Here is a 72089-nt window from a genome sequence, read left to right on the forward strand (position 1 = left end):
AAATAACCTCACAGAGTTCCTGAAGCGATGACACAGTCCTGTTGGAAGCAGTCACCTTGGGCATTTCAAATACACGAGCACCTATCTCCTCAGGTTATATTTTCAAATTTCACAGAGTGTGGCCCAGTGTTGATCACAGAGCTCATGCTGTACCTCCATCCTGGCAGGCAGAGATGACAATGAGTCAGCCCATGGCTCCAGCCATTCCTGGGACACTCTTTGCTCCTATGTGAGAATTGCACATCTCTTCAAATATCATGGGAGAAACTGAGGGACCCTGTAGGACACAGAGTGACTAAGAATGAGGAGCAGCAACCTACTTCTTGCTCTGTGCTGAACAGTTCCTGGGAAATTAGGAAACAAAAGCAAAAGGTCATGAGTGTTCTACATGTACAGGACATTGCGTCCTACCCAAGGGATGTGCCACTTAGTGTCATTTTGCATCAAATGAAGGAAGGGATCCATATGGTCCACCCACTGGGGAAGGTTGGGAACCCCTGGCCCACAGTTGGCATTAGGGATATGTTTGGCCTTGAAGTGCTGCAATCACTTGTCCTCACGTCACAACTTCAGACTCTTGCCCCTCACTTTCAATTACTTTCCTGTAGCTTTGCCCCTGTTGTGTCCTTGCCCAAGCAGGAGGGCTCCTATGCTTTCTTCTGATGCCCATGGGAGCTGCCACCATGGAGCCACAGCCCCAGCCCTGTTTCCTGATGGTGCAGGGCCACCAATTCCCTGTGAGCAGGGAAGTTTTGTTGTACTGCTCTCTCTGGCTGATTGGCTCACTGAGACCTGATACTCTCCAGGACTCTACGCAAACAGCCACAGAAACTTAGGGAGACAGAAAGGGCCTGGGGGTGAAGCACTTACTCTCTTGAAGTAAGAGGCAAAACTCCCTTTGACCTCAGCAGGGTCAGAGTTTTCCCTTGTAGCTTTAATTAGCTTGCATTGTCGTAATTGTCTTGTGTCTCTCTACATGTGGAATGTAAAGAATGGTATGTTCAGTACTGGTGTATACATAAATGATTTAAAAGGATATTAAAGCAGAGGAGTGCATTTAAATGGAATAAAGTTACAGGAGTGGGCTTGTTTAAACACTGCCTACTTCATGCTTCATGATGAAACAGAAATCTGTGAAGCTCCTGTAATTTAACAAAACAAACCAGCTCCCCGGATAACCCCTACCTGGGAACCACTGGGAAAAATGTCAGAGAAAAATGATCTGACAGAAAATCACCTATCTATCACTCAGAGAGCACCTATACAGACTTTCCAGTTTGAAGAAGGATGAGATGACTGCCCTGCTGGGGAGAGGAAGAAAGCAAAACCTCAGCTGTCTGCAAAAGGGAAGAGTGCCTGCCTACAGGATGCTTGGCATGTTGGAGCACAGGGGGCAATGGGGATGCGTGTCAAGGTGTCACTTGTTGTGCATGATGGCCAGAGAGCCCAGGTTGGAGTCTGACTGATATTTTGACAGGAGGCAGTGTGTGAAGTGTTCTATGCAAATGGTGTGCCTGGGATAATGAATAGGATAATTTTTTCCTCTTCTGAGAGTTTCAATGGAAAGGACACCTGGATTTCACAGAAAAGCCCCCACAGAGGAATAAAAAAATGTATTATTCATTCATGATGCAGACTCTGTCTTATGTGCAGATTTTATCATTTCATTGTCTCTGCTATCTCAAAGAAGAACAAACAGCTGGGTCCTCACTGGATGCCTCCATAGAGGATTTATTTTATTTCATTATTTTCTCTCTCTCTCCTTTTTTTTTTTTTTTTCCTACGGGAAAATGCTAACCTATATGTATGGGAAAGAACCAGGCAATGCTTCATATTCCCCATTTCTTACCCATGCTAAGGGAAGGATCAATCCAGCTTTGGAGAGTGCAATAGTGAGAGCCACATCCTTTTCTGACATATTGGTGTCCTTCCTCATCTCTTTAGTCTTCCAAGGGCTAAAGCGAGGAGCAGTGAGGACCAAACACTGCCCTCAGAAGGCGGCTCATGGTGGGTACAGGGCTTCAGTTCAGACAGTCTATTGTTCAGAATGTGTCACTGTTGTGTGTTCAGCCATGGTTTCTGTGACACAGCTCCTTGCAAGATAACTGAAGTGAATTATCTCATCTTTCTTTAGTCTCTTCCATAATTTCAGTCTTTGGAAATTTAGTTTTAGATATTCTTTTGAAGTGGGATGATATCAGGCATGCTTCATGAGAAGTACAGTTGGATTTGCTTCTCCATTTGCATGGGGTCATTCTGCTCTTTGCTACAGTTGCACAGGTTTGATCTGGATTTCATTTACACTAACAAATTTCAATGTCCTAATGTTCTGTACATCATAAATTTAATACTAACAATTCTGATTAATTTGTATTGTATTTATAATTGCTTACATGATAGCTGTGAGAACACAAAATATAACTCAGTGTGCTCCATATTCTCTAAAGGGAAGGAAAAGTTCTTTCTCCTTTGTTATTACTATAACTATGTTATTTGCTAATGCTATTTAAAATTAAATTTAAAGTTTTCAGTTATAATTTTCTCTGGAATTTACATTGTGACTCCTTTTCCTTTTAGGAAACTCTGGGGAGACAGCATGTCTCTATCAAGAGAATCCCCTACATAAGGGAATTTAAAAAACAACTTGTAATGAAATATGCTAGCAATTGTATAAAAATACACTGTGTGGGACTTTTGCCTGTGGCAGTATGTACACACATGAATGACAGCATTGTGTGAGACAGAGCATTGTGTTGTTCAGTGCCAGTGTATAAAGCTACACTCATTTTGCATAAATATTTGACTGCTTTCTGGGATGTCTGAGACTTTTTTTTTAAAGTAATGTTCCATTTTTTTTTTTTCTCTACATCAACTCCTTGGATGTGCATGGCTGTCACAATTGGGAAATGTTCGTGTGTCGCTTCAGTAAATCTGATCAAATTGGGGAAGGAGAAAAGAGAGAAGGCAAAATGGATAGCTTGAAAATCAATAAAATATCACCTATTTTTTCTGTATTAACTATGCAATAACAACAACACAAAACATGATTGTAGGCAGGAACTTCTTTAAATTTTTATTTTTTTTGGCTTTTCAATGATCCACATACTTGTGGACAACCTGTACGCCTCCATGGAGATGTCCAGAGATAAGATGTCAGCTGAGGATGTGGTACAGGTATATCTATCTATATGTTTATGTTCGATGTTTCAATCACACATAGACTTATGCAATAAAGTATTTTCACTACTTTGATGTCTCTAAACAGTTATTTTCAATGCAGTTCATGTAATGATGAGAATAAGCCCCACAGACTGACCTGAATTATTTATTTGAATCCACTGTTCTGCAGCCTACCAAAAATACATTTAATAGGCAGGAAGGTTACTTTTGCAGTATGAGAGATGACACCTTGGAAACAAGAGGGCTCAGAAAATCATTCAAGGGTACGAAAGAACAAGAAATTCAACATGAACTTCCACTGCAGTGCCATGAGGATGATAGTTTCTTCTTTGTAAATAGGGCCAAAGAAGTGGCACACTGGAAGCACACTGGAAAGGTTAATGGTGGGACAGCGTGTTCAGGCTCCAGCTCATAGTTTTAACTTATAAATTTGGAATTTGAAAAAAGATAATAAACTTTATGTGAAGGCTAGAGAAAATGCATTACAAAAAATGTGACTCATTCCGATTCTTTAACTTAGTAAAATGTAGACTGAGAGATGACTTGACTGCAGTAGAGAAATGATTGGAGGGTGAATTGCAAAGAACTGTAAAGTCTTCCTTAATCCAACAGAAAATTATAACAAAAGTCAAGATAAACTTTATAGGTAATGCAAATGAAATAGTGTTTAACAGTGTAAATTATCAAACTATCTGGGCAAATTCTCCATCTCATGGACACAGAGTCAACACCGGCTCCTTGGAAGATGCTGGCTACCATCTGAAAATTACATTTTGTTTCATAAATGGTGGTCAGGATTACCCTGAATAAGGGTAACTGAGTAAGTGATAACAGAACATGTTGTATAGGAGAGTCAGTGAGATAACCTGGTAAGCTCAAAGGAAGCTTTTGCAAGGATGGATCAGGAGTCCTCCAAGTGTTCCTATTTTGCTGCCTGTTTTGTTCACTTGGGAGTTCCAGATGTCAGCTCTGACACTTCCCATAGACATCAGTGTAACCAGAAATGAAGGGAAGGCAAGAAGGAAGGGCAGCTCAAAGCATCACCTAGTAACAAGTTGGCAAACTGAGTTATCAAGTGTGCTATCACTCCAGGGCAACCGCACAAGTGCAAATGGCATTTCAGCCCTTAGTATCTCATGGAGACCACTCCTAAGGGGTTCCTTACTCACCAAACACCCAGTAAGTCTAACTCATCTCATTTGACCTGGCTCATTTTTATGTGTGCTATCAGGCACAAGGAAACACTGCAGATGACTTGCCTCTACTAATTACTACTAATTAGTAATTTTTCTTTTACACTGTGCCTGTGGCCTGGGGTACAGAACTGAGAGAATGATATCCACATCTTCTGACTGTATAATTCTATTCCAGTTTGAAAAAAAAAAACAAAATTCAAAAGCAACTTCAAATGTACCTCGCAGTATGTCCATTTCACAAAACCAAACAAAACTAATAAAACCCTTCAAAAAGAACTTGACAAATTCCATTATAGTGTAATGTGCTGTTGAAAGAAATTCAAGAAACATATCACAGATGGGAGAAAGGCTGAGATCATGAACAAGCCACAGAACATGAAGGTATTTTTTCCATGTGCTATGTGAGGAAACAGGATCGACAGAGGGCTCAAGGAGTCAGTCTAATTTGAGTCTGTGGGATTGGCAAGTCTTGAGTCATGCTCTGCAATTCTATGGCCACAGCAGGAGCTGCTTATGCCTTCTGCATCTGCTACGCTGCCATTCTCCAGTCTGTAAGTTTGACACTCAGCTGCTGTAAAAAAATTCATACTTGGGTCTCTCCAGAGCAAGAACCACCCAGAATGGCCACCCCTTGAGACCAAGCCCAGGGTTTTGATGTATGTGACATATCACACCCTAGCGCTAATCTGCCCTGCTCTCAGTCAAGCAGAATCACAGAATGACCTGGGTTGGAGGGGACCTCAAGGATCATGTAGTTCCAACCCCCCTGCCTAGCAGGGCCACCGAACATACACCTTTACTAGATCAGGTTGACAGAATCAGATCAGGTTGACAGAAGCAGTTTTTCTTAAATGCAGAATGAGTCAAGCAAGCAAGATGTAGTAAAAGTGAAAGGCAGTGATTGCCCCTTTGTTCAGACAGACCCAGGTACAATGAAATTCTCTATTCTTCCATGGCACTAAAGTAACCTCTTTGGCAGAAGATACAGTTGGAGTGAAGAAATGTCTGCCATGGCCAACACTGGTCTCATCTCCAAGGTGGCAATGGACAGTGCCACATCTCACTGAAGACTGGAGCCTTCTGGCAATGTGTTCTGCCTCATCTTGTCTCCTGAGAGGTGGGAGGTATCCATTACTCTTTCCTAGACTGCTCTCTAGGAACCGACTGAAGTAGCCAACAGGGCACTGCAAAAAAAACAAACAACTCATGAGCAGCCAACCATCTATGACTTGATATCCCATTAAAACAAATCAGAGCACAGTGGTGAACCACATCTCCTTTGACTCTCTTTCCCCAGAGGGTTGCAAACATCCAACTTCAGGATGCAGGAGCCTGGCCTTAGACCAATTACATCTGCGGCTGGTAAATTAGGAGGCAAAGTTAGACTCAAACTGGGGCCAAATCTGTAGCACATGCTATTCCAACAAGCTTTGATGGCTGTAGACCTCCTCAGAGCAATTCCCACAGGGTTGTTAGTCTTTCTGCATGGTTCCTCATCCAAAAAAAAGACTAATATCTTAAAAATGGCAAGAACCATTCGTAAGGTTCACCTGCATTACACAGACTGCATTTCTTAAAAGGAAGAAGTAAACTTTTTATATTTCTGTGGAGCAAGTATGAAAATCATTATGTATCGACTGGTTTCATCAGGTAGCTCTGACCGTAAGCAGAACTTAACCATGCTAAATATGCTATACAAACACATGAGACAAAATTTTCACAACTACCAATCCAGACAGGCTGAGATTAGGAGGGGAAACAAAGGGGGAGAGAGGTCAAGGCATCTGGTCCAAGGTCAGTGGTTGGCTCTGGGCAGACAGTTGTCCTATACTGTCTCTCCAAACAGATTAAGTAGGTCTGTAAGAGTGTCCATATTTGTTAACATCAGATGTTTTCATTACATTTTCACTGAATTTTCCTTGGCAAGCATTTTTCATGTTACTGAATTCTGGCCACATTTTTTGAAAGAATGATTTAGTTGCTGTAGGTTAATAGATGTGTTTTTTACTGTCACAGAGAAAGCCGCTATTTTCAGTACTTTAAAAAACTTGCATTCTGGTGAGGGAGCTGGAACAGCTGAAAAAACGTGCCCAAGTTACTGCACATGGCCAATGGAAAAATCAACAGATGACAAAAGTTAAAACATGTTGCAATAAAGTGCAATCAGTTTTTACAGTTTATCCTGGGGATTCATTCACACAGAGTTAACCCTATGTGAAGCGAAATCGGAAAGTTTTCCCTATTGCAAAAGACTCAGTAACAGAATTTGTCAACTGCCCCTATGCTAATTCCTCATTCCATGTCACTGCACTGAACAATGCTGAACATGTTTTACAGTTAGTGATCTAAGTTTGCCTTCTAGAGAAGCCACCATATTTAAAGAGGAAAAAATAATAGTATGTAGAAAAAGATATATAGAGAGGATAAGGTTGTACTTTTCTTCAGACTTTGTAAGCAAATAAATACCACTGAAAATTCATTGTTTTATTCTTGAAAAAGAGTCAGCAGCTTTTTTGCCCATTTGTATGAAACATTTTCAAAAGCAGATATATATATTTTCCTTACATCCACGTGAGCACCCAGAGCAGTTCGAGAGGTTTTTTCAAGAAAATGTTTTCTGACAGAAAAGCAGTTTCTGCAGAATCAAAATTTCCACAGGGAAAATTTATCAAGTTTCTTTTCTCTGGGGAAAACAGAATTTAAATATTTAGTTCTGAAACATGCTTTGAAGTGTGTGAATTACCTCCAAGCTGAACATTGCAGCTTCTTGCATCTATAAATAACCAGCGTGTCTCTCAGTCATGCATATTGGTGATGCCAGCAAGCAGTCCAGGGTACAAACGCTTTATTCCTGAAGGGCACAGAAAGGCATCCATTCTCACTTGACTGTGTTTCAAACATTACCAAATGCAATTATCAATTCTCTGAGAGACTGTGCAGAGAGGAAAGCATTTTATATTTTGTGTTTTCAGACAGAAGTTGTAATAGCTGGGAGTGTGAAACAATTTGGTAGCATTTAATCCCACGGCACAACCCTGTCTTTTGAGGTTTCTTGTTACATTGCTCCAGTACTTTGTCCTGGAAAGCAATGACCAGTGCAGCACCCAGTGACAGGCCAGTATGATTCCACATTTCTATGGCAGTCATTGGCAAGTTGCTAAACTAGACAGGGGAAATTAAAATCTTTTGGACCTGAAAAGTAAGTTTACTCAACATAAACTTTTGCCTAATCATTTACTGTAATGCTATTTTCATTATTTGCTATTGCCAATTATTTATTTATTTAGCACATGCTAAGATTATGTGTTATATTCATTATGTTGTCTATCAGTGGCTTTTTTGTAAGCTGAATATCTGAATCTCCATGGCAAGGAAGATGACAAAAACATATGTAATAATACAAATACAAAGGTTTCTATTAGGTCTAAATTATAAATTTTTGTAAGGAAATAATATGAGTATTCTTAAATTAATACCAGGGTTGAAAGGTAGGTAAGTGGAAATTTTACTGTTAGAGCCTGCAAATCAAAGGTGAAGACAGTACTCCTTGTGGTCCTACTGGTCACCTTGTGGTCACTGATGAAACCTGATGTCCTCGCTGCTTACTTCTCCTGTCCTATAAAGCCAAAGGCAAAATAAATAAATAAATAAATAAATAATCAGCATTCATATGTTTTTGGAAATAAGATTTCAGTGAGTGTCACAGAAGTACAGAATTGTCCACGTGATCGACACTGTTCAGCATCTCACATGTGACGATGAAGGTGAAATGACCTCTGCAAATGACACATGCAAATCTCTGTTCTCCAGAATTCTCATCTAAAACCCTAAAAGTAGTAACTACCTTCAAATCACTGAGATTTTATATTGTTCCAGAAGCAGTGTGTCAGGACAACACAAGAGATGTTATCATTGGAGAACAAAGTAGCTGTGATAGCTGTGTTATCTGTTTTTTCCATATTCACACTATCTCAGGCCATATGAAGAGAAAGCTCATATAGGGCAAAAGCATGCTCAAGGAAACATTGATTTATGCCCTTATAATTCTCCATTCTGTTTCAAACCTCCTAATAGCACATTAAATTCATGTCTTTGTTGTGTGTTACTTTACTTTACCTATCACAAAACACAGTAAGTCTACACATCTTCTAATGAGATGGAGGACCGAGCTCTGGCTGATTTTGGTTTGTCTTTCTAGAAGAGAACTGGAAATATCACAGAGTAAGGAAGGTCAAAGCTGAATGGATTTCCATGGGGTCTGTTATTATGATTGGCAGAGGCAATCTGGCAGGTCTGGCTAAGGCACAGCTACAGCAGGGCACAGGCTGAAATGGGGTCCTGGGCCATGTCTGGGGGTGAGGAGAAGACAAAGGGCAGGACTAGAAGGGGCTGTTGATGTCTGCAGGGTCTCTTGGCTGGCACAGTCACCCTTATCTTCCTCTTAATGACTGTGAAGGATACTGGCAGTGAAGAAAAGGCTCCCAGAGTGTGAGGAAACAGCAAGGTGTTCAGAAAACTTGGAATGCTCATTGAAATGCAGTTCTGGAGAAGAAGCTGTCCTTTCATGGAGCTCTTCATACTTGTAAAACCCACCTCTGGCCAAAGGCAGCAGGCACTTTAATAGAATGACAGTCCCTGTGGCAGCAATCACTTTAACAGAATGACAGTCCCTCTGTAAAGGCTTCATAAAGGGAATGTTTTAAAATAAGTAGATAAATTGCCCCACTGACTTTAAAAAAAAAGAAAGAAAAGAAAGAAAAAGAAAAAGAAAAGCAGCTCCAGAAGTGTTAGCTTTACAGGAAATCCTGTCTCACTTGGATGGATATAGAGAGCCCCAAAAACAGCAGAACTGTTAGGTAGCAGAGGTGAGAGAAAGAGGGTTACATACACACCTCACAAAGGGACACTATTCACCCATGTGTAGGCAGACTGCTCACACAGAAGGCTGCACTCCTTAACAGAGATGTGTAAAATCTCTGTATGAAGTGTTCTTTCTACAGCTGTCTTTGAGACAAGCCACAGTGCATCCCTGTTGCTAGAAAGATGTGAATCCTGTGTTAGCAGTATATCCAAACCTCATCAAAGCCTTCTCCCATCACAGTAGCCAGCACTGGACAAAAAAAAAAAAAAAAAAAAAAAAGGAAAAAAAAGAAAAAAAAGAAAGGAAAAATAACAAAATAACACCTGAGAGAAATAAATGAATCTTAAAACTGGTCTTGAGAAAGAGCTAACATTGGCTCTGTGAAACAGAGGGCGAGAAACTAGTTCCAGATAATGACACTCCTTTTCCTGAAATTGTCCTGTGCTGAGACGCAGGTGTGGATTTCCAAGGGCCCGGTGAGCAGGGTGCACTTTGACACCACCCTCACTTACAGATCACACCAGATGGTGAGCTGGCAGTTGCACAGTTGCAAACTCATCCCATGTGCATTCACCCCCAACCAGATGCACACATCAAGTCTTGTCTCTTTAGATTCTGTATCTGCCAAGTTGAAATGCAATACAGCGTTCAAAGCAGGGTGGGCCTTATAGGTCAAAATTAACCCAGAATTAATCGTGCCAAAGACCAAAGCTCTGCAGAAGTCCACGTTATGCCCTGTGCTAGCTCTGTAGACATGGATTCACACTTAGTAAGTGCCAGGGTTAGGGACAAAGAACTTCACCTGCTTAATTTGGACCAACTGTTAAACAAATCCTGGGCTGGAACAGAGGCATCTCAAGGTGAGACAGCAGATCTGACATTTGGCTTTTCTCCATGTGGGACTCCAATGGCTTAAAGAGCAGGAAGGGAAAGGTGGCATAGCAGTGACCCAGAGCACTTCTTCAGTTCCATATTCCCCTTTGATTGCAATTTTGGATTAAAACTTGCATGATGCAAGATGGCACTTCATGAATAAATGCTCACTGACTTTTTCATGGACAGCCAGATGAGTTTTTGGGGCCAGCTTTTATCTGTCATCAATCAGTATACTGAGCTCAGTGGTGGAGTGTAATAAAGCAGTTCATCAGAATATGATTTGCAATAAGGTGAAAGTATTTCGATTCAGATGTCTGTCTGAGCGTGTGTGATGTTTCTTCCTACTGTCCGTAATGAAAACCAAATGCAATAGTGAATTTCTGCTCTGAGTAATCAAATCAAATCAACAGCTACATCTTCTTTTATCTCAACAATCACTGAATGCTACTTTGTAATATATGCTTTGTACTATTCTATACTAATTTTTTTTTTTTCCATTTTGGTTTAGTAGACAGAATCCTAAAAGATTTTTGCACAGCTAACAGATCACTGATGCCTGTTTTCTGCTGCATGGATAAGCTCTGCCTCCTGTATGACAATGAGCTATTCTCACTGCAGAGATTGTCAATATTCTAGAAAAGCAAGGCACTGGACCATATCCAAGCACTCAGAAACCTCAGTGATAACAAAGAATTTGTACAAAGGGAAGGAGAAGTACAGTTCTGTGCCATCTGTATATCACTGGCTTTTAAATCCAGTTCACTTAGTAGCTGGATGCATGTAGACGTTGAAAGGAACTAGAAAAATAATGGGTCTTTGTCTAGTTGAAGAGTTACTTTGGATTCATGCCACCTGTCAGACTTGACACAAGGTCAACAGTGCCACACTCGGCAAAGATATTAAGGAGAATAAGAATGGATTTCTCCCTTGTATCCATTGACAGTAACAGCCCTTCTGTGCCAGTCATCCATCAGTGCCAGTAAGACAGATTCAGCTCCCTGCCCTGGCCTGTGTCTGCACCGCCTGTGACCCTAGATTAACATGAATAAGCGTGTAAGTGGGTTCTCTATAAGGTTGCTTGAGAATACCAAATTTGGCGGTAGCTCACAGACGAACTGAAACGATGTATTCAGGATAGACTGCTGAGGAGAAAAAAAAACTGGGGTTGGGTACCACCACAAATATGGAGATTCTTCCCTGAATTAAGCATCATCTATTTTTGCCTGCTTGATAAAACAGAATATACATTGATAACGAGTCCCCAGATCTTTGGCTCCTTGTTTTGCGGGTGTAATGTTAGAATAAATTAGGAAGCTGTCTAATATGCTAGAGCCTGGGAATCCCCACAGTGGTGCTGGGACCACCAAGCTGCGGGACAAAGAGGAAAATCTCCATGGAGAGCTGCAACACAGGCACATGAACACAGGAGACCTCTATAACACCTGTCAGCAAAATACTCGTATGAAAGACCTCTGCAAACTAGTTACCTGTTGTAATTCAGACTGAGCCCCAAAAGAGGCATACAGGAGAGTGTTACGAGATTGCTTGCAGATTACTGCTTGTAATAATTGTTCCTGTGGTTCTTTTATACCATGGCATCCTCTCTAATCTTGATTGCATTGTGTTACCATTAACACAGAACAACAAATAAATGTTTTACCAAATTCTGTAAAGCTCTGATGAGACAGCGCCCACCATTCACAGACTGTAAGATTTCCCTGAACAAAAATATACTGTCTTCAATTGTCTTCAACTGAATAGCATATGTAAAAGTAACAGATATATAAGACCACTTTGCCCTGGTGACCAACAATCCAAGTCATCCTGATTTGTGTTTTGATGTTAGGCTACAGTAGATGGCACAGTGTTCAGGCAAACTGCTAAGAATTGGCCATCATCAATGTCTTACCATCTGCGATTCTATGACTGCACAGCAAAACTAAACCAGAGCAATGCTGGTGAAACTGTGGAGGGGTAGAAGATATGGAATCATGGAACGGAATCATTGAGGTTGGGAAAGACCACTAGGATCATCTAGACCGATCATCACCCATCAACAAACTAAATGATGTCACTCAGGGCCACTTCTACCCTCTTCTTGAAAGCCCCCAGGGATGGTGCCTCCACCACCTCCCAGGGCAGCCTCTTCTCCCTCCCTTAGGCCTTTAGTTATAATTGATAGGAGAACTAAATTCAGTGCAGGAAACCCTATATACAACAGAACACTCTCCCAGATTTCAAGTGCAGTTTTTTAATGCTCTATTTGACATGTCACAGGATCAGATAATATTAATTTCAAGTCATCTAGCAAAGTGTCTACATCTCTTGCAATTACACTGAGAGTGATGGAAATAGGAATACATTAAAATGACCAGATTTTAATATATTGGTTTGGATAACAACACACATGCCCATTTTCTCTGAATTTAACTTAGCTGAAGGAATCATTCCTATCCCCAAATTAAATATTCACATCCATTATTATTCTCGGACTAGGGACAATAATTTAAATTAATATCAAGATGCATTTTTAAAAATCATCAATCTGCCATCTTAACTACATTATTTTGTACCTTCAGGCACTTGTTGTAGTTTTTATGAACATGATTCAAATAAATTGGCTCTTTTTCCTCGGTGGCTTCTTTAATTACTTTGTTATTATCCAAGGAACTGGTTTAATTTAAATGAACACAGTGTTCCTGCTACTACTACCCAGAGAAAACACAGACTCAGAACATGCTGTTTTGTAGTTACAGTGTATGACTCTGCATGCAGATGCCAAAACTAGCCTGGTCGTACCCATTTACCTGTCTTCAGTGATTCAAGGGGCTCCTACCAGCCCAGTCTAATCACTTGTCCCAAACACTTTCTTATGACTCTTTCCAGATAAAGAGCAAAAGTAATTAGGCAATTAGATTAAAGAACACTATTACAGAATATTTATTTCATGCTTAGAATACACTAGTTACTTCATCTTACCTAGGGCAATGTTCTTTTACCAAATATTTGTGTATTTTTTAATCACAGAAATGTGTCTAACAAATAAATATAAGAAATTAATAGTATTTGCCCTGTTATGTCCATATATTCCTGTTACAATAATACAGGTCAGTAACCCAGTTCTGTACATAGGTGTAAGATTCCTCCTCCCCCTCCTTTTGGTGTCTTTCCAACTAAAGTACATAATAAAATACATAAGAGGGTGTTTTAAAAAAAATACAAGCAAACATTGGTACTTCATAAAATATTTAAAGACCTTACAAAAACGAAAAACTGTATTTCATTTCCTGAAATAGTAATAGTTTCAAACTCCATCTATTTCTCTTAAACCAAACCCATATGTGTTTGAGGCAGTTTTAATCTGTGGAAATACTTTATTTCTGGCTGGCCTGCATGAGTGAGCATTAAGTATGAAGCAACCAATATGGCAGGTCAGGATACTGAGGAGAAATTGTTGCATCTCAAAAAGCAAATTGTAAAAATCTGAGCAATTTCAGCATGTTTTCCCCTGTGATTAACATGAGCTGCACAACAATATTTTACACTGATGGCCTAGGTAGCAAGCGTATTTTGATTTTTCTGCATGTTTTAATGATGACAAGTCCTCCCCCTGTCTCACAGCTGCCGTTTTGTGTTCCTTTCTTTACAAAGGATGTATGTGTGGTGGTTTGTATAGGGCAGCACCCCCATGTGTGGACATGTGGACCAAACCATGGCCCAGATCCCTTACTTTTGTCCTTCTCTGGCCATTTTCTTAGTATCGAGAGAAGCTCTCAATGCATGGGAGCGCTTGCTTTCGCACGGAGGAGCACAGACACCTTGAGAAGCCATTTGTAGGAAGGTGAAAGGCATCCTCCTGATTTCACATCATTCTTGTACAGACAGAAATGACACTCCAAACACAAGCCAGCGGAGAGCTGGGCCCCACAGCTTGCTGTACAGGGGCTGTGCTTGCTGTGGATGACAGCCCTGGTTGGCTCCAATGTTTCTCCAACATTCAATGCAATTTCTGTTGCTGTTAGTCAATTAATATTGGCATCACGAAATCGGAGGCAGAGGCAAGCACAAGAAAGACAATGTATGTGATTATTTTCTTTTTTAATGTGATCTCTGCTGAGCATAAGGTTTATATTTGCTTAATTAGGACTTCACTATAAACATTAATGACCCTTAGGCCAACCTGATTTGTTTGAGAAAGGTAATAAATTATCTGCCTGAACAGTTTGATCTCTGTGTAGAAGTCTTGCTCCAGCTGGAGCCTGCCTGCATCCCCAAGCTTCCCATCAGTTCATCTCACACATCTTTACTGCACCACAATTCCTCTTGCAGCAGCCTCAGACATGTCAGCTAGAAAAGATATAAAAAGTCTCGTCTTTCCCTTTCAGATGGATGCTCTGCTGCCCACTGCAGCACTGTGTTCAGAACAATCATTGCTTCTTGTGACGACCAGGAACGTGTCAGGATCCTGAAAGAAATAATTAGATGCCAACTTTGGATAATAGAGTATTTAAAAATCAATTAGCCTTAATGGGAATACTTTGCAAGTTTTCTCATGATTCTGCCGTTTGACACAATGTGTTGAAGTGTGTCTCACAGACAAGTAATAGCCCAGTATCTCACGGGAAAGTGAAGCCTCCGCCTTGATGTACTATGAGTGCATTTTGCTGCTTCTGGAGTCCATTCATTTCTTGCCATCCCAGCATCAATGAACTTCCTAGCTGCTGTCAGCGTGCTTAGTGCACATGTCAAGCCAGCACTGTGCTGGCCCTGACATGAAACAAACTGGCAGCAATCAAGATATTACCTCGAGCTGGCAAGAAAGAAAAATAACAGGAGCCCATAAGGAGCAATAGCTGAAACACTTTCTTTATCGACCACCCCAGGTTTCCTGTAATCTCACGGCCATAGCTTAATTAATCTGCTACAGATGATGGCATGAAAAATGTTGAGAAGAAATAAGCTATATCTTCTGCTTCACACTCCACAGAAATGCCATTTTAGAGCTGAGATTTGGGGGCATGTTCTACTTTCTCATTACCAGGGTCTGCCTGGGAGCCCTTTGTGCCTTTGCTGTAAGTGCCTCTTTGCAGATCTCTCGCAACTGCTGTAAGCGCCTGGGGAGCAGGCTGCAGACAGGACATTGCTGGTCTGTTTGGCACCTTGAACACTTTGTGGTGCTTTTTCCTCACTGCTTTCCCCTTGATGACCCAATGCTGTACGATGGGACAGGACACAGGCTGACCGTGTCCTTTCAAATACATCTATACCCAGATGAGTTCAGATTGACCTGAGTGTAGGATTTACTTCCTTTCTACTCTTCCCTAAGTACCTAAATCATATGCACATTTCATTTCATTAACTCTAAGGAGTGGAAAAAAGCCAAAGAACCACAGAAATGCTACTTCTTCCCATGGTCCAATGGGTTGGACCATGGCACTGAGATGCAAGTACACAACATGAAGCAGACTTAGGATTAATTTCCCTTTTTTCTTGACCAATTTTTCTCTGGAGAACCACTCAAGACCAATTTTTTTTTCTTTCTTCCAGGTAACCACTGACATCAGCATTGCTACCAAGTTCTTCTAGGCAGAATTTTGTTTAAGTCTTACTGTTGATGCAATCTCTACTATTCATGCCAATTCCTCATCCCCTCAAGATGGATTTTCAAGCCTTGTCTTTGGAAAACAAGGAGGTAAGATATTTGGGTTTTAGAGCCCAGACTAGAGCATATTTTGAGTTCCATCCCCAGTGGGTACCAGTGGGGATGATTAAACATGCCCAGACATTGCAACACTCCATTGCCCACTTCTCTTGGGAGGTGAGAAATCAAGAGTGCAGTATTTTATATAGCAGTTGCCTCCAGTGTCTCAGGTGTGTGCTGTAAATGCTTGGTCATGGACAGATGGGGATAAAGAAGAGTCGGCATGGTGGACATGGTCAGTGGTAGATGGAAGGCTGGACTGGTTGATCTTAGTGGTCTTTTCCAGTCCTAATGATTCTGAGATTTTAAGAGCCCCAGCCCTGCCTTTTCCTCATTCTTTTTCATCTGCAGTGCTTTTTCCCCGCTAACACACACACAAATCCGTAGCAAACAAACAAACAGCTATTGTATTCCTGCCCAAACCTACACACTGTTTTGCTGATGTTTCTCAAAAGGCTTTTCATGTGGAAACCTCTTTGAAACATTTTAAACATTTCAGAAATTAAACAGAATGGCTACTCACATAATAGACAAATATTTGTCTGTTATATGTCCTATTAGCGGAAAGATACTGCATGGATAAAGGAATTGTAAAGAAATATTTTAAATGCTTCATAAGCTAAATAAACGTAAACTCATATATAAATCAAAAATAGCATAAATCAAATTTTGTCTGTGGGGTGCCCCTTCAAGCATCAGAGCGTGGGAAGAGACTGCTGTGAAACATTAAAAAAATAGCTCTATTTGCATCATTTCAGTGGCTCCAAACAAAACAGCCATCATTGCATGAGATGAATAAGGGATGCACTTTCCCCTGTCATTTTGCCTGGCACTTTCTGACATCAGCTCAAACTTTAAGCAGCACTGAGCCAATCCTGCAGCATTACCACATTGCTTTGGCCGTAAAATAAATAAGAAAACGCACCCAGATGCAGCGTCGTGTCTGCTTAAACAGATTGTTCAGAGATCTCTCCTTCAAGTTAGTTTCTCAGGCTTTTTAAATGGGTAGCCTTGAGCTCGTATATCTCTTTAAGTACCAACACTATGAATCACCTTGAAGAACTTTGAAGGAAAAAAATAAAAAAATGAAAAAATAATAAAAAAAAAACAACTTTACAGATGTACTAAAAATGAAAAATGGAGTTCCTTCTGGCTTTCACTGCCTGAGAACCATGTCATCTTTTTCTTTTCCTCCTTCTTCTGGTTTGTAGACTTAAGGAATAAACATTTCCCAGGGTTTGGCTGACAAATATTTGTATATGAAAACACCTGCATGATTAAACAGAACAACATGCTTATAACCTGTCCTTTACTCTGCTTAGAAATCAATTCTTTAGCAAATTTGCATAGTTATGATGACACGGTAGCAAAGGAGCTCTAAGCACTTGTTTTATCTGCCTCTGTTTTCAAGTGCTTATCATTCAAGTATATTAAAAAATACTGCTTTGTGCTGTGCAACCTGCTAGCTGGAACCCCAAGAGAAGATTCAGGGACTACTTCTTCACATTCTTCACAGAGTTGGATGAGAATATGTGGTACAGCAGTTCTGAGTCCTCTGTTCCCCAGGTGAAACCACAGGTAGACCACCTGACTGGATCAGAGTAAGGAAGTAGGACTAAGGCTAAGACTCCTTCTTAGCTTCTCCCCATCCTGTTGGGGGCTGTTTGGAAGGTTTATACAGGGCTGCTGTCATGAAGTCGCAATTAAAGGTGTCCAGCAGCAGAAGGGGGCTCCTGAGCCCACATCTACTCCCTTGAAAAAGGAGCTAAACATTTTTCCCTTGTTTTTCCATCTCTCTTTTGCTAGAGATATAGTAATGGGGGAGGTTTGAGCCATTACCATCTATTGCAGTATAAAAACAAACTTTCACATGGGGGTATATTCACTTTTTGAAGTGACTACCTGTAAACAAAGATTTTTATTTTGTATTCCACCATTGCAAAATAAAGAAAAATTAAAGAGGGCATATAAAGTGACTGTACCAGTAGGAGAAAATGCCAAAGCTCTATTTTTCACCAGAACATGTTCAAATAGGGGGACATTTTCTGTTCTTTAGTTAACAAAGAGTTAATTTTGAGATCTTCTTGCCTCCTTTCCCTCGCAGACACAGTAAGACTATAAAGATTATGAGGGAGACAAAGGATGGCAATACAAGGGGGAAGGCATCCCGCCAGCAGTGGTGTTTGTTACTGTCTGGCTTTCTGTTCTAATTTGTTTTCAAACAGGTTTTCCCCTTCATCAGCCCATTGCCTGCTTTACTTCTGTTTTGAGCTGTGCCAGGTCTGCCAGCAGCTGTGCCAGCCTTGGACATCACTGCATTGCTGGGCAGAGCCAGGGTGACCCCACGGGATGTTGAGTGATGCTGCAATACCCCCCAGGGGCTGTGACCAAAATTAGGCTCTGGAAATGCTGATGGAGACTGCTTTTTCCCCCTGATCCTGCCATGCAGCAGCCCCAAGGAGGAGGGGGACACTTCACCTTCAGCGCAGGATCTGGCATCAAATCAGCTCATGGGGATGGGATTCAGAGTGGGAACAGAATAAATTAATCCGAAAAGAGCTCTTGTGCCCAGGCCTATAGGCAGACGAGGGAAGCTGTGCATTTATATGCAGTGTGGAGGGTTGGCGAGGATGCTCTCTGGGCTCAGAGCGCTCTCTTGGTTAGACTTCAACATGACAGACAGCCATCAGGTACAGACACAGATGGGAGATGTAGGAATTCTTCCTAGAGAGGACCAAAATAGCTCCTGACATTCAGAGAGCCACACTGGAGCTGGACACTTCTCAGAGATAGAGTAAAAACTACCACAGCTCAGGGTAAGGGGGTGGGGAAAGTGGAAAAATTTTCATTTTCTGGAAAAAAGATCACAGCATCTCCTGACAAGAGGCATCTTCTCCAGGCTGGGAGCACCTGGAACTCCCTGGTCACACTCCTTCACTGCTATGTCTCCCTCACGTGTGGTGTCCTTCCTGGCCTCCTCCCAGATCCCAGAGACAATGCTCAGGGCCAGAGGAGAAGGCTGGGAAGGGGCAGCTCTCCCCCAGCTGCAAGGAGGAAGGTGGGATGCTCTCCTCTGCAGTCTGCTTCTCCTGAAGTCTGCAGCACGGGGTGCGGACGCAACTTCTCTGAAGACCAGCTGAGTTACTGGGAGGTTTGGTACCCCTTCATTCCAGTCCAAGCTTGAGTGGTTCTCATTGCTTCTGTAAGGGCACACCAATAATTGCTACTGCCAGCCACAGAGCTACTTCACTGCTCCTCAGGTCATAGGAACACATCACAAACCTCTGAAATTACATCCAAGTCAGTTATCCACACAGTGGATGTTCAGGTTTGACATTAACAAAGTATTGTAGGTTTGAGTAGCAGCATTGAGCCTGGTAAGGAATCCTCTAGCCCTTAGGTCATCCCAATCTATTTACCTTGTGAACTTTTCTTTCTCTGGATATAAAGCTTTATCAGTCCATTATTAGGCTGCCACTGCTCTTGTGTATTCTGTTTTGTGTGCCCAAAGGAGCAAAGAAGATGCAAAGGGCAATTTTAGGCTGTAATGAAGAAAACGTTTAGCAGTGTTCAGAAGCACTACAAATAAAAAGTTTAATGAAAGAATGGTGGGATTTTCACGTAAATAGAGTGGGGAAAAAAGCCCAACAAAATAAACAAATGGAATGACCAACATCAAACCAACTGCAATCAATATAGAGTGATTTCTATATTGCTTCTCACATTGCCAGATTCCTGCTTATCCTTACAGGCACTTCTGAGAAATACTAGTGAAATAAACCTTGACTGTTATATTATGAGATGGGTATAACACACTGCCTGAACTGGTATGTACATTACAAGCTTTTTTTCCACCCCAATCCCAGCCTCAACCCTGAGCCTAACGGACTCGTCAGCAGTTTCTATCATTAGCAACATAATCCCTCTTCTCTCCCACTCTCTCTTATTATGTTTACCCAGAGCTGCACCGATAATGAATAATTTACCAGTGTGGAGAAAGAAAAGTGTCACTACTGGAGTCTCAAGACTCATCACTCACAAACCTGTCACATGGTCAAGAGTCATCAGTGCCATTATTTGTGTGAAGAGAAATTAGCACTGATCTATTGCTGAGTCTCTTGCTCCAGCCACTGCAAATGGTGCCAGATTCTTAACAGAGCAGACTGTCTGTGCCACTGTAAATTGCTTATCTTGGTAAAGGAAAAAAAAAAAAAAAAGTTCATATTATTCACTTTGCAGAGGACATCACACATCTATTAAGAAGTAAAGGGGGGGCACTGTAATGCAAAGGGCTTTTACCTTTCCCACACTCAAGAAGTGTTAAGATTTGCCTCTCTGCTAACAATAAAGAGCCATTCAACTCACAGTGAGGATTTCAAGCAAGGCTTCCAAAGGCATGCATTTTTTGCCAGAAGGAAGTATGGCTTTCCATGTCATAGAATAAGTATGTGAATGCTCAGGTTTGAATATGAGGAAGGAAATGGAATGCCCTGTACTGTACTATGAAATATAAACAATGCACAGCCTGGAACAACATGGTGTCATGAGTAAAAAATCACAGTGAGAACTATTGTGCTGTGAGGGCTTCCTCCTATGAAAGAAAGGAAGAGATCAGCAATGCACTTGTATTTGTTTCGGCAGGGACTTCCATCCATCAATCCGAGGACGTTAACACTGTGACTATCAGCTGATTTTTGGAACAGTCTTAATATGAAATCAGTAGCAAAAGCAAAGCTGTGGTTGGCCTACCTTATCCTCGCTGCCAAAGAGGTGACAGCTGAGCTTGGAACCAGGAGGTTCCCTGGTCCCTCAAAGAGCCCTCAGCAGCTCCCTTCCAAGGGTCTGGCTTTGGTACCAGCAGGGACCAATACTCATTGCTGGTGAGATGAACTCCAAGCAGAGCCCACAGCAGAAGAAAAGATGGTTCCCGTTTCCAAAAGTTTGTTTCATTTTTGTCCTTTCTCTCCCGTTGTTCAAAAAAAGTTTTCCAATTTTAATTGCTAGCAAAATATCTACTGAAAACCTGTATGGCTTAGGGAGTCATGAGCAGAAAATGTAATGCTTTGGATCATCAGAAATGCTGGCCTAAATTCAGGAATATGCCATTAGAAAACAAAATTTGGGAGAGGGAGCTTGCTTATTTTGATAAGGAGAGCTCTTAATTTGTTTAAGTATCTTGCTTCTCACTCCGAGGGGACCTGCAGGGAGTCAGGCTTCCAGCCATGCTCCTAGCCCAGCAGCCAGCCTCAGAGGGTGCCCTTGCCTTGCCTTAGCAGCAAAGCTCACCTAAATCACACTCCTGGGACACCCCAGCTATAGAAGCTCATGCAACCCCCAAAGCAGGAGACTGCATGAGAACTCTAGCACTGCCTTGGGCTGAGTTAGGGCTTACACCTGTTAGCCTCCAAGGGCATGAGGCATCCTCCCACCACTGGTTCACCTCCTCAGCTCTCGAAGATTACTCTGTCTCCACAGGACGCTGGGTTTGCACTTGAGAAAAACATGGAAAAATGGAGTGGCTCAGAAAAGAATGTATGGTCATAGCAAGAGAGGTTCAGTCTGTGGAAGGGCTCCTTAGTGCTGAGGCTGAGTAACCCCGGTAGTGCACAATTCTTACGGAAATATCTGCATCCAAACATCACTGCAAAACCCCAAAGAGTTTCTCAAACAGCAAAGTAAGTCTGGGTTTGGAATTCAAATGTCATTGGTCTTTCTTTTTCATAATTTATCTTTTTTTTTTTCAATTTAAAAGAAATAGCAGAATTTCATTCTCCAATAACTTGTGCAAACTCACGGTGTTACCCTAAAGCTATTTTCTAGACAGAACTTCCTCAGTACTTTGCCAATATATAACCTCTTTGCTATCCCTCTTGTCTTGATCTGGACTGTTTGCCACCCCAGGAATGTAAAGTGGCAATTATTAAAAAAATAATTAGCAAATGAGCAGCCCAAGAGGCATCCAGGTTCCCTCTCTTTCTCAAATTCATTCTGCTACTTTAAATCATCTATTCCACTACAGCTTCAGTATGGCTTTGTGTCCAAACAAACACACATTGAAGAGCCTCCACCTCTCTGTACTTGCTATGTCCCTGGTGCCCAAGGCTGTCTCCCTTCTCCAAGGCCAAAACTCCTATGACTCATTTCTTCTTTGCCAAGAGAAATGACCTACTTTTCAGAAAAACACAGAATTGTGAATGAGTTCTGGGACTGCAAGACCAGACATATGGGAGGAGATAGACCCCTGGTTATGTCCACTTACAGAAGGAAAAGTTGAACACTTTGACAGAGCATCTCCTGGTGATGCAGAGGGTCAGCATACATCATGTCTTCCTCCTGTTCCTCTTTACTTCTGCACTGCAAATCACACTCACTATTCCAAATCACTGGAACAAAGAGGTAGAAACCCCAATTAAAGTGTCCAAAGGGATTATTCAGAAAGAAAATACATCTGAAGGCGTAAGAGGACTGTGTAACAGACATGCTGCTTTCAGATTTGGATTTTACTGCTGTGTTGCTCAGGAACCCCTGACGCTTTCTTGCTCCCTGAGCACATCTGTTGCTGGAAACATAACAGCATTCACCTTGTTAAAAGCAACCTGTGTCACAAGGCAGCCAGGAGGAGCAGAGTGACCATGGAGCCTCCTGAGAATATTTCCATGATGCCCTGCTCCCTGCAGCTCACAAGGTGAAGGAAAGGGCACCTCGCCCCCCTTCCTGGACCAGCTACAAAAGCAGACCTGGTAAGTTATGATTGACCACAGGAGGATTGGTCCCCACCTTCCATGAGGAGGGTGAAAAACTAAGCTGTGAAAGCACCTTACGTCACTCCACTGGTAAACAAGGGCTTTCTTCATCTGGCCAGGCAGTATGACAAACCCATGAAACCTGCTGATCATGGAAGGTCTACTCAGGCCTCAGTTTTCTCTGTGATTACCCAGTGTCTTTGTCCTCACAATGATACTGCCTGGCTAGGTGGTGTCACCCCTGATGTCACTCAGCTTGATGAGAACTTCCTGGGTGATGGAAAAGCAGGTAGGCACCAAAAAAAGGCATTCTGGTTTTCTCCAGATATATATTTTCTACCAAGTATCTTTTCAATCACATTAATTTTACCTTCTAGTAAGAAGTTTATTATGACCTTTACTCAGTGGAGCCAGTCTGAAAGATGAAAACTGTACCATATCACATCTGATGATGTCAGCCCACATTTGGCTGTGAGCCTCCCCTGACTGAGTCATAGCAGGAGGGTTCAAAGTGAATACTAAATAGCATTAGCTTTAAGATATAATGCCGGTAGGCTAATTCATCAGTAATTCAGAGAGAAGTGAATTTTCCTGACTTGGTGCTGCCTTATCTGTCCTGCAGTGAAAATGAAGCAAGATGCCTTTCTGGTATCTCAGATCAGAAACAAGCTTAGGATGATTTTCATTTAAGATCCCAGCTGCAGTATTTGCCTTAGCTATTTCTTAGCACACACTTTACAACCTTGCACAGCATTGGGTATTAAATCTTAAAATATGGAATCCAAAATTACATATAAAGGCTGCACCCATCTTTAGCATGTTCATAGCAAGCTGCCCCATGTCAGACATAAATCCCAAAGCTTTGTTCTGTAACTCCAGGTGCTCCTAAAATAAATTAGCATATTGTTCTGTCACTCTTCTGATGCACTAAACACATACAAGACCTCTCCAAAAAGCTGATAAAGTCCATTAGGATCACCTGAACAGATGTCACACACACTGCAACTTCCGAATGCACTGCTCTCTTGAACCAATGCAAGTCACTAATGGCTGGGTATCGTGTATATTGATCTGGAAGTGATTCAGCACACACTCCACTTTCTAGGCTAACTGCTCTCACAAGCAGAAAGCACTTCCAAAGCAGGTGATGCTTATTACTGCCTACGTGGCACTGTTGTCCCACAGCACCTTGTGGTAAATTTCCTACACTGCCATGGGGCTGAGCAGAGCAGAGTGGTGTCAACAGACATCCACAGCAGCAGCTCAAGCTGTTGGTCCATGCTGACAAATATTGTACCACTGAAAGTGATCTCTCAGTGACTCAATGACCCTCCGAAAATAAAGCCTGCTTCACCCAAAGGAGCCCTCTGGCTGAAGTGGTCTGCAGCATTTCTCTTTTGCTCATCTCATGACACTGTGATAAATCACAAGTGCTATGATGCACTATTTGGTTTCACTGCAGATGGTACCCATTGCACATACGGATTTAAATGGCTGCTTTGAAACTTCACCTTTTTTTTTTCCCAGGTTTATTTACTGAGGCATGTTTTACAACAAATGTCTGCTTACTCTCAGACTTTAACATTTTCAATTAGCAGGGTCAAAGAGTTCCCCTCAGGAAGGTTTAAAACAACACTTTTCCCCCTTGGTTTCCATGTCTTACACCAGTTTCTGTGCCATGTACTGTGTAGCAGTATACCTCCCACTTGCTTTGTAATTCTAAATATCCATGCCCGATTCATGGCTGGGGCATGCAGAGGCAGCCAGATCACAGCACTTCCATGCTCTCCTTTTTATAAGAGCACAACAGTGTCCATTAAAAGAAATGAAATCTCTTGCTCAGGGAAAAACAAAAACACACAAAAACCCACAGCATCCCTACCTTACAGTCTGCAGCTAAGTCTGAAGCTGTACGGACCTCAAGCCAAAACATAACCACAGTTTAGGGCAAGTGGCATAATGTGTGCTGTAACAACCAGGTTCCACCACAGTCACAATGTTACAGAGCCATGCAAAAGGTGAGTTTGCCTGTGTTGGCAAAGTGAGGATTTGTAGAGGCATATCTGGCTGAGATTTCTTATTTCGTTTAAAAAAAGGAAAGTGGAACTTCTCTTTCCCTGTTGCTCTCCACCAAAACAGCAACAGCTGCGTCCCTATGTACACCATCAGCTGACGGCAGCTCCTCAATGCAGGGCACCTTTCTCTGAGCTGTTTTACTGTTAGCTGTAATAATTATTGTCTGTGTGACACACTGTCTGCAGTGGCAGAAGTTGCCCCTTTTCCCTCTGCTGGCAGACCAAAAAGCTGAATTACAGATATGACTGAAGGATGAAAATAGATCCAGTGTGAAAGTAGTTATCTGAAATTCAGAGAATCAATAAGATAATAAAAAAAATAATTCATGTCATAGGTTAGAGAAAATATCTGAGTTCTAAATTCTTTCATTCTGAAGACTTTACAGTTCTAAAGCTTATGAACTAACATGAGACAGCATTGTGCTAGAAATTTAGTGAGTGTTCTTCCACTTAAATGAACAGAAGACGAATTAAAAATGATATTTCTTGGAAAATCATATGTAATATTGTCAGTGAAAATTTAAACAAACATCAAGGTGCCCTGCTCCTGTCTCACACAGTCTTTGATTTGTGAAACAGATTTTAGATAATTTAACAGCCAGAAGTGGTTTAAAAGACAGACAGAGAAACTGCTGGTATATACACCAATTTATATTCTCTTTCTCAGACCTCATAACTTGTTCCTGTTCCTGCATGACAAGCATTGATGGGAATGCTTGTCACACAGTTTTAAACGATGCTGAAACAAAATTCTGACATTATTATTCTCCCAACTATAAAAGCTATATACACAACACCATTCACTCTCCTTATTAAATATGTTTTGATATTCTGGAAACAAAATGGGACTGTTCTAATACTTTTAGGGACACAGCTGTTTCTAACTCAAAATCATACATTGAAAGTACCTGCTTATAATGAGTGGCAAACTATAGCTTCCAACCGATGGCGGTTTTAATCCAGTGCTCCATCTCCAGCTCAAGCAGAGGACATCTCAGTCTGTCCTGAATTCTGCTTTCTGATGGTTTCAGGGATGCATGGGGGGGTAGAAGCCCAGGGTGAGCTTTATCCCTGGGATTTCTTTGTCACAATCAAAAGAAGTGAGCCATGCCAACTAAAGCCTAAATTGAAGGAAATCTGGCACGATGCTTGCCAAATGTTATATGCCTGTCCCACCAAATCTGGGCAGGCCCTGTGGAACAGCATTACACTATTTCAGATGGACCCAGACTCTGTTCTGAGCAAAACTCATGCTTGCCATCTGAAATTTCATTTTATCACCAGTCCTCTAGGAGTCTCTTTGCCTGTGTTCCTGCACTATTTTCCACAGCAAGAATCTTCTGTTTGGCTATAGCTTTTTTTTTCTTTTCGCAATTGGGGACCATCAAAAGAAAAAGTAGTTCTTTTTCCCGTATAGGCATGTAGGAGCAAAGAGGTTATGCCTCCCCATTTTAATCCAGCAGTGTCAGTATGGAAAAAAGAAGCAGTTCCCTGTCTGTCTTTCTCAGGTGGCTTAGTAGGGCTAAACCCAGCTGCACACAGATGGAGAACCCCACAGTACCACCTGCATCACATACAGGGAGATCCCCACAGTACCACCCACATCATATACAGCAAACTACTTGTGCTGCATTTAGCTATGTTGATGGTAACAGCTTCTTTGCTCTGTTTTTCTGTCCTTTCTCTTTGAGTCCCCACCTTATCCCAAAAGAAGAAGTAATGGAACTTGTCTCATTTGGTACAGACATTGATCTCAGTACTGGCTCAACTCTGCTTGCCACCTGCATCTCAGCTCCCATTACCCTGTCTTCAATCATTTACTTGGCACTACAGCAGGGAATAGCTTTGCTTGCAGGACATTTTCTTGAAAGTGGTAATGACCAAAAAATACGTCAAGACACGGAAAATTTACAGTTTTAAATGTATTCTAGTGATTAATTTTTACGTTACTTTTTTTTCTTCTTTCAATTCTCAGATCCCGGATTGCTTCTTGAAGAGTCCATTAGCACCCAATATTTTCTTGGCTTGAAGGTGCATCTCCAGCACTCATGTAACATTTTACTCTTATTCTCAATAGAAAAAATAGATCTCTCAAAGGCTGCAAATGCAAAACATTTTCTCTCAAGCTTGGAAAATATGTGTGCATATATATATCTACATACATACATATATGTATATTTATATTTAAAATTTATATTTAATTCCCTTTTGAATTTTTCAACATCTTTTCTGAAACACAGACACATGTCCATCATAAAGTCACTACTGAAGCTGCTTCCCACTCTGTGATTCAGTGAGTACATTAGGTGTTTTGTAACAGCTTGGGATTTGGAACTTGCTTTGAACTGTTTATCTCTAAGAGCGCTACTACTTTTGGAGCCACTGCTTGCCAGATCCACTGCTGTGAAAGTCTGCCACCATTCTTATTCTCTGTTCAACTCTCTGCGTTTGTCTGTACTGAAATGCATTTTCTTTGACTTGACTAGTTTGCCAAGCTATATGTATGACTCTGTAAGACTTTCTTGTTTATTTTTCTATCCACTTTTCCATCACCCAGAAAGGTTACCAGCAATCAATTCACGAGTATAAAACAAGCACTAATCTTCAAAAAAATATACCTCCCAATTAGCAACAATATCATATATGTTTCTATTTATTTTGTATGTACTTGTTGATCGTATGGATATGTAATTGGCTGGATGATTACATTCAGAGAGCTGCTGTCTCTGAATGGCTCACTGTCCAAGTAGAGATCAGTGATGAGTGGCATTCCTCAGGGATCAGTGCTGGGACCAGTGTTATTTAACATCTTTCTAGTTGACATGGACAGTGGGATTCAGTGCACCCTCAGCAAGTTTGCAGACGACACCAAACTGAATGGTGCAGTTGACATGTTAGAGGAAAGGGATGCCATCCAGAGGGACTTGGACAGGCTTTAGAGGCGGGCCCATGCCAACCTCATGAAGTTCAACAAGGCCAAGTGCAAAGTCCTACATCTGGGTCAGGGCAGTCCCAAGCACAATTACAGGCTGGGCGGAGAATGGTTTGAGGGCAGGCCTCAGGAAAAGGATTTGGGAATGTCTGTTGATAAAAGACTCAACATGTGCTGGCAATGTGCGCTTGCAGCCCAGAAAGCAAACTGTATCCTGTGTTGCATCAAGAGAAGCATGACCAGAAGATCAAGGAAGATGATTCTGCCTCTCTACTCTGCTCTCCTGAGACTCCACCTGGTGTACTGCATCCAGTACTGCGTTCTGGGGCCCCCAACACAAGAAGGACATAGAGCTGTTGTAACGGGTCCAGAGGAGGGCCACAAAGATAATCAGAGGGTTGGAGCACCTCCCCTACGAGGACAGGCTGAGAGAGCTGCGGATTTTCAGCTTGGAAAACAGAAGGCTCCAGAGGGACCTTATAGCAGCTTTTCAGAACCTGAAGGGGACCTACAGGAAAGCTGGGAAGTGACTTTTTATAAGAGCAGATAGCAACAGGACAATGGGAAATGGCTTTAAACTGGAAGAGGGTAGATTTAGACTAGATATCAGGAAGATCTTATTTACTGTGAGGGTGGTGAGACACAGGAACAGGTTGCCCAACGAGGTTGTGAATGCGCCCTCATTTGAGGCCAGGCTGGATGGGGCTGTGAGCAACCTGGTGTAGAGGGAGCCTATAGCAGGGGGTTGGAACTTAAAGGTCCCTTCCAACCCAAACCATTCTATGATTCTGTGATCTGAATAGCACAAGATGCCTCAAAATGACCCATAACATGACAGCTTCTACATCTGTGACTTCTGAAGATCTAACATCTTTGTATTTGTTATCTTTTTCAATTAAAACACTATTCAATATTAAGATAATATCTGTAAAATTTATGTGTATTGTCAAGAAAACTCAATGCCTCAAAGAAATGAGATATGAGGTGACAAACAGTGGTTGTTCTGAGCAGATTGCTGCTAGCCATAGAGACACACTGGTGGAAGCTAGTAATTTCTGTCCTATAGTACCATGGATTTAAATATGGTATCTGTGTTTATATTCTGGTACTCTGGGTTGTTGGCAACAGAGTTAGGATGATTTTAGCCACTTAAACATTATTTCTCAGTGTTCTCAGCTTCGCTAAAAATAAATTTTCCCCCGTCTTTAGCTTCCTTATTAAATCTGTACACTTCAAGTCTTCTGTAGTAGTTTCTCCTTCTATACTTACTGAATGTAGATTTTTTTTTTTTTTTTTTGATCTCTAGTTCTTGCTTTCCCTTCATCAGAGCCAGATGGACTTTATGCAAAGTTGTCTTGTTTCTTGGCTGAGAAATGGCAAACTTTCTGGTCCTCTGACAAGCTCCTTACAAAAAACTCTCAGTTTTCATGTAGATCTTCCTTCAGAGCCAGTTTCTCACAATATTATCTTTAACTTTGAAAAATAAGCCTTTTTGAATTGTCAGATATACTACTGGTTGAGATTGTTGTTTGCTTTAATATATTAAACCTATTGAGGAAGTGAAATCTGGTACATCAGTGACCCCTGGATGTAGTCCAGCAATTCATTTTATTCATTCTTAAATTCAAAATGGAGTTCTCCCATCGATTCAAAACAACAACAAAAACAACAACAACACAACAACACTTTCTTGTGCTAACAAATGCTCATCTGTAATATGTGAGACCTTCTGAGATCTCTAGCATGTACACGTGTACATGTTAGGTTATTCTCTTTCTGTGAATTGAACGCTAAGACATTGATTGTCTTAGTTGTGAAGCTGGGGTGTGTAATGATGAATCTCAGACAATACCTTCTTTGAGCTTTGCTAGTTGAAGAATCAATCAGTGCCCACTCAGTCACCCGTGGATCTCAGTATCCACTCAACCAGGAGTGCAGCCTCCAACCTGACAGTTCAGCCAGAAGCGTGGAGTAAAGGTGACAAGGACCTTCCCAGAGAAGCCAGGCACTTCTGGCAACACTGACATTGTCTGTTTTCCAAAACCAACATCTTTTAAGGTACCTGACTTTCCACTACCTTATCACAGGTAAATAGATTTTAACATCTCTTCCAAGCCATTCACTCCAGAGACTTCAGTAATGTCAATTACATGCAATTTTTTCTCATCCATCAATATCTGATTTCCTCCTTACCTGAATTCCTACTGTTCTGGCCTCCAAGTAACTGAGAAATGTTTTTGTTCATTGTTTTTAACACAGTAGTTCAGTTTGCTCATAACTGGTGGAGTTGGAGTTTGTGGAGCTTGTATCCCCTCATGGCGCTGGTTTCCCTCACTGTTGGTTCCAGATTCCAAGCCTACATTACCTGTAACAAAATCATAAGCAGAAGCAGACAGGCAATACTACAAGATCTCCAACTCTCAACTACCTATACATTCACTGGCTGATCAGTGGCATTTTCCACTTTTCTGTCATTCACCCAAGCTCTTCTTCCATGTTCTCCACAACTTCTCATCTTTCTGCTGAAGGCCACCAGCAGCAGAACTTCCCAGCCACCAGAGCTTAACCACCCTCCTGCCTTGGCTGAGCAGCACAACCAGAGCCAGAGCCTCACACCTCACAGCACCAGTGGCTTGTCTGCCACCATGCAGAGAAGTGCTTCCTTCAGGCCATGCAGGTGCCATAACTGCAGAAGATCATCAGTCACTCAGGAGAGTTCCACTGACTCTATTCCAGCCTTTGAGATACACAGATAGTAACTAAACCCCAGCTTTAAAACCATCTGAATAATAAGAGTTGTCTTTTTGGTGGAGTTTTACTCATATATGTATTTCCAGTATCTCCAACAACTTATTCTGTTAGTGTACATAGACATTTTTCCAGGAATAGAAGAGTAGACTGAATTTCTGATGCAATCAACACAAAATGCTAACATTTCAGGTCTTTTTTTTAACATCATAAAAGAAGAAAGAAGGGCAGCAAGCCCATTTCTTCACCTTTTGCCAATCTTCTTAAAAAAAAACAAAAAAACAACCAACAACACAGCTTAGTCAGACAACTGAACAAACACACTGTGAATATAATTTCTCTTTGACCAGTACATCTAATGAAAAGTGAATGGGAGGGCTTCAGTTCACCCTATGTAGCTGGCAAAAATTAAATGAAAACATGTTCAGCAAAATGTTTCCCTGGTATTTTTCTACTTCCTATACTAAATGCAAGGGAGAAGTTCCATCTTCTCTATACATCTCTGGGATTGCAACAGGCACCCATGCGGACATGGGTGCCTTTTACTTGAGATAATATTTAATTTAACATATATATTGTAGAAACACATTAAAATGGGATAGAAATAACTAACAGGTCTTTTTCTGTTTCTTTTTTCCCCCACAAAATTATGATAAATTCTTTGTGGCCAGATATTTACCATTTATCAACTTTTTTGCCTATTTCATTTCTGGAACTAGGAGAATATTTCAAAATGCTTCCACCTAATTAGCTCACCTGAGAGAAACATGCAGTGATGACAGAAATGCCCAAATGATGCCCATGCTCTCTCTGCCTTCTTTGGTGAATATTATTTAATCTCCAGCCTGATGTTCTCACTCTCTTCCTTTGAAACACCTGTGCTGTGGGCTAAGAATAGGATCCCTATTCAGTGCTGTCACAAAACAAAGTAGAACATCTGGGCTTCTACATCCCTGCTACCTTCTGGCAAATGTTGTTCCACACGTGCCCATTTCACACTTTTGTCTTTCTAGCCTGCTGGGGGTTTTCTGGGAGATTTTCACCGGCTTGCTCAGGGACAGTGCGTTTGTCTGTAGGCACTGGAGGGGCAATTTTTAGTGGCTGATAACTAGATCAGTTTTCCAGAGAAGGGTGGTTCAGATTTGTTCCCAATATAACTTTGCTGGCTCTAATGGGTTTTTACCAGGGATGAATTTGGCCCCATGTTGTTAGATGTGTGCATATTAGAAACAGAGTCATTTGCTACAAGGGAAACAGTCAACATCTTATTTGCATCCATGCATATCAACAATGCAATTAGGGCAAACTTCTTTGAGAATTGGATTCAGATGGTAATTAAAGAATTGTGTTATGAATTTTAATTTGGCATTAGTGGAGTAAATTATTCTGTATTGCTCTGTTCTCACAGTTTGGGCAGAATACATTATGCTTTGCTTACTGAGACCTTTGAATTAAAAAAAAGAAAAGAAAAGAAAAGATAGGGGGGAAAAAAAAAAAAAAGAGCCCAGTTGCCTAGTCCCTGTGTCCTTAGAATCTAATTGTGTGGAAGAAAATGAGTTACATAAAACATTTGCCAGTGATTCAAAGCCAGACAGCAGGGAACATCATTCTTTTGATTCCCTCCAATAATGTGGAGACTAAGTTGGGAGGGTTGGTGAGGAAACTCTTCTAAGCAGCAATAATTTGTAAGACTTATTAATACATATATTTTTAAATACATAAAAATGGCTGTTTTGCAAAGACAGGTGAGACAGAGCCATTTAAAAAAATCAATGTCAACATCTATCTGTATCACGGATAATGATGTATGGCCAGCAGACATGACCTTAGAAACTCTGGATGTATTCACAAAATCCTATTGGATCCCTGGCATACATGTAAAAGTGTATATGTGTATATATATGACTATGCATGTTTGTTTATGTGCATTTATGTCCACAGTTTTAAAGGTCTGACCTATACAGCACAAACCCCAAGTTTTAGCTACTAACTTTTTGCACTGGTTTTGTGTCCTTCATGTCTCCATCTCTGTAAAATGGCACAGGGTTTTAAGGAAGGCTGTTAAAGATAAGGACAATGACAACTCTGGCATAATTGTTGAACAAAAGAAACCTAGGCACATGTATGTAGGCAAAAAGAAAGTGTTGTCTGTGGTCAGAGCAGTATTTAATGAAACCACTGAAAGTGAACCTCTTCCTTAAAGATGCTCTGAGTGTCTGTGGTAAAAGACAGCCTTTGCTCATAGAATTTGTCCTCCAAGCAGACAAGGCAGGCAAAGAATGGGAAGGGGAGAATACTACTCCTTCAGTACTACATGGCACATGAATGTCCTCTCTCCAGAAGTGTTCCCCTTTGATCCAGGTCTCCAGGCTGCTGCTACAGCAGTGCCCAGGGGCTCGGGGATCAGCCTAGCTAAAAGCCCTGGAAGAGTTAAGAGAGAAAATCTATTGTGTTCAACCCTTCCCTCCTTAAGACAAGCAAACAGTCAAACTTCCATTAGGAACTGAGAGACTCAGCCTCCAGTACCAGCCGCAGCACTGCTCTCCAGCAAGATGCCAAGTAGGGTTTGTGCTATGGCTTTGATGCTACGGAGCAGCCCCTCATGTCCTCCTACTCTTGTTACCATCCCTCAGTGCTGTCTGTGTCTCTGTCACCAGACGCTTCCTAACCTCCTCTTGAGGTCTTGTAGTGGTGGAGATGCCACACTGCCTCTGTGCATGCTGTCCTAGAATTTCATTATCTTACTGTTGAAGTTCTTCTTTCCTCATAGTTGAGCAAAACTTTTCTTGCAGCAATTTAAGTTAATCAGGCCTTGATTGACTACAGAGAAAAATCTTCAGGTCCATTTAAAGTTAATGAAACCATGCCAGTTTCTACCAGCTAAAGATATAAAACCAGTAATAGGAAGTGTTTTAATTTTTAGTCACACAGGAGAAGTTTGGGTTTCTTAACTGGAAAATTTAGCAATTAAAATTCCAAGGCATCAGGCTGTCATACAAAGGGCTGAGCTCCCCATATTTCTCATTTAGACAGCTGAAGAGCCAGACATTTCACAAGGACTGGGTGCTCTCATGAGAAGGAATTTCTCCATTATTTTCATTGTAGATTAAAATGTTTTAGCCTTAAATAATCTTTGGATGAGGCCCTGACCTCATGTTTGTATAAATATGGACTTGTTCAGCTGAAGTCTCCGGAGCTATATAAAAATAACATCAGTGTAACAGAGGATTCAGCCCAGAATATGTCAGTATATTCTTAGCCTCATGATATTGCCCAGCTCCAGCACCTTCCTGGATGGCCCTGTGTGGTTCCAAGTGTCCTAACAGAGGTATTTGCAACTGCTGTTGGAGTGCTCAGATCTGTGCTACAGTACAAAACAGATGGTATCATCATGTAAAATAATATATCCAAAGGTACTGACTGTAATAAACCTCCTGGTACTTGTGTCTTTGAGGTAAGTTTGCTACAGATGTTAGCCAGAGGACATACTAAGCTTATTCGGTGGATGTCTTTAGGGAAGGTAGATGCTTCACTTCTCAGAAAATCAAAAATATATTATGTTTTCTTTTATTCTTCCAGAGATTAATGGTTGTTTTCAGATATTATGTGTGGGTTCACTACTCTGTGTGGATGCCAGAGTGTGTGTTCCCTAATTTGCCATTGAGGTGTAGTGATGGGAAGGCCAGTGGGTGCAGTAAGAGCCCAGCAGGGATAACATCTTTTGTCAGTAGTGTGGTGCCATAAAAATGACAGCAGTGACAGTCAGCATCCAGCAGGCCCAGATGCCCAGGCCTAAATGCTACATAACATTAAAAAGTAACAACGACAACAACAACCCCACGTTATCCCTCCTCATTAACTTTTTAAAGCTCCTGCTCACTTTGTGGAATCACCATTCTACCACACTGTCAATAATATATGAAACAAAAAACTCCTGTCCACCCTGAGCTGAGAATAAAAGCAGACAGACTTACAGGAACTGCTCACTGCTATTTTTGGTTGTCCTGAATTCAAGAATAACAGTAAAAACAAGGAAGAGCCAAGACAAGAAAATTAAATTAAATCACACAAAAAGTGGCCAAACATTTTAAAGAGGGATGCAGTGAGAGAGAGATGATATTTTCTCTTTGTTCCTTTATTTAACTCCATGTCACCTGCTCTCTAGAGAGCCACAGACTTAGAGAGAAAGCAGCATACGTCTTTTCTTCACTTTCTTTTTAAAATGAATTTATTGCTCAAGAGACACTCTTGCCTCTGCTACCCCTCAGCACCCATAACTGGGGGTAAATGCATACCTGCAATCCATCCGCCCAGCGCCAGCAATCTCCTTGACCTGTTAACCACTCCACTGTCTGGCTCTGCTGAAACATCTGCCCAACAGTGGGACAGGGCAGGGCTTTGCCAGCTGTGGTCAGCACTCCAGGGCTACACAAATGTTCTGTCTTGTGTAATTAACACATTCACGTACAGAAAGGGTAACTGTGAAGGAATATATTCCTAGCCCTTTTCTTCCAATGATTCCACGGTGCTCAGGGACAGAGGAGGCTAACTGAAAGAGGAAAAGTGGCATTTTCAGTAGTAGACTTGCAAAAGTGACATATTAAGCCATTGTAGTACACTGCCTCTTACCAGGGCACCACTTCCTGCTCCTGCAGCCACTGAATTGCCTTGCAGAGAGAGAAGCACTGAGGATTCTCATATACAGCATCTTCTAATCTAATCTGGGTACTACAGACCCAGAGAATTTTCCCAAAGCACTACAGAACCCACCTGTGCTCCTGCTCATGTGGCCTGATTCACAGCCAGGGCAGAGGCTGCCCCAGCTGAGAAATTCAGTATGGAATAGGAGCAGTGAACAGCTTCCTCACCTTGTAGCAGCTCATTGCAAATTGGTGCAATCTGCATTTCCAGCTAGAGGAGTTTTTGAGCAGAATTAATTGCAGATGACTCCTAGCCTACTTATAATCTAAAATACTGTTTTGTTTTGGCAGGAGAAAGGAGCTGCACTTTCTGCACAAAGCCAATGCCTATAAAACAGAAGAAAGCAAAGCATGATCAGTGTGGTGAGCAGGAGATAAAACAAGCTCCTTGGCACTGGGCAATGGCAGAGGAAGTCTGTTTCCTCCCTGATAGCTAGTCGAACATTGTTACCCTAAGCTGGGCCGGTTCTCCTCCCACCAGGCTGTTCATATACCATCTGTCCGTGCTGAAAATTATCAGGAGCATTATGTTTCGTCTTCACTTATTAAAAGGCTGAATGCAAACTTTCCAGAGCATACAGAGTGTTACAGCTTACTGCACCGGAAACTTTATACCATTATGTCTAGCTAGGCCCCTGAGTCTCTGTTTTAATGCCTGGAAATGAGACAAAGTACAGCCAAGAAAGGGCAAGAAAAATGTAAAACTTCAAAATCAGGATCCACAGGTTTCGCAGTTTCCCTTGTTCTTTTGCCTAAAACTAGAAACAGAACAAATTTATGCTCCTATTACATTTTTAAACCAAGGGCAGGGTAACATCTCTCCCACAAGCGTTTTGCCTGTGCTGCCTCTGAGGTGTGGAAAAGCCTACAGAAGGAATGCTGAGTGCCAGCAGTTTTTCTTTTCCCTCAGGTTTCCCATCAGCTCTTTTTCTCTAAAGTGTGTATAGAAAGTCATCTTCAGATACTGCCTAGATAAGAGGAGAAATGCTATTCTTGCTACTAATACTTAAGAATGGTGAATATCTCCATGTGTTAAAACATTGTTACTACCCCCAGTGTTTGTTTTCCCTTGATGTAGGCATTTTCTGCAGTTAAGAGACACAGCATTGACCAGAGCTTTAGATATCGCTATGACCAAATTACAATAATAGAATCACAGAAGCACAGAATACCCCAAGTTGGAAGGGATCCACAAGGATCATTGAATCCAATTCCTGGCTCCACACAGGACCACCCCAAATTCCAACCCCACGTCTGAGCGTTGTCCAAACGCTCCCTGAACTCCGGCACTTGGGCCGTGCCCACTGCCCTGTGCAGCCCGTTCCATGCCCACCGCCCTGTGGTGCAGCCCCTGTCCCTGACCCCCACCCGCCCCTCCCCTGACGCAGCTCCATGCCGTTCCCTCGGGCCCTGTCGCTGTCACACAGAGCAGAGCTCAGCGCTGCCCTCCGCTCCCTGTGAGGAGCTGCAGCCGCCATCAGGCCTCCCCTCAGCCTCCTTTTCTCCAGAAAATTGGCTTTATTCAAGTAATGCATATGTGAGTTTAGATTCAGAATTCTGTAGGCTCAGAAACACTATTCACCTCCTGGGTGGGAAAAGGGGAACATGGAAATGTCTCACTTGTGCTGGCAGAACAGGCAAAGAGCAAACACTGGGGAAAGGCTGAGATTCACAGCATTCAGACCACCCTGGTATTTTTAGGAAGACATTTTGTATTTCCAGAACCATCTCTAACTACAGGTTCATATAATTGAAAATAACATTCAGCAAAATGTCCTTATCGGCTCTTGAGCAACTTTAACAAGTGGGAACAAGTTAGTATCAGTTTATGGAAATCTGTTGTTGATCACTTAATTTTCAAATATCTGCTCTCCTTTCCTTTAAATAATGCTTTGAAATATTCTCCTCCATGTGAAGTTAATTATATTTCAGAAGACCCGGTCCTATCCTTTTATCCATGCCACCCTCCTGTACTAGAAAAAAAGACCTATTTCAGAAGCCCGATGTAGCTTGTTCTGCGGGTATGTTTCTAAGGATTTCACAGAGGACTGATTTTCTTTGGTGAACTTCTCAAAGGGTGAGTTAGAAGCCATACAGCAGCCTCTGGGGAAGCTCACTTTTCTCTGTGCTGGCATTGCAGAGGCAATAGCCTAACCGGCCAAACGTGGCCCCAAGAAGCTCATCTTCCCTAAAGCACTCGGTGCTCACATTACCCTTCTCTGTTTATTCAATTTTTGCTTCTCACCCAGATCTGCCACAAAGTACGCAAGCATATGTCTTTCTAAGCCAGTCCCTATTATTTTATAAAACCCAGTGCAAAACATACACAAATTGATTGTGGTAGCTGTCAAGCCTGCAAGTGATTCAAGCGTGTTTGCCCTTTCCTTCACTGCATATTTGGGTGTTGTATAAATAGAACAAGAAATGTAAAATGCAGGTTAAGTCATTCAACACTTCTGTGTTTTTTTCCTTTTCTTTTCTCTCCCCCCCCCCCCAATTTGTGCCCTATTCTGGCACCTTTTTTTCTTAAGCCACTTTCTGTCTATCAGCTAGCAGTGGAACAGTTAAGGTTTTATGAGACAAAACAATAGGTTCTGCCGTGCATTTTATCATCTTTGTCAAAATCAAGTATTGAATCAGAACCAGGATCCATCCAGGTTCTTCAAAAACCATACTAGACACATTCCTCATTAGGCATCTGTTTATTCCAAAACACAAACACACAGGGGATAGAATTAGATAACACTTTTCTGGCTTACTAAATGGGTTAGACTTAGTAAATATGGTACTCGATTTTCAACTGATTCTACCATCTGTCAGCAAACTTATTGCTTTTAGCAGGGGTTTTTCTTTTGGTAATTTCTGGGATTTTTTCCCCTCTGTTCTTTTCATGAATATACATGCCGACAAAGTTTACAGGAAAAGTAATACAGAAAAATTAATTAATCCACAAAATATGAACAGTATGAGTTAGATTATAATCAGGAGGTACAAAAGACTTGTAAATTGCTGCTAACAAGCAGCACAGGGAAAAATAACCAAAACAAAAAACAACACTTCTCATGTGTGAAAAGAGCTTCCTATTTGCTACTGGTCCAAATCCTGGAGTCAGTATCAGGGCAAGAGCTGTGTGCCGTGTGTACAATGCAGCAGCAGCTGGTGCGAGAAGGACATAGAGCTGGGGCAAGGCAAACGCCCAGAGAATTTGCTGACTGGGATCAGCTTCGCTGAAGTCCAAATAAAACATTTCTGTTGTGTTTTCATACTAAAAAAATAATGAATGAATATACCTCAGGCCCATACTGATGCTAAGCAGGGACTGAACAAGAGAACAGCAATTTCATTAGCTTGGAATTGCAATCCTGAGTCTGTTGTAGTCCATCACCTCCCAGACACCAGCACTGTAAAAAACAAGTGCCATCCATTGACAGGTTTCTGATAGATCTTCCAGATCAAACTCCTGGTGCTGTTATCCCAACAAGAAGCAGTTCAGTGCATCCCACTGATGTGCAGGTAGCACTGCATGGCGATCCCTGTTCTCGAAACACAACCAGCTGCACTGGTCTGAAGGTACAGCAACAAGCCCTGCTGAGTGGTATGGATGTATTGTTCCTATCCCAGCAGCTCTGTGTCACTCAGGCACTGCTGTGTTGCTGTTTGAAGAGCTTGAAGCATTTTGATGCTTCACAGGAAAGCTTGTCCTCTTCGAACAGAATGGAAGCTTTTCATTATTTCCAGTGGGTTTCTTGTAGCAACTCTTGAATGCTTTTCTGGAAGAGAAATCCTCATCATTTTTTTTTTTCACTGCAAATTTCAAGCAAGGAAGACATTTTTAGGAAAATAAACTTTTCATTTTATATCTCTTCCCCTTACCTATAATAATCCTGACCATTCACACATCAGTAAAATCCAGAAAACAGAATGTACAGAAAGAATAAAAATATGGCACCAAATATTGTATGTTTTGAGAAGGTACTACTGTAATGAAAGAGTTACTTCACACTTGAAGAGTAAAAGGAGGATGTAGCTAGCCAGAGATGGGGTGGATTTAGTTACAATTCTCTCCAAGATGTCTCCAGTACATCCCTAGTGACACAAGGATGTTCCTCTCTTCTTCAGGAGTCTACAAGACCAGAACTACACCCACCACCATCCTTCTCATTTCATTTCCAAAAGGAGCTTGCTCTGAGGCAGAGAGAAAACAAAACGAGCTTGTGCTTCCCTTCCTAGTTTCAGCTCATCCCAGTATGCTAGTTTTCAAACACTGCACTCTGCCCTTTGCTTGTTCACAGTGTCAGGCAAAGTTTGTCCCCATAAACAAAACAGCCCTTTTACTCCAGGACTTAAATAAAGAAGAAGGCAGGGCATAAGTTAGCCAGACAGCTTATGCAGAGCAGTCAGGCTGTTGCAATTTGGAAGTGATCAATGGCAAGGAAATGGACTTGGAGAGAAAAATGGCAAATGCTCAGAGATCTGCATAGGCAGATGCATTGATACATCTGTCACATTAAGCATAGTTGGAAGACGCAAACACAAAGCTTGAAACAATTGATAAACTGTGCAATGAACAGAAGTACAAAAAATAGTCAGTAATGAGATGAAGGATAGCACCAGGTATAAAACACCAATACAGGGGAGAAAGGGGAAGATTATAGAAATGATTGTGAAAAATGATAAGAAAAGGGAAGGTGAAGAATGAACAGATAAATGGGAAGATGTGTTTTGAATAATAAAGGAAAAAGAGAAGGCACAAGAGGTGAAGGGATGGGAGAGGTAATGCATTGGCAGAAAAGGCTGACACTGTAAAAAATAAAATGTATTCTTTATTGAATGTTCATCTCTATGTTCAAAAATGTGATGCAGAAATAATCAGATATTTATTTTCTACTAAAGAAGAAAATACACCACATTAAGTTAAAGCAACATCTAGGAGGAAGTCAAAAAAAAAGAGATCAGGAATTTTAAGTTATTGGTCAGCAACAAAGACTCATGCCCTCTTCAGAAAAAAAAAGGAAGAAAGACAAACTCAGATGTATTAGCACAGGTGCCACATAAAAAATCTCTTCACAACAGGAGAAAATATCAATGAAATAGAAAGTATCAAATTTAATACCTGTACTTTTAAAAAGGGATTTTATCTGACATTCCTTTTATTCAAAACAACACTAGGAAAGGTAGTCGGGTGAAGATAACATTAGATGAAAGTGCTGTCGGAGAAAATATTAGGGGAAACATGCAGGAGAGAGCTATAGTGACAGTTCTTGTTTCAGTTACAGAAAGCATCATTGACTCACTAAAAGCAGGACACTGTGAATCTCTCAGCAGGATCTCGTGGCCAAAAGACCTAACATGAACCTTTCATGGATGAACGGGGAAGTAGGAAGTAATGGTATGGATATCAGTTTACCTATGTAGTCAGCAGAGGCAAGAACATTACTGCAATGAACTGTGTGCTTACTCTACCGGCACTTATAAAGAACAGTAGGAGTCAGGAGAGGGCTTAGATCTCAGGAACAAGGATGCTGTGAGAAGTGAGGGACCTTCACTGGGGTGAGGGACTTACACTGGAAAGAGGGGACAACCTATTCAAAATGTGAATGAACTTTCCATACTCTAATTCTGAGAGCATAAAGCAGTTAAATCTTGCACATGGAAACAGAGCTGGATGCAGTGTCTAGAGGCTGCCATCAGTCAAATTCAAACTGGATTCAAACAGCAAATTCCAAAGTGGGCATTTTTCACAGCAGTAGTAATTAGCAACCAGAAATATATGACAAATGGCTGCAGACAACTCTTCACGGCTTGAATAAAAGACTGGAAGCCTTTCTAAAAGTCTTAGGAAGGGGTAGTCTACACTGACATAAGAAATGCTGGATAAAACTGTGTAGGTTGGGTCATGTCGAGCATCAAATAAGATGTCCCTTCTGGTGTAAAAATGTATAAATCTATGAAATGCCAGTCAAATTCTGAAAGAGTCAACAAGCTTACCACCTGGCATCTGCTGACAGGAAAAAGAGCAGTGTTTGTAATACAGTTCCCTGAAAAAATGTTTGATGTGATTATTCTAGCAGGGAATATAGAAAGAATATTGGATTTCAGAGTGAATTAATGGGAAAGGGTATTATCAGAGAGCCACAAGCTTTATTATTAGGGCCAAGGTTTGTTGTGTTTATTTATTAAAAGATGGTTTAGTCAGGCAGTGGTATTTGTTGATGATACCAGGCTTGGAGAGGCAGTCAATAACAACACAGAGTGGATTACAGTTGAAGCTGGCGCTGATACACTACAGACAGGGAGTGAGATAGACAGATCAGTGTCTTGTAATTGATTGCAAAGAAATTTAAAGAGATGAAGAGCTAAAATGGAAGAAGAATCCTCAGGCGGGCATAGAAGAAAGGAAAAAAAGAGGCTAAGATAAAGCCATAAGTTAAACTCAAGGCACTTTGACAGTGTTTTTAGCAGTTATTAACAAAAATGTAGAAAAGTGTAAGTAGCCTTGAGAGACACCTTTGAGAGGCATTTCAGTGAGATCATGTCACAAGTTCTGAACACAGGTACAAAACCTGCAGCCTCATTAACAACAAAAATACAACAGTATCAAGTTATGTATGCAGAAGAAATTTAGTCCAATTGGATTTAACGAATGGGAAGAAAGTACCCAAGGATTGGTGAGATCCAAGTTTTCTGTCAAATGCTGATGGATAGAGCTCAGGTGTATTCGCAGCCTTATTACAATGACAGGAATGTTAATGCAGAATGCTTTGTGGTAGCTTCTGTCATTGAATGGCTGGTGTAAGTTGGTGTTCTTGTGTTCTTGTGAAAATGTTTCATTAAATGGCAGAGTCAGGCCCACAGAATACCAACAAATGGAAAATACACTTTGTAATATTTAGCACAACCAGATCAATTTTACTGCTAAAAGAGTTTGCAGAGATCTTATTCTGCTTGCCATAGACTTCCTGGCTGCTTCATCTTTCTCATTCAGTGGTTCCTTAGCACCAACATTCAGCGGTCAAAAGCTGGCTGTGATAGTAGTCCGATAGTGGAGGATAGTCCAATGATTCTTCAAGAGTTCAGTGATGTAATGGACCCATATGAAATGTTTCTTAAAAAAATGAGTATACTGTCAAAGATGAGAGATGAACATATCTAAGAAAATGTTTTCCTCAGAAAACAAAGCACACGCTAGAGGCCAGCAGTTAAACCAGAACGTAAGTTAGCACCAAGCTCTGTTCCATGAATAATCCATTAGAGAAACCAGCTCCAAGAAGAAACAGTCCCATGTGGAAAGGAAAGGCTGGTGTACCTGCAGGAGGAAGATCTCCTCTCAAGGTGTGTTGTGCAGCCAGCCGGCATTGGCATGGCCTCATGGGAGCAGTGGGTGACTGCTTTCAGTGGGCTTCAATGTGGTGATATGGAGTTCAGGTCCTGCTTGATCTGGCCAGGCTCCTTCTGCACATGAGTGAATTTAACCCCTCATTGTTCTCCATCTCACAGACCTCGCTGGTGTTTTTCTTCCTACTAAACACGTTCTTTATTCTTGTGCAAATTATTTATCCCAATACACCTAAACTTTTGCTCAGACCCCTGCTGAGTTCCTGAAAGATAATGAACTAACTGATTTCTGGGTAATTTATGCATAAATTTATATAGTGAGCTGTAGTTTAATCAAACTGCTTTGCCTTGTGTAGTATAATAGCAATATCTAATGAAAACATATGAAGTATGTGTTTCATAATTACCTCAGACAGCTCATTTCGATTTGCTTCCTATTTAAATCCCCAAATTCCTATCTTCTTGCATTGTAAACACTTTCCTTCCTATCTCATCAATCTGAGTTATGTAAATGATGTGGGGGTGGGGGTACAATTAAATTTTTCCCTCAGTGTTATCAAAGGCCCTATTCTCTCAGAAACATCTGAGTTGGGTGCACAAAAATACCCTGTTTTATTAGTCTGAAAAACAAAGTTAACACTAAATCACAAATACTGGTAAACACCAGTAGAGTGGTATCACTGGACTCAGGACATATGCACTGCTAGATTAATTATTCAGAAGACACAGACATCAAAAATCCGCTGTTGTGATACTATCCCAGAGATAGTTAATAAGAAATATGTACAGCACTGTGGACTCTACTCTCAACATCAGTAAATCAGAAGTCTCCGCTTTGAAGCCAGTGTAGATACAGCAAGGTGTTTGTGTACCAGAGAATCCAGCACTGCTTTCTGATGTCTTGGAGAGACCTGCTGTTTCATAGCATAGGGCAAAAAGAAGATGAAAATCTAAAATAAAATTATGTTTAGTAAACTTCTCTAGTAAAGCTCTCATAGAACCATAGGATGATCTGGGTTGGAAGGGACCTTCAAGGTCATCTAGTTCCAACCGCTGCCATAGGAATTGAACCTATGCCCCTGTGCCAGGGCTTCACTCACCTCTGAGCAAAAAAAAATTCATCCTAACATCTAATCAAAATATCTCCTCTTCTAGTTTAAAGCCATTCCCACTTGTTCTATCGCTGTCTGCATGTGTAAAAAGTCGATCTCCCTCCTGCTAATAAGGTCCCTTCAAATACTGGAAGGTTCAGTGAGGCCTCCCCACAGCCTTCTCTTCTCCAAGCTGATCAAGCCCAGTTCCCTCAACCTTTCTTCATGAGAGAGATGCTCCAGCCCTCTGATCATCCTCATACCCCTCTGCAGGACCCACTCCAACAGCTCCACCTCTTCCTTGTGCTGGGGGCCCCAGGCCTGGACACAGAACTCCAGATGAGGTCTCAAAAGGCAGAGTATAGGGAAACAATCCCTGCTGGCCACCCTTCTTTTGATGCAGCCCAGGATTCAGTTAGCCTTCTGGGCTGAACAACCCCAGCAGCCTCATTCTTTCTTCATAGAAGAGGTGCTCCAGCCCAATACAATATTTCAAAATCTTAACATCCCCCAGCAGAGATGCAGACATGTTTTTGTTGCATCCAACAATAGTGAACTTGAAGCTATGTGTGATGGCATTAATGCAACTAGGGAAAGGGCAAAGGAAAAGATATTTGTGCTGATGCCAAATCAAAACAGTAAGAAACTGAGAGAAGCTGACAATCTGTCATCCATTTAGTGTTCCTGCTTCGAGAAACTATTCTTTCCTGGAATTAATTCCAGGCATTTACTGTTTAAGTGTCAGCTTGCCTTTTTTTTTTTTTTTTTTTTTTTTGTTTATCCCAAAGAGTACAAGTCATAAATACACAATCATGAAATGTAGTTACCTCTCTGACAAAACTGCAAGAAAATAGTACAAAGCGATATGCTACAAAAGCAGCAGATGAAGAGCCCAACCCCAAGCACTGCGATAAGCTCCGTGCAGTTGACGTCTTTCAGCCATTCTGTTTGCTGCAAAAAGAACAAAGAGTGCTGGAGCAGCTTCTCTGCAAGTGCAAAGTGAGATCCATTCACACCTGCTGAAGTCTGTCCCCTGCTATACAATCTAAGACAAATTATCTTATATTAGAAAAACAGCTGAATCAAAGAGCAAGAGTAATGATTCTATACGATCAATAGAGAAGGGATAAAGAAATTTGGGGTGTATGAGGTTTCAGTTCTGAACTGCAGAATTTTACAAACAACAATTGCCTCCTCCTCCTGCTGATTTCTTTAATTGTACCTTTTGCCCCCATGTTTTTTTACTGATTGCTGTATTACTGGTGGGTTAGTTCCTTGTCTTGATCCACTCTTCTTCCATCTCCTGCGGTCACTGTTTGTTCTTGCCAGGTCATGACATCACCATCTTTCATGGCACAAAATTGATCAGCAGCTGCACTGCTTACTGAAAAGAAATAAAGAAGGTGCTGGGAAAAAAAAAAAAGAAAAAAAAAAAAAGCAACAAAACTTCTGTATTCAGTTCCTAGCAGTAATATATAAGCAGTAAGCCACAGGGTTTTGCAGTGCTGGGAATAAGCAATTTATCAAGAAAAAATTAACAACAGTGTACAGCAAAACGCCTGTAAGGAGATTTTTATCAACTAAGTATCATCTCATTCTAAATTGGATGATTTTCTCTAAAAATTGCTTTACAATAAAATCCTATATTTTCCTCCTAGCAAACAGTTACTGCAATGTCAACAGTTCCACTAGCTCAGTTTTCAAACTCTTCTGGAAGAACTGTGGATGTGTTCCATGGACCAGCCACAGCAGAACCTGAGTATGACTGGGTTAAACCCATCAACTGTGATAAAACTACATTATCAAATCATTTATGTCTTGAATTGTGAGGTAAATAGTGATGAATCACAGATTGTAACACATTGAGTAGCAGTGTGCAAGGATATACATTCATTTGTGGCACAAGCTGCTCAGAGGCTGTGGAGTCCCCTTCTTGGAGATGTTCAGAAGCCACCTGGCCATGGCCCTGAGCCCCCTGCTCTGGGTGTCCCTGCTGGTGCAGCGGTGGGCATGATGGCCCCAGACAACCCTTCCAACCTCAGTAATTCCCTCATGGGCTCTTAAAGAACATAGGAACCAAGATGCAGCCAGCAGACACATTTCGTGTTGAAAAACTGGAAGATGCAATACATCCCTGTCACGAGGTGCTGATGATCTGCAGTAATTATTAAGCTACTGAGCCACTTCCTAATGTGATATTCATGTCTTAACATTTCGATGTCTGCATCTTCATCTCACCTCTCCTCCTGCCCCTCAAGTTGTTCTACAACAACCATACAGGTGCAATATTTTTTTTTTCAAGCTGGCAATTTTGCTTTCTTTGGAAAACAACAAAAATGTCAGTGCCCAGAGAGGTCTCTCTTCTCAGGAATATGGAATTCATTTGAAACACTTGCCAGCTATCCCAGGGAAAATAATCTATAAAATAAAATAAAATAAAATAAAATGTAAAGGACAACACTGAAGGAGGAGGAACAGTACGAAGAAGTCACAAAGGAAGTAGCTATGCAGTGGTGTTGCCTGTTTTGTGTGATGTATGCATTCTTGAAACAGGGCTGCTGATTGCTGCTTGTCCTTCCCAACATAGAAGTGATTATACAGCATGTGAGGGTATGCAAAGGGCCAGCTTCAGAGGAAGAGATACAAGAGGATCCATAACTGTTAGGCCATAATTCCTTATATCCTGGAAGCAAATCTCATTTTCCTGAGTTCCAGCATTTCTTAGTTGTTTAGGAAACGGATTTGAAACCGTCTGGCAAAGAAGAACCCATCTGTCAGGGCTTGTCATACCCAACAGCCCAACAGAACAGATTCATATCCCCAGGACCAGCTGAAGGTGAGGCTGTGTGTATTCTCAATAGGTTCACATGCATGCATTCACAATATGTATATATGCATAAAAGCCCACGGCTGGCCATACAGAAGGACACAGAAAACATAGCACTTGCAGACGCAAGCAGCACCATGGCCTCATCCTGTTTTCATTTCTAGCCAATTAGGATAACATCTCTTCCATGGAAAATATATACACTTGTATACACACCACATGGATCCCTCCACTAGCTGACTCCAGACACTCTACCCCACAACTGGCCATGGATCCCTCATCTCTTCATCTTAGACTAGACTCAAAGAACACAGTGCTACAACAGACTCGGCTTCAGTGGTTCCAGTGCTGAGGTAGACCACTAGTTTCACTGAGTGTGCAGACAGGATTGTGCTGTGTGCTGGATCATTTTCTAGACCTGCCGTTCAATATATGGCCCTTTCCAATACACTACTTCCAACGCCTGTGCTGAACATACAGCTGGTATTTTACTTCAAGGCTTCTCCATAATGCTTATCATACTAGAATCTAAATGGTTCAAAATCTTTGATAATTGTACCCATATAGCAATCTGATGATGGAGAGATGTGTAATTATCTCCTTTGAGTGGGAACTCAAGCTTAAAGAGATTAAGATTAAAATATTTTTTTTAAAAATGCCCATTAATTTTAGGTGCCCACTTTAGGATGTCTAGGAATTAATTTTTTAGAGTACTCAGCATGAATGGCTGCATATATTCAGGAACTTCACTACAGATACATGGTTGGCATTTTTATGTAGAGACAGTAATCTAAATTAAGCACTTTCAGATAGAGGAATGTGTAATTATTGGCCATCTGTGAAAGAACCAATCTGGGTGACTTTGCCCATCATCACCTGAGAATTTGGCAGTGGAACGAGGGAGAAAATCCAATTTCACAAGGTTTCTGTGAGCCGCCTTCCTGTGAAACTCTCACCTTTCTCTTCTCACGACATCCGGCCTCGAGCACTGAATGTATCCTTACAGCAGCCACAAAAAAGTTAAGACCCTGCAAGCAAAAAGCCTTTTCTCTATATAGACATAACATGAATGTCATGTTTAGTTCTGCATCCTGTCTTTCATGAACTGAGCAAGCTAAGAGACCTTTGAAAGGTAGTAGGTGATCATGTGAGTACAGACCATGTTGCTTCACAAGGTCTCTGGCTAGAACTTCATAAAGAGCCAGCCATTCTCATCATGCCCATCTCCTAATCCCCACTTTCCAAATCCTTTTTCTTCAATTTTTTTAACATTTGATTTTACAGACAACAAGTCTTCTAAACAGAATGTTTCCGCTTCATATAACACAATGTATATGTAGCACATGTAGCATCAAGCATATGTAGCATCAAAACAAACCCTAGGAATCTATTTTCAATTCAGAAATGTGTCATTTCAAATAATGTTTTGTAGATGACAAATACTTTTTTAATAACACTGATATTCATTATCATAATTCTTAGCTGAATTCTGCCCTTGATAAAAACCTTTGTTTTGCTGTCACCATTGGAAGGACTGCAAAACAGCTCATCACAACAAGCTCTGAGTGAGCATTCTGCTGCATTGCAAAATGGTGCATCAGAAAATCATCTCATCAACTGAAACTGCATATTAAGTTACTGGGTTCTGCTTTCAAGGCATTCCATTTGGTCATAAGCATTCCACTTTTTTCAAGGTTGCTTTCTGATGTTGGCTTTCCAGACTGTAAAAATGGTAATATTACTTCATTCTTTTTTAATTTTTTTTTATTTTTATTTATTTTTTTTATCACTGATTGGTAAGAACCTTACTACCATGCAAGGCAGTTTTTTAATTTCACTCATAACATACCTGCGATCCAATAACCTCACTTTTATACACAAAAATAAGAACATGAGTAGGTCATCTACCCAAAATGATTGCCACCACTTTGTATATTCTCTTGCATGTTTGAGTGTCTATGTCATTTTCATTGTGAAGTACAAGTACAAAGACACTGGTTTTGTTTGCAACAACTATTCTATTAAAAAAAAAAAAATCTAAAATAATAAAAGTGTGTTAATAATTAAGGCGATTTTTACTTTTCAAATAATACACATGATGCAACAAATGCAGTTGTGATAGATAACACTTGTGTGAGTAGCAAAAGTATTTGACTGCTCTTGACTTGGAATACTGAAAGTCATCTTGTCTGCAGAGTTGGAATTCCTTCATTTTGATTTAAGAGTTATGTAAGACTGAAGACAAATGAAACAAACAAACAGATTAAATTATCTAGTACTTGTCACAATAGAGCACCGCACAATTGTAGGAAGGACTTGATGCACTGGGTGTGTCTTTACAAAGGATTAACTGTGATGCTGCTCATAGCAACTTATACCTTCATCCAATATGTTGCATTACATATTGCAGATGAGCCATGTCATTTGGAGGTATGTCCAATACTATAACTCAAACCTGTATCAGAGGAAAGCTTTCCATTTTAGCTTATGCATTAAGATATTCTCAGAACATTCTATGATGAGAGAGACGTGTTGCAGTGCCTTGTTCTGGGGAGGTGGAAGGGAGAGCTTTCCCTACTCTGACACAAATGCATGTGTGTTCAAGCACGAAAGCATGAGTTATTCGTGCTGCCTCTACACTGGTCAGCAAGAGCAACAATGCTCAGAGGAGCCAGTGGTGTCAAATAAAGCAGATAGCAATGGGGACTTTCATTAAGAAGCTGCATTGCCCTCCGTGCATCCTCAGCACAGAGATAAGTTCAGGTGGCACAAATTAGTCATAAAGGAGTTTATTTGAACATAACATGCACAACGGACATTTCTAGAAAATGAATGATCTATACTTAGCATCATTACACACTGGATAACTCCCTCCCACAACAGTACTACTGTCTTCAGCATTTGCCATGTTTCAAATATGGGAAGTGCCACTGAGAAGATAAACATGACAGCTTGGTAAATAGCCAAAGCAACTCTTACAAGTTATTCCTATCTCAAGTAATATTTTTGACCTGATTTGCACAGTGTGACTGAGGAAAATAAATATTTTATTTTGAAATTTTTCTAGGATAATAATGAAGTGATCTGAAACAGATCTGCAAGTGACAGTCTGTTAATTTAAAAGTATACTATTTGATAGGAAGCATCTTTTCCAATTAACCAGACATGACTGCCCCATATTTTGAAAATACTGGTAAAATACACCAGTCTAGCTTTGTACATCTGATAATTTTCTGAAATGAATAGCCAGCAGTTATTTCGCCCAGCTTTACAGATACCTGCTTTAGTCCTCTCAGTTAGAGCCCATTGGTGAGGCTCAACAGCACACTGGATGTCCACGTCCAGTACACAGCACATGTCATGGGATAGGGTGGGAACTTTCAACTAACTTACAGAAGAGTCTAAGAATTTCCTCCCTCCTAGGGTGAATGTTCTTGAAATGGAAATTTGTATTTTAACCTAAAACCTTACTCTACAAAAGTGAAAAACCATATACACTAGTACAATAATGTGTGGCCCAGAGCCACTTTTGTTCTCTGTGTGTGCACATATGTGTACAAACAGACTTGCTATATCTCTAATGAACCTACATCCATACATGACTGTGTATTGCTATTTCTGGTAAATGTTTAAGAAAGAATCAGTGAAAAAAAGAGGTTTATTTCAGCAGTTATTTGATGCTTCCAAAGAAAAGAGAAAAAAAAATAACACACAAAAAACCCAACTCCAAACAATGACAACACAGAATAAGAGTAAAAAAAAATTGATGGACTAGTCAAAACAACAAAAAAGAATGACTCGTTTCAAAATGTCTGTGTGTATCATGACAATAATATCTAATTAGGTTAAGTGTTCTATTTAATAATTCACTGTGTAATGAGATAGAGTAACAGAGAGTAATGGGATTTGTCAAAGCCCAAGCCAGTGAAGTATAAAACATGTTAGATATTTAAAACACATTTAGAATAACAAGATCAATTGATTTAAAAGCCATTTATGATGTTGTGCTGTTGTGAACTACCACATCCTTTGGGTTATCTGAAGAGAAAGCTGTTTACTTGACCTTTTAAAACTTTTTTTGCCAGTGACTTTCAGGAGAAGATTATCTCTGCACACTAGGCAAGATGCACAGAAGCAGGAAACTATGAAAGTCTGTATTCTTAAGCCTTTCTGATACAGAAAAGAAAAAAGGAAAGAAAATATTCCTCCTTCTAAAATAGCCAGTACATAATCTCAGAAGTTCATTATAGCCTTGAGCACACTGGTTTGCATCCCAGATTAAAGGATTTTCAAAAGGAACTGTGATTGTCTTGTCACGGTTGAGCTAGATATTAGTTGGCTGAGCTGAGTATCAAATATGGGAAATTAGTTGCCATTAAAAGCTAGCTTCAGGCAGTTCATTTCTCATCAGCCAAGCTCTGTGAGCCTCCTGCTGTGGACAGTGAACATTAGCTTACTAAATACTTTTGCTAATCAGACACCGCATTGCTAACAGAGGTGCCTGAATTTAGAGGGGAGGAGTTGGACAACAGCAACTGAAAATCTGTCTGAGGTAAGATTAACTTGCTTTTTTTTTTATCACAGGGGTTACCTTGCCTTTTTCTCCAGGCCTCTATTAAAAAAGATAATCCCAAATGCTTCCTTGGTTTTGTTACTGATTTTTGAGCCAATCTTTCACTATTCTTTTCAACCCTGGAAAAGCCAGGGTTGAAAAACCCTGGAAAGAAATTGAGCCAAAGTAACTAGATAGCAGGAATCTGCTCTGTTGCCTGGTAGATGAAGGAAACTGCATTTGATGGGAGATGGAAAGGCAGTGGGAAGATCAGGCCAGGAGGTGCAGCATTCAGGAGCAATGGAAGGACTAAACTAAGAGTGGGCCTATCCCTCATAAATGAAACATACTACAAAAAACTGCAGTAAAGCAGTTATTTTCTAGGGCAGGGTACAGATGAAGCAACAACAAACATCTCTCTTGCCACCCTAACTTTCAAGCCAATCCAAAATTTACTTTTGTTTTGTTAATGCAGAAGTAAAAGGGACTTTTAAACATGAAGAATTTTGAGGAATGCTTTTTGGATTTCCACTGTCACGTCTGCCTGCTGTTTCTAGAGTAGAAAAACTCTAGTGCAAACCTAATGGATGTACTGAGCTTCAACTTGAGAAACCTGCAGTAAGACTTGTCCCTCTAGCCAGGTCCCAGTACTTTCTGATTTTAACACATTCACAAAGTTTGGCACTGACAGCAACCAAAACCACTAGGTGGCTTTGAAATCATAGGCTATTCTTTTTAACCTTTATAGGAAACATTGCTTACTGTGATTAAACTTGTGGAATTTCTCTCATGATTTCTTATGTTAGTGATATTACAGCTTAGAAAATTGCATTCTTGCAACAGTGATATGTATTTATACAAGCCACCACACATCTCTATTTCAGTGCCAGTGTCACAGCAATGATAATGAGCAAGTGTATTCTCTATATCCGAACCAATGTTTTCAGAAGCATTTCTACCTTACTCAACAGATTCTGTTAAACCAAGAGCAGAGCACATATTGACGCAGATGGAAAAGGAACACTACAAAGATAGTCAGCTCTTGACATGGGTTGAAATGCCCACATTCCAACTAACCAATCCCAAAGGTCTTTAGCCTTTCTGAGAAGCATTCAACGTAAGATGCAAGAACAGCACAGCCAATAACTCAGAGCCCAGATTCCCACACATGTTCAGGATTTGTGCTCCTATTTTCTTTTTTCCTTCTCTTGAAGCAATTTTTTTCTTTCTTTTTTTTTTTCCTTTTTTTTCTCTATGGAGCAACAGCCTTTGCTGAAACAATGCTAAACAATCAGAATGCTGTGGTTAGTATTGTGCCTTAGGTGACTGAAATGGTGACTCTACTTTGTTTGAACTATCATCTCTGAACTTATTCTGTAGGTAAGCACATTCACACTTTCTTTTATGTCTCCTTTTCTTCAAGACACAGATAAATAGATGCATACCAAGCCCCAGAGAAGAAACAGGTGGGAAAAGGCCTGCTTTTTGAGGGTAAAGAATGAAGGTGGTGCTGAGCTCTTCTTCACTTTCAAAATTTTTCTGCCTCTAGGCAAGCCTGAAAGTGGATCTTTAAACACTGAATGATCTTTAAGATCAAAATAAGAGGCAGGTAAAGGCCTTACGGAGCAATAAAGTAAGAGTCAGAATTAAAATTATGTGTATATAGATGCCAATATTTATAGCCAGCACCAAGGAACACCCAGACAGAACAACCAGAACAGGAAGCAAGAAATGCCTGGTTGACCCCAACTAACGGTCCATTAGGCCAAGTTCTGCCCCAGCAGCAGCAGCAGGAGATGTCTGGCCCCAGCCTCTAATCCATTTTTAGCAGCCAATGGATTACACATCACAGAAGGGGCATCTGTTGATTCCCCTTATTATCTGCTTATAGCTGTTTCTCCATGAGTTTGTCCATCTTTTCTTTAAACCATTTGAAGCTATCTGCCTCTCCACAACCTTGTTCATGGTTGTCTTCTGTCTGTTTTGAGCTAATCTATTTCTAGTTTTACTGAGTATCTGCATGACCGGTGGAAGAAATGACTGCTCTAACCTCATCTGGTATCATCATGGTTTTATGCTCCTGGATGATCTTTCCTCTCATCAGCCTTTTCCTCTATGAGAGTTTTAGCTCCAGCCTCTCCTCATGAGGCTGATGCTTCCTCTCCCTAAAGAAGCAGTCTTCCCTGCACCTTCTCTGCTTTAGAAAAACTCCTAGAGATCTCTGGAGCTCAGGTTTAGAAATTTGGGGACATAAAACAAATGTCAAGGGATCATCACATTTTCATGTTGTGTATTCTCCAGTTATGCTGCTTTGCAGCCGCCACTTTTCAACCAGGTACAAACACATACAGCACCCTCTAGAGTTAGCCAGGTCCTCTCTGGCTCTCAAAAAGGGTTTAAACGTGCCTCACTGATGGCTTTGGCATCTTCAGAAGGTTCTGTCTGGTTGAAAATGTATAAAAGCTATAACTTTTCCGAGCATTTGGAATTTATGAGCTTTTTTCTTGCATGTAGTTTAATTCAGTCTGTCCCTCTTCTTATTTGTCCTTAGGTGATTGTTTTCTCATCATTTACATGGTAGGTTTAAAACATGTCCCATTTGTCTGCATCAAGAAAGAGGTTCTTTCACCCGATGGAGAACTGCACTGTAAACATTGATTCCTTAAAAGTCACTGAATAAAATTTAAGGATACTAAAAGCAAAATACCTAAACAGCAACTGTACTTCAAGTGTTTTAGCTGTTCTTTCATGGTTAGTCAGTAGAAAGCAAAATGTGGCCCAGTTACTCTGACTCATTACTTAACAGCTCTGCATACATTAATGATTGCACTTACTAAAAGCTTTAAATTGGTACTGGTTTGATGGAACCTGTCAAGCCTATAGTCATTGTTTCTGACAGTATTATATGTTTCAAGTTATTGTACCACTTACTGTCTTGCTTCCTCACGTAATAGTTTGATGTTGGAAAGGCTGTTTTGTTAAAGAAATTTTTACCGTATGGGCTCAAAAGAGGATTACAGTTTCTCTGTGTGAACTGATCACACAAGGGAGGGGAAGTAGGTCAATTCAGCTTCCCAATTCAGGGAAGGTGTTTTATCCTCTACATATGGTGAATGTAAATTTTATTGAAAGCCCTGAATTAACTGCAGGCTCCTGCTGAAACTATACAAATAGTGTCATATGTGCCCTGGAAAGAGAGGCTTCATTGTTTGTCTTCTGGTAGCACTCTGTTTTCTGGAGCCTAGAAGACAATTACTTCCTTGCAAACACAGGCAGATTAAATAAGCCACATTTTGTCCTTTTTGCCATCTGCCCCTTGCTTACTTTATTTTAAGCTGCATGACTAAGCTTTACTATCTGACATGTGAAGGTGGGACATGCTGTTTCTCTGCTCAGCTCCTTGAGACTAGTAATGAATCTGAAGAAGCAGAACTGATCTGCAAGCGGGTGAGTCAGAAAATCAGTAACTGTACAATAATTACTTGCTGTGCCAAATAGCAGGACTTGAATTGTAAAATAACAAAATCTCCTCAAGGAAAAGTTTCGTGATGGAGGAAAAAATATATATTTCTTTCTTCTAGAACGAGCCAATGAGCCTGTCTCTGCTCCTGATGCAGCTACACAGTAAAGGGAGAGCAAAGATTTAGCTAGTACTCTCAAAAACCTATTTTGTGAACTATTTAGAGTAGCTGAGAAGGAAGAGAGGGAAATAGGAACTAATGGGAGGTTAATGATGAGTCCCTCATCACAGCAGGAAGGACTGCCATCTTGTCAGTGTGTGAAGCAAAGTCTTAAAGCCTCTGTCCAACCTTGGGCCAGTGGGGAGCCTTATCTTTTCTCTAAAATTGGACTGACAGTTACATAATAGCTGGAGCAAATGGTTTATTACAGCAGACTGAGTTCAAGGTAATCAGGGAATGAATACAAAACTGAATTAAAATCAGTTAGAGAAGGGAAGGTGAGATAATCATCTTTGTGCATTGGACTTCTGTTTCCATATCCATTTACCATAGAATCACAGAACGGCTGAGGTTGGCAGGAACCTCTGAAAATCACCTGCACCAACCCCTGCTCCAGCAGGGATACCCAGAGCAGATAACAAAAGCTCATGTCCAGGTGATTTGTGAAGATTCCCAAGAAGGAAACTCTACAACCTCTTGGCAACCTGTGCCAGTGCTCCAGCACCTGCACAGCACAGCAGTGCTGCCTAGTGTACAGAGGGAGCCTTCTGTGCTTCAGTTTATGCCTACTGCCTCTTGTCTTGGCACTGGGTAATGCTGAAAGAGAATGGCTATATCCTCTTTGCATCTTCCCTTCAGGTATCTATGGACATTGGTAAGATGGCCCCTGATCTGAGACTCTTCAGCCTGGAGAACAGTCTCTTAGCCTTTATCCATAGGGTGAGTGCTTCATTCCCCTGGAGAAGAGAATGATCTGGGCAGACTTTACAGATGCATACCAGAACCTGAAGGGCCCTGCTATAAAATTGGAGAGGGACATTTTGCAAGGTCATGTAGTGATAGGATGAGAGATAATGGCTTTAAACCAAAAGAGGGGAGATTTTGATTAGCTAGGAGGAAGAAAGTCTTGCCCAGAGAAGCTGTGGATGCTTCATCACTGGAGGTGTTCAAGGCCAGATTGGGAAGGCCTCTGGGCAGCCTAGTCTAGTAGAAGTTATCTATGCCCATGACAGGGGAGTTGGAACAAAATGGCCTTTAAGGTCCCTTCAAGTGAAACCACTCTGTGATTCTATGATCACCAAGTCCAACTGTCAACCTGACTTCCAAGTTCCACAGAACTAAACTGTGTCCCTTATTGCCATATCCACATGTAACTTAAATTTATCTCTAGGGATGGGGACTCCACTACTTCCCTGGGCATCCCATTCTAATGCTTGGCCACCCTGCATGAGGAATGTCTTCTCAAATTCCAGTCCAAACCTTCCCTGGCACAATTTGACTCCATTTCTTTGTATCCTGTCGCTTGTCACCTGAAAAAAACAGACCGACATTCTCCTCTCTGCAGCCTCCTTTTAGGTACTTGCAGAGGGCTATGAGGCCTCCCCCCCCCCCCCCCCCGTTAGTCTCCTTGTCTCTAAACATCAATGATTAAAAAGTATTTCTTAGAATTCCATTCAGGTTGATCAATGAAATCACAAATAGATAAAGGACAGACAATAGACATGTACAAATAAAGACAAGAGATGTACAAATAAAGACTCATGCTGCTTTTTGTAGTTACATAGAAGCTCAGAGTAGCCTGTCTGGGTTCATAGTGAACACTGTAATCAGACATATCTTTGACATCTCCACTCTGCAGGCAGAGAGTCCTGGAGTGAGGCAGGAGCCACTGAAGCCCAGAATAAGGGCAGTTTCCAGCCCACCAGATGCTGCTGGCTTGCTTGCTTTGCTGGGCTGAATTATTGAACTGAATAGCAACTTGAGAACTACAACTTTGTCCTGAGGGGAACATTGGCTTCTGTTAAAGGTCAGTTCAACCTTTGTATCTCTTCTTTAAAGAGCAAACCAGCCACAGGCAATTCTGGTTTTGTACCTTTCCAATGCAGTGCCCAGGTCGGCAGGGCCAGGACAGCAGAAGTGATTCATCTGCCTCTGAGTGGGTACCACAGCAGGACAGAGAGCATCCCCACCCCTGCAGAAGAGAGCACCCAGGAATCACACCACTTGCATGATCCCTATTCCCCTCTTCACAGCATGCATATATGTTTTCCTATCATCCTTTCAACTGTACATCTCAGGGGCTACATTTTGTTGTAATCACACAAGAAGAATGCTGGGGGATGGTGGGAGGGTTAAGAAAGGCTTGCATCTGGTGGACATGCAGTCCCTTTATGCATAGGAAAATATCTACACTCGGCTGTCATGCTGGGAACTATGTCTTCAGAAGTTCCTACCACGGTCTTAAGAGGGTCAGACAGCTCCCTGGGGTGAATCGAAGTTTAAGTGGACTGAAATGACCTTGGAGCTCTTTCCTTTGACTACAGAGGAACTACAGAGAAGCATGGTATGTATTTTAGATGCTTAAAAATAGACTGAATCCAGGCCTCTACCTGAAGAGTGATAACAGTTTAGTAGGTGAGCAGGAAAATCATAGCAGAGGAGATAGGCCTTTACATGCTTTCAGCCTTGAGCTCATCTGAATGCTCAATAAAGACAGAAAATTAAAGGATCCATGGTACATTTCTTCCATTTATTTTGGCACTGACTTAAATCCTTTACTTTTTATGTACTCACTGACTCTGCAAACTAGTGCTGTGCTTAATATAATAAGACACATCTCCAGGTATGCCTGTCTTAACATTAGAAATTGCTCTAGAAATGATATCCACTATTAAAATGACATTATTATTAAAAGCAAGTTTAGGTACTGTCACATTATACTATTTTCTTAATCTCTTACTTATCAGAGAAACACTATCCAGAACACTTCATAGGGAAGCTATTCAGTACAAGACTAGCAAAAGATCTTAAAGTTCTCTGTATTTTATTACCTTTTGATACTGGGAGATTTGTTTATATTTTGGAAGGCCAACAAGTTGCTCTGATGGTGTGTGGGATCCTGGGGCTCTGAGGTTTAACATCTCTCCCAGCCAACACAGATAAGAGCAACATGAGAAGACTCCACTGTCACACGAGCAACCTAGAATAACAAAACCCAGGCAGAGCAAATATCGTTCCTGCCTTCGTTTGAAGTGCTGAAGAAGTGCAGGTCAGAGCTATAAACAGGGAAGGGAGGAAGGAAAAAAAACATTTCTGTCATTCCTTCAGGAGTTGTTACTACTCAGATAAACTTGAGTAACTTGAAAGCTGTGAGCAATCTTTCTTTTGCAGAGGCACATTGGCTCTCACTATGTGGGTCAAAGACCTCTAATACCCAGCAGCAAAACAGGAATCCAGTGGGATTAGGTAAGGTAATTGTATTCAGATAATACCCTTACCTTTCCCCTCCCTTCCCTAACTTGTGACAGTCTGCTTTACAAAGCACGATCACAAACATGGTGGATGTGATGCAGTCTGACGGCCCCTGCTAATACAGAGCAAATCTCTCTCACTATGTTTCCAAGTCCCAGATAAATCCACCCTATGTTTCCCTGTTGTAGAATTTTTCCATTCTCATCCTCACACCGTCCCCACTGGAAGGAAGCAAAGGTCAGTTGTAGTCTGCACTATACTCTTTGCTGACATTTAGATATGAGGCATAGCTACGCCTTTGTGCTATGCTGCTTTCTGTTAAGAAAAGTTACATATGGTGAGAAACCACTCTGACATCACTTTATGATTGGAAACTGCTCTGCTTATTGGATGTCACCCCCAGTTTGCCTCTGAAATCATTTTCCATGCTGGGATGGAAGCACTAGATTATATGAGCACACAGTTCCGTAAGAAATTGATCAGTGAAGATGACAAAAACAATGCAAAGTTTCTGACTGGCAAGTATAGATATTTTTTTGTTTAAAACTCAAAGTTTTTTCATTGTCACCCTGCATTATGAGTCTTCTCCCCACTGAGACACTGAGATGACAATGATCCTTAATGACCAGATATCCTGAGGAAGATCAGTGCATCTTGGCAGCTGGGTTCCCCCTTGCTATCCATTACCCCAGGATACTAACATCACTATGAAGTCTGGGAAACAGGTCCTGTGCTAGTAACTAAACATATTTGGGAGCTGTATGCCTTTACAGTTCAGGCTTCAGGATAGCAGCATAGTGCTTACATAGCTGCTGTTCCAGTTTTGCATCTAAAACTATACTCTTCCGTATTCCTGAATGAACTGCTGAGCCAATGGACTAATGATCTCAGCTCAATCAAAGTCAAGTGAAATTCCTTGCCATCAACAAAATCATGAAGAACTATGCTTTCACAGTGTTTTATTCCAGACTGGAGAACCATCCATCAACTCCTTGTTACATGCCTTTCCATAATGCCCCCCTTCTCCTTCCTACCCCTCCAACCTGATATATTTGGAAGAATTTGCAGGGGAAAATAAGAGTCCTGGCTCTTACACAATCAGTGCATTATTCCAAAACACTTTCAGTTTGAACCTCTCCCAATTACAGCTGTGGAGTATTGCATGGAGAGAAGGCACTAATAAGCAGGGCCAGACCATTTAGGTTTATAAAGGTCAATGCCATCACCTTGAATCCTACCCAGGAGACTACAGGGAATTGCTCTGGTTCATGGCACAGTGGTGTTAAATGTTCCCTGCTTTGATAAGTGGGATAGCTCACACTTTTAAATTCCCTCTAGGAATAGCTGCAAGTAGAACACATTGCAGTTGTCTGATCTCAAAGCATTATGGATAAGCAGAAGAGGATTCATGCCCGACAAAAAAGGTTATGCTCACATGAAAAAGTATAGAAATAGAAATGCAATTTTCAGCACAAATTACTTCTCAGGCTTTCAGCTTCTCAGTTACTGGAGATCTCACCTAGATGACTTCAGTCCCTTAGATCTCAAAAACCTGACAGTAGATAATACTTTTATACCAGTGATTAATAGTGCAGATATAATTCTAGATGACTTCTGTTTTGACCACAGCAACCTCACCAATGCCTGGCAGTTCATGAATTCAGTCATTTGTTCACACAAAATTCACCATAATAGGAACATTCAGAGGCGCACCTTCCTCACACTGCAAACACTGTAATCCCATCTCCTAACTAACCTCTGTAGCCGCCCCATGTTTGTTTGAATAAGGAATAAAACAAAGTGAAGCTTTGAGCTGACCTCTTCACAGAGACTTTCAAATGGATAAATCTACTGACCTTTGAGCTTTTGCAGTATAAAAAAGCAGGGAAACCACTTCAAAGCAAGTTCCAGCTAGTGCTACAAAGAACCATCCGCTTGTCAAAAATATTTCAAGATTGGCTAACTCTGACGTTTCTAGTAAAATCATGTTGGAAGTGTTTTACTCATGTTTTTACTTGATGTCATGCAGAGCTTCCTGATCAACAAAACCAATGTAATTTCTGACCTCCGTCCAGATAAATAACTCCCCAATAATCTCTACCCTCAAACACCGAAAAAGAGATCTGATAACAGCAGCTATATCAATCACAACTCTCAGCATTCAATAACGTGAGTGAGGATCTTGACAGGCCTCCATGAGACCACTTGTGTCCTTGTTTCCAACTATAGAGGCAGAGACAACCCCCTGCGTCTCATTGCCAACAGGGAACCAGGGCCAACGTAAAAGCTGTGATGTCCAGGAGGAGTCAAAATGCAGACTTCACACCTTCATGTGGCTGTCCTCTTCCTAAAGAAGTAAGCTTGGTGCACAAATATGAAAGATAGAGCTATTCAAATGACGAAGGAGAATATTCACACAAGGAAAATTCAGTTTCTCTTGTGCTGATGCTAAATCGAATAATCTACTCTATCTGATTCAAAAAATGTTTGTGCTGTGTTTGACTAAGCCCATATGCTTATACATCTCTTTTGTTTTCTTTTTTCTTTTATTTTGCCCACACATCTCTAAACTAAGGCTTCACAACTTTGTTACGCCTTAGATGGTCACATTTTCTATGAGCATAAGATGTTCATGTCTGGAATTTTAGCTTCCTTCCTCCTGTGGCACCATTTATGACTCATCTATAAACCAGCATGAACATCTGAGTAAAATTAGGGAAAAGGCCTTTAGAAGAAATTGTGTCCATAGTGAGAGTGAAAAGAAGTCCATACTAACCTACCAGATTTTCCACAGAGAATGTGATGACCACACAGCCTCCTGATTCCTCCAGCTGCCAGCATTAAGGTCACTTACACCTTTGCTGAATTTTACCCAAAAGAGCAAGGTATGATGGAAACAGGAACTTCAATTCTCCCAGCATATCAAGCATATCATGTAACTAGTAAGAAAGTTAATGAAGTAGTCATATCATTCTATCATGCTACATGGAAAATCTCTAGCATGGCAGGAATCTGAGGAATTCTCAGTATGAAATCAGCATGGTTAAGCAGCTGTTTCTCATGATAGTTTGACTAAGTCCAGTTTCATCTGGGCATTTAGTGAACATGGGATTGGCTATGGATCGAATAAAACATTTTCCACCTCATTCTTCCTTGCATTCTTTTCTTTAGTAAATTTTTGGCATGGTCTGACATAAGCAGAACAAGTGACAGTGATGTGAAACATAAGACCCAATACTAAAAAAGATGAATGAAACTCCTTTTTCTTTATTTCTCTCCATTTGTGAAATAACAGCTCGTCAGTTCTCTACTCTTTTCTTACCTTTGCTATCTAATAAGTAATATGAGATTTTGGAGAAAGTCTTGATAAATATATGCAAACTTCAGTCACATAACAAAATGCCTGATATCCAATTAATAGATATTTTACAAAAAATAAAAATAAAAATCCTCACATAGAATATAAATTATTTATGCAAATTCAGTAGCAGTTGCCTAATGCAGTTCCTTCTTAAAGTAGTGAGGGACATGGCTAGTGGGCACGATGGTGATGGGTTAATGGTTGGACTGGGTGATCTTAGTAGCCTTCTGCAACCTTAATGATTCTATGTTTCTGTGATTAAACTAAATTAAGAGACAAGACTCATACAGAAGGAAAGAGGTGAGAAACTGGACAAAAATTCAGATAAGGCTTCTAGAAGGTGTTGGATTTGAATAAATATAGGAAGCCAGATGAGAACATAGAAAGTGCCAGAAACATGAAAACACGATGTGCTGGAAAGAGACAGAAACTGCCAAGCCACTAGATCAGAGAAGAGAAGAACAGGATAATATAGAGATAATTTGGCTTGAATCTTAAATTAGAGACCTATAAATAGTGATGATCTGCATCACTGGGAGTTCCTTGCACTGAAGGAAGCAGAGGTAGACATGGATCATGGCAAATGTCACTTGAGTCCTCAAGCTAGAATTATTCTGCTTTCTTACTACCAGAAATTTTTTTCTCTTTTCCCACAGCTTTGCCTTCTACCACATTATCACCACTCCACACCTGAAGCAAAGCTTTTGAGTAAAAATAAGGTTAAGACATAAAGGCATCCTCTGTGTTGCCTGCTCAATAAATTAATCACCAGGTCTACTATCCCAACCTGTTCAGCTCTCTCTGGAATTAATCTCTTATAATATTGCAAGCACAACAATAGCTCTCCAAAAAACAGATGGAACTTATAATATTCACAACAGATATTACAGGCATTCTCACATCCCTCACAGAGGGGATCAAAGAAAGAGTTGAAGGAGACGGAGACTAAACAGCATGGGTAAACAACACATCCTTAGATCATGGAAATGGAAGGGAGGATATAAAAAGGTAGCAGATGGATGTTTGTTCTACCCATGAACAGCAGCATTCAGCCCAACTAAGGCACTATTTCTTTGCATTCAGGCCAAGGATTCATACTTCTCTACACAGTAAAGGATAGCAGCAGCAGGGGTGTAGGCAGGGGGAACTTACCATTTCTCAAAAATCAGGGTTAGCCTTTGAATTAATTAAGGCATCAGGCTCTGCTATTATCCTCCATCCTTATTACTATCCTTGAATTTCATGCTATATTTAAAATCATGCCATTTCAGAATCCTGTATGAATAAATATGAATGTCAAGACCTCTGTGCATCTCTTATGCACACAAGACAGTACAGTACATCATGTACTCACAGAATCTTATTAAATTTCTCTGAGACACATAATCCTGTGAACCTCATTCTGTAAACACAGGCGGCAGTTGTACTTCATTTCTCTCCTCTACCCTCTACAGCCTCCCCTCGACTCCTCCTCCCTTAGTCTGTAGCTGAGAATTGAGCAGAAACTAAGCACCCACGTAAATATGTAACTAGTGTACCTGAAGACATGTATTAGGAAAGGAAAAAAGCCTGATCAAAGAGGAAAAATAGCGCAGTGATCACTTGCCGAGTAATTAAAGAGATCTAAGTATTAAAAAAAAAAATGCAGAAAAGTGAAAGCAGCATAAGTGGCCCTGTTCGGTTTGAGTGGTTTGTATTCTTAGGGATCTTTTTCTGCATAATTATTTTATACATGCGATTAAAATTAAATGGCAAACTATTCCATTTGATTAATTACCCTTCACAGTTGGCCTGTCAGCAGCAGCAAAAACAGTTTGGAGCAGTTCTGCCATCGAACGCCTCCCAGCTGCAGGTGCAGCACCAGACAAAAGCATCTTCACAGGTTAAAACAGAAGGCAGAGAAGCATTGAGACTTTGAAAGGAAAATCTTGCCCGTGTTAAGTTTTAAAATGTCCATTCACGCCTCAAACACTTACATGGGTCTTTGCATTAAGACCCCCAGCAGAAATGCACAGTCCTAAGCAAGTATGTTTTGGGACTTCGGTGATGAGTGAGAAGGCCTTCAAAGCGAGAGCATTCTGCCCCACTTGACAGATACAGAGCAAACAGAGAAACAATCAGCTGGCTAAGCCTGTTTTATTATCAGCTCAAACCAGAGACTGACAGGGATTTAGGCCAAGTTTGGCTAGGCATTCAGCACGTGTGTAAACTTGAAGACAGGCATTGTCCTCTTATAACAAGTGACACTATCCGGCTGAAAGTAAGGTACACGCTCCAGCATCACAGAGAATGGGGCTATGCTTGCTCCCACCACATGAACGAGGGCACCCACCTGCAGTCATGTGCAGAACATGAACTTTGCTCTTTTAGTGGGGATGAGAAGAATTGGGATTATAACAGTCCAGAAGCAGATCTTGAAATTTCACAGCTCGGGCTGATTGTTCTAATCGCTGTTGATTAATAATGAAAACAGTACATTTGCATCCAGGAGGGATGGGAGAAAAAAGGCCTGCGCTTTTCCTGGAGGGTTGTGTGATCTGTGCCCCGCAATATATGGCTCTTCCAGTACATGGTTGCAGGGTGAGGGAAATCAAGGCACATTCTTTTTATTAGTTAGAAGTAATGACCTTTTATTTTTGATTATTTGTGCATTAACAGCATGGAATGGAGATGTGCTATGTGGAGAAGTTATTATTTGCTAATTTGCAGCTTTTAAAATACACAGCACACTATCTATTATGTATTATGCATCACAATTACGACAACAGTTTAATTAATCACCAGCACCCTGTTTTGTATCAGTCTGCTGCTGAATTCTGGGTAATGGCGTTGTTTACCATTTAGCAAGTAGCAACATTTCACTCTGTTTCACTACATTAAACTGCTCAAATAAAGCAAACGGATATTGGAAAGAGTTGGCCATCTGCCTTTATTTTCTTTTACTTTTGTTAAGGAAAGGGGAAAAAAAATAAACCCCACCACCGCTTCTGAAAGAGAACGAGCACAGCCATGAAACTGATAGTGACAAAAAACACCCTTTTTTATCAGGTCAAAATCTCCTCTAAATGCAGTTCTGATGAATGGTAAAAAGCTTGCTTTGTGGATTTGGAGTGGGTCTCAAGACCAGCAATGAAGTCTAATGATTATTTAATGGTGCCGCACTTGAAGCAGGATTATGTGAGACTCTCTCCCCCGTTAAGAGTTTGATGAATAGGTTTTGTGACAGCCATTTAGGAATAAACAAGAATTCATCAGTCTGCATAAGAAGAAGCCAGTTTATAGATTAAGTTTCTTGAGGTAATTCATGAGGTCAGTCCCATTTAGATGTAGACTATTAGGGCTCAGCTTTTGAGAGTGGCCATACAAGGGAGTTACTCCAAATGGACCCCGCTAATACAAAGCCCCCTTTCAGAAGGAAGCCTGAAATTTTTATGACCCTGCTGCTAGGAAGCACATCAACTTGTCACTGTGAAGATCTGCTGGGGCAAGACCTCATCACTCTATTAAAGAGCTCTGTGACCCTATTGATTTGAAGTATTTAAAGCAGGGGTGAAGTTCAAAGCAATTTCTTTTCTATACTATTACTCAGCCACTCTGTGTCTTGGCTCTAAAACATCTGCTGTCAGTTCCTCTCTGGTGTCTGACTCTGGAATCTGTCACTGGAGAACAGAGTAGTTTTATTTAGAATAAATTGGATTCCTTTTCAGTTTTCAGCATTTCGTATTGTGATCAATGGTTTACACTCCTTCATGTGCCAGGAGACTTAACTGCCACTGTATCCTTTCATGTCTCTTTAGAGCAGGACTCAGCCCGAGCCGGCTCCCGAGGCTCTGTAATCGAATCTTTCCATTCTAACAGGTAAGCAGCCACCAGTTTTTCTAATTGGCCGATCAATAAAAATAATAAACTTTCACTTTCCCCCCAAAAAAAGAAAAAAAGAAAAAAGAAAGGAGAAGAATGAAAATCCCAGAGTGTCACTCTGGAAACAAAATCCTAACAGGATATTTATGCTTATCTGCTCCGAGAGAAAGAAAGATACCGAGTAAACAACTCCATTATTTTTAAATGTCAGCAGGTAAACTTGGTGGCTGGCTCCCAGAGGTGCTTGTTGAAAACCACACAGCCTCTTCCACCCTCCTGCAGAAGCTGCTGGGACCAGGGCACCTTCTCAGTGGATAATAACGCTCCAGATTGGGTGTATTTATTACAGACACAGTTTCTGATGTGAAGGTAGTTATTAAAGGCTGTACGGAGAGCAAGATTAATATTTGGTTTGATGATGTCAGACAAAATGGGTAAGATAAAAGATTGAGGAATAGGATGGGAATGGTAATGAAATGGTTATAAAAATATTTAAGATAATGATGCATGGCAACCGAATGAAATTAGGTGGGGTTTCTGTATGGGAAGAAATTATGTACAGGGTCTATCTGTTATCTTCACCGAGGGAACTCACTTCTGATGTCATGACAAATGCACCTTCTCTCCAGAGCTGCTCTGTCAAGTGACTGTTGTGCTCCTGCCCTACCTGCACCATTTAGACACATTTTATCACATATTCTAACAAATAGCTTAATATAACTGAGATAAAAGGGCTATATTTTAGCTGGTGGAAACACGGCTGTTGTTTCCAGTTGATTTTGACTACGAATCTGTCCATAATATATACTGTCATCATTTTATTAATACTATTGCTTCACACAAAGCAACTTTTAAAACCAAATGCGCTTCTGTGTTATATTTATTGCAAGATGGCAACGGCACCATTTATTCAGCAGTATCTTTAAGAATATGGAAGTCTGAAGACAGATGTACCTATTGCTTGTCAATCAAAACACGCGTCCTTTACAGCTTTGTATTTTCTTTAGTCAGCAAGGAAATCAAGCTGCTGCTGGCTGAGGTCAACAGTAAATGCGCCAGCAGAAGCCCTGCCTGAGAATTTTCAATCAAGAAGGCACTGCAGATTAGGCAGCAGATAATAGTTTGTGTTCTGCTCCTCTGAGGAAACGGGTGATAAACAAAATCCTGAACCATTTCTTCTATCTCGCGCCTTAAAAAATGGAGCTGGTGGAACTCACTGGCAACAGAACACCATTACAAGCTGATATCATCTTGAGTTCATGCTGCTGAATATGTTGGCATTTACGGCACATTCTCCCAGGGCACATTTCAAAATGAAACTGAAACTTGATGGACCAACTGTACTCCATTAAAAAAAATTATAAAAAGGCTCTTTCTTTCTTTTCCCTGAAGCCTCGAGGAATGGTGAGTTTCAAAACACCGCTTTCTGCCATATAAATCTACATGTTGAAGGTCAGCACAAAGGCAACAAATCAAAGGGTTTTTTTTTTTTTCTCATCTTTTATTTTAGATTATGAATGATGCAAGAATTTATAGAGCGTGCAAATTTATTACCGTGTTAATAGGCCCCCCTGTTTATATCCGGCAACATATGTTATATCCAGAGTCACTAGGAAGCAGCAGCATTTTTAGGGATGCAGGGGGAGGCAATTAAAGAATTAGGCCTAATTACCATGAAAAATCTCTGGAAGAAACATGCAGAAATCTTTTGCATAATAAACACAAAAAGAACACGGAAATATTCTTTAACCTGACTGTTGTTATACGCTGTATTTCTAATCCACACATTTATAACCAAAAGGCAAGCACAGCTGTAGCTCCATAGCTCTCCACATTTAATGAAATGAAAAGAAATTGAGAAAAAAATTGTGCCTGTATAGAAATTTTCTCTCTCTGAAGACATGAAAATAATATGCCTGTGTATCTTATTTCTAAGAACTGAATGAACCAGGTTCTCACCAACAGGCAACCAGCATTTTGTTCAGTGCAGGCTTCAGCCCCAGAAGCGGGGCAGAACCTCTTTTCAGTCACTGCTAAAGGGACACAAGAAGAAAATGAGTGATGAGTGTAGCAAAGACACCTGTGTTTTACCCAGAGAGGTACTCATTGGCCCACACAGGGATCCCAGACAGCAGGTCGGTAGAGCTGGTAGGAAATGTCTTGCTCTAAGTATTTCATGCAGGGATGAAAAACTGTACTTGTAAATGTTTACGTTTTAGCAAACAAAGAAACATGTAAGTCCAAACTCTGAGATCTTAGACAAGGAAACTGAGATACTGGGGGAAAAATTAGGTATCTCCTACCACGTATTTGCTGTTCTTCTGATTGGGCCAGGCTCACAGCCGACCTTCCTTCACAGCGTACAGTCCTCAAAAGAGGGGAAAATGTGAGATGCTGTAATAAATGCAGAGTGAGCTAACAAGCACAGGGAATGCGAAAGGCTGGCTGTGTAAGGCATCACAGAGAAATTTCATAATCAAAATCTTAGGAATTCCATTTTCCCCGGGGAAAGAAAACCAACATATTTTCCCGAGGAAACACTATGACCTCCTCTATAATTTTCTCTTGCTATTACAAGATGGAAATAAGATGTGGGAAGCAAAGTGCCTTCTGACCGTAAGACCAATCACAAATATTGGGATTTTAACATTGACTGCTATCACCAGAAAGCAGGCCTTTGCAAGATGCTTGCTTTAATAGGAAAAAAAGGAAGGGGGAAATATGCCTAAGCTTTGCCAAAAGTACTAAGTAATTCACTAACTCTTTAAATACATAAATCATAGCTTGACTTTAGATTTGTTAAAGCTGTGTCTGAGACTGGGGTTCTGCCAGGGAAGAGTTTGGCCATGGGTTGTTGTTCCTCTGAAGTCAGATCTCAGCCCACCTCTTGGGCACACAGCTAGTTCCCGTGTTAGGAACTCCAACAAGGACTGATCATATCAGGGGAACTTCACAGGACCAGGCTCTTAGGTTGTTTCATATCCTAAATATTGATCTCCCTTATCTGTGTGTTGCTGCATGTATATTTGTCTTTAATCATTCTTCCTCTACAGGTGGGTTATCATTTTCCAATGCCTGTGTATTATGAGCTTTGCCACCAACAGAGATAATATCTCCCCATTCTAGGTTGTTTAGTGTGAATCTTTCCCATCCTGAAGTATTATTAATCATGTTGTCATCACTTAAATACATAATAATCAGCAACAATTATTTCTATTTTCACAAAACCACTAAAATAATAAAAAGCAAAGCTGATATTAATTATTAATAAATATGAAAGGGACATGTGTCTTATTGAGACTGGATTTCTATTTTTCTTCTGTATTACAGTGTCATCTAGAGGTACTAAATAGGATGAGGGTATTGCTGTGACAAGTACTGCAGAAACTCCAGTTTCAGTGACCCAGGAGGACATGGAAGCGACAGGTAGGACAAATAAATAGAGACAGAGCTAGAAACTAAGCTTCCTGATTCTGCTCCATTCCCTACGTGGTGCAGACGTGCAGCTTTGCAGGAGAAGGGCTCATAGAGACCTGCCCCATTCTGTCTATCCTCCTGTCCATCCATATCAGCCCACCTGGGGGATGGAGGACCCTAAGTTGTCACCCTACTGGCAGCACTGCAGCACCACTCTGTCTTCTCATATCAGCAGTGTGCACTTGTCCTGTCCCCATGGTATTTTTCCTCTCCCCGTTCTGCTCTGCAGGAACTGAGCTATATGGAGGAGGAACTGTTTCCTCATCACAGAGGTAGTGGCTGTCTTTGTGGTTTCTTGCAGATCAGAACTTCATGCAATTGCACTAAGTGTTTATCTGTGCCTGTTTGTGCATGCATTTCTCTCCTTTTCTCTGCTACCAATTTCTAGACCCATTTGCCACGTTCAGCTGCATTTGGCTGAGGCTTGGAGACATTGAATTTCTGAAGGCTTTTGAAGAAGAAATATCATCCTAATACTTCCACAGCAGGAAGGTTCACCTTCAGCTCAGGCTCTACCAAGGAGCACATAAAGGATAAGCAGATCAGATAAAGGAAGGGAGTGCAGGACCCTGGAGTGATGGAGGACTTAGGGATGCAAATTTTTAGGTAACCACCTCTTTCAGTCCCACTACTCTCAGAGTGACTTATTTATGTGGAATCTAAATGATTGCACGTTATGTTCAATCATTATGCAGCTGGACCCCTTATGAGTGATTGCTAATAATAATATACAAATGAACACAGATGAGTAATGCAGCCTCTATACTCCCTAAAGAGGACTCCCTCACTGGCCCACTCAAGTGCAGAAGCAGATGAACCAGTGCAGACTGCCTTACCCTTTGGGGATGTCCAACCTGAGGGTGATAAAGAAGGCAAATCCCAAGCTCTGCTTCAAGAGAGGAAAGAGGTTTTGTGTGCAGACAGTTCTGATGTGAAGCAAAGGTGCCCCAAGGTGTCCCTGTGCAGCCTGAGCTTGTGGGACCCAACACCTGCTTAGAAACATGGCTGCCTTCTACCATGGTGACAGAGAAGAAATATCATTTCAAATATGCTCCATCTGTGGTTCCTATGTTTGGAAAGCAATGGTGCATCTGTAAAGAGCAGAGTGAGCTGCAGGAGCATTTGATCTTGTGTATTGATCTCCAACATGCTGCCAACTTGCACTGATCTGGACTCTGGGCTCTGTGATCGACAGCAAGGTAGTGCACCAGAAAGGTCTGGGTTGTCTGAGCTGGATTTGTGCCATGAGAGTCACGGGCCAGACTTTGCAACCAGGATTTGCAGGTGGTTTGTACTTCAGATTTACCATTTCCTTAATATTAGAGGATGGTGGCACAATCCTTCCTCTCTTTTGGAGAGATGTGGGGATGTTTGTACCACATATTATCTTACTGAGAAAGGGGGTGGAAATCCACTAGCATGGCAGTATAGATGAAAATCTTATCACATTTGCTACACAACATTTCCATATGCATTCAGGGCATTTCTGTGGACAACAGATGGGGGAGTCAATGTCAATATGAAGAGGGCAGCAGAGAGATCTTTGAGATAATTTGGAAGAGAATTTGCAGAGAAGGCAAATGTACGTCCTTCAGCTGGACAAGCTGTTAGAAGTCCTAGCAAAGTTCCTCACATTTTCTCTCTGCAGTGTATTTTTTATAAGAGGGGAAAATTGAAGGGAAAAGAAAGACTCCTTTAATCCTTACAAGAGTATTACTTTATTGCACATTAGTGATAACGCAATAATTTCTGTTTTCAAGAAATGAAATTCCATATGATGTGTTATTCTGAAAAATGTTGACAAATCCAATCCTAATATAAACCTTAAAGCGATACACTTATTGGTGCAATGGCACATAGTATTTCAGCTTTCATGAAGTATTATGCTTACTACTATTTTCTGCACCTAGTATTCTATTAAAAAATAAAAAATGACCTCTTTTACAATCACTGCACCTATCTCTGTATATTTATTTGATGCACATCACATGCTGCTGTCCAGAGTGCCTCTCTTCCATTTTCAAAGTCATCTCTCTCCACTGGCTTACATCATTTGCTCTTGGTGAGCTGTCTCCTTTGCAAAATTTGAATCTTTTCAAAACCACACATACTCTCTTTACCAGCTGCCTTTGTGAATAGAGCCTTTTCCAGGAAATGACACAAAACCATGTGTCTTAGGTTAGCCCTGCAGAGCCTGAGCTGATAAGACCTGCCTGCTGATGTGGTGAAGACTTGCCCATGCCTGGCCTTCCTTATCTTGCAATCTTTTCTTTATTGAACTTTGTCAGTTCCAGTTATGCAACATATTCTTTTGACTCTCTGTGTTGTTTTCCATCTGGGTATCAGAGCAGCCGGGACAGGTGATGAGCCATGCTCAGGCTACCTTTCCTTCTTTTTGTTCTCTGAACACTTGTTTCTCTGCCTTTCTATTTGGGGATCGTACCACCTGTCCAAATTACAGTTCTTGACTCCTTCCTTGATGCATTCTTGTGAGGAATCATGATCTTAGAAGATAAAACTTATCACGGAATAGTATTTGCAGAAAAAGTAAATTTATTGCACCTTATCTGGAGAAGCTGTTAAAAGTCCTAACAGGATTTCATTTTTTCTTTAACATATTTTCAGAAAGAACTGAAGGGGAAAGAAAGACTTCTCTATTCCATACCATATTTGTACTATACTGCACATATTTGTGATGTAGAAAGGCTGCTCCAAAAGTAATGCCTTCTATTGCATTATGTTAACCTTCAACTCTGTTGGTGGCACGGCAGTAGGGGCTGAATCTTCCCAACAGTATTCAGTTACATGTTGTTACTGTGTGACAGATGGCAGCACAGGGGCAGTCTGAGCAGTAGAGCAGTTTCAAAGGAAAAAAACTAGGAGGAAGTGCTACTATGGAACTATATGGCAGCAATTAAGGAGACGCCTGCTTTAAGCCCAGAAAAGGAGAATGAATATGGACGCCTAACAATTTAGGTGAGACTAGATGTAGCTGATGATTTCCAGACTGAGTTTTTCATCCCATTAACAAATATAAAGTTCATCTATGATGTCATTTATATCAACTTCATAGTGAAAAATGCAAATTAAATTGGAACAGAAGGATCAATGGGGACATACATAGAGGTATAGAATGGAGAAAAAAATTAAACCCACATTAGTGTTGTAAATGTAATAACAACAAGAAGGACTGAGGTAAAAATCTTGAATGAGCAAGACACTAATCCTGCTGTTGGCTTTTTGCTTCTTTGCTCCTCTCTCTGAGCTTCTCATTCCCAAAGCGCCTTCTGCTCTCACAGGTGCAGCCTGCAGCCAAAAAGGCTTTCTGGTGGACCCACAGCTGGTGGTGTAATTTCATTATTGGAGTAGGTTCAATTCATTGTGTCTCATTTCTGTTTGCATGTTGTCTATAAATGAGACTCTGGAAGGTTCTAGATGGCTGTAGGGGTTGCAAGATAATCATTTCAAATTAATGCTTGGCTAGGAGCTGATTTTCATGTACTAGAGAGCAACTTTTTCATCCTTTGTATCTCATCTATTTTGTTTGAACAGGGATGCACATGGAGGGTTTCTGTTGCCTGACTGGATGAGCTTAATCCTTGAGTAGGCTACAGTCTTCCCTCTAAGTGTGTGTCTTTTTG

General features: G+C 41.0%; 1 long non-coding RNA gene across 3 annotated transcripts; it reads right to left on the reverse strand.

Moving 5' to 3' along the window:
* Nucleotides 1-14303: 14303 nt before the first annotated feature.
* Nucleotides 14304-31619, reverse strand: LOC116227502 (uncharacterized). Of its 3 annotated transcripts, none has more exons than XR_016465632.1 (4): nt 31069-31619; nt 29758-29929; nt 22074-22197; nt 14304-14578 (listed from the first exon to the last, which is right to left on the reverse strand). It is a non-coding gene; the product is annotated as an uncharacterized LOC116227502 (long non-coding RNA). The 3 variants fall into 3 exon arrangements; XR_016465631.1 differs by lacking the exon at nt 14304-14578 and adding an exon at nt 21002-21304; XR_004166577.2 differs by lacking the exons at nt 14304-14578; nt 22074-22197 and adding an exon at nt 26572-26730 and having other exon boundaries at nt 31069-31606.
* Between the last annotated feature and the right edge of the window lie 40470 nt (nt 31620-72089).

The sequence above is a fragment of the Phasianus colchicus genome, chromosome 3 (genome assembly GCF_987193195.1).
Source record: "Phasianus colchicus chromosome 3, bPhaCol1.hap1.1, whole genome shotgun sequence".
Classification (NCBI taxonomy): Eukaryota; Metazoa; Chordata; class Aves; order Galliformes; family Phasianidae; genus Phasianus; species Phasianus colchicus.